This window comes from Ranitomeya variabilis, chromosome 3 (assembly GCF_051348905.1).
Source record: "Ranitomeya variabilis isolate aRanVar5 chromosome 3, aRanVar5.hap1, whole genome shotgun sequence".
In the NCBI taxonomy this organism is placed as follows: Eukaryota; Metazoa; Chordata; class Amphibia; order Anura; family Dendrobatidae; genus Ranitomeya; species Ranitomeya variabilis.
This window is the reverse complement of record NC_135234.1, coordinates 523,182,545-523,254,633: the sequence shown is the minus strand read 5'-3', so window position 1 is coordinate 523,254,633 and position 72,089 is coordinate 523,182,545. Positions and strand designations below refer to the sequence as shown.

The 72,089-nt window shown below is 44.6% G+C and overlaps 1 protein-coding gene and 1 long non-coding RNA gene across 2 annotated transcripts; both read left to right on the top strand.

Annotated features, from left to right (window-relative positions):
* The first annotated feature begins 41,487 nt into the window (after window positions 1-41,487).
* LOC143818361 (uncharacterized) lies at window positions 41,488-43,129 on the top strand. The gene is made up of 3 exons (XR_013224486.1): window positions 41,488-41,592; window positions 42,735-42,801; window positions 43,035-43,129. It is a non-coding gene; the product is annotated as an uncharacterized LOC143818361 (long non-coding RNA).
* A 1,719-nt stretch (window positions 43,130-44,848) lies between these two features.
* LOC143818360 (speedy protein 1-A-like) lies at window positions 44,849-47,716 on the top strand. Its single transcript, XM_077299701.1, has 4 exons — window positions 44,849-44,901; window positions 45,074-45,156; window positions 45,334-45,502; window positions 47,364-47,716. The coding sequence occupies exons 2-4, from the start codon at window positions 45,086-45,088 to the stop codon at window positions 47,514-47,516; spliced, it is 393 nt and encodes a 130-aa protein (XP_077155816.1). The 5' UTR covers window positions 44,849-44,901; window positions 45,074-45,085; the 3' UTR covers window positions 47,517-47,716.
* Window positions 47,717-72,089: the final 24,373 nt, after the last annotated feature.

Here is a 72,089-nt window from a genome sequence, read left to right as displayed (position 1 = left end):
ACTTGTAGGAATGGAGAAACCCACCATCACATTCTTAATGGCTTCAGAAAGGCCATTTCTGAAATTTGCGGCCAGAGCACACTCATTCCACTGAGTAAGCACGGACCATTTCCGAAATTTTTGGCAATACACTTCAGCTTCATCCTGGCCCTGAGAAATAGCCAGCAAGGCTTTTTCTGCCTGAATTTCAAGATTGGGTTCCTCGTAAAGCAATCCGAGCGCCAGAAAAAACGCATCAATATTTGCCAATGCCGGATCTCCTGGCGCCAGCGAGAAGGCCCAATCCTGAGGGTCGCCCCGCAAAAAAGAGATAACAATTTTAACTTGCTGAGCTGAGTCTCCAGATGAACGGGGTCTCAGAGATAGAAACAATTTACAATTATTCCTGAAATTCCTAAACTTAAATCGGTCTCCAGAGAACAGTTCAGGAATAGGTATTTTAGGTTCAGACATTGGACTACTGGTAACAAAATCTTGTATGCTCTGCACACGAGCAGCAAGCCGATCCACACTTGTAATCAAGGTCTGGACATTCATGTCTGCAGCAAGCACCAGCCACTCAGAGGTAAAGGGGAGGAAGAAAGAGAGAAAAAAAAAAAAAAAAAAACAACTCAGAATTTCCTTTCTTATTATCCCACTTCTGCAATGCATTAAACATTCAACTTTGGCCTGGCATACTGTTATGACCCCAATGGCAGAGGGTCTCAGAAGTAATTACCAAGTCTGCAAACACAAAAAAACAGCTCATAGGACAGTGGTAACTGGGCTGACCGTATATCTAATCCTAGCACCACAAATAGCAGCAGTCGGGGAACGTGCCTACGTTGGTTCTAGACGTCTCGCGCCAGCCGGAGAACTAACTAACCCTAGAAGGGAAAAGATAGACCTTTCTTGCCTCCAGAGAAAAGACCCCAAAAGTTGGATACAAGCCCCCAACAAATAATAACGGTGAGGTCAGAAGAAAAGACAAACGTAAGAATGAACTAGATATTTAGCAAAGAGAGGCCCACTGACTAATAGCAGAATATAGTAAGATGACTTATACGGTCAGCAAAAACCCTATCAAAATTTCCACGCTGGATATTCAAGAACCCCCGAACCGTCTAACGGCCCGGGGGGAGAATACCAGCCCCCTAGAGCTTCCAGCAAAATCAGGAATCACATTTAGTACAAGCTGGACAAAAAATAAAAGCAATGCAAATAACCAAAAAACAAGGAAGCAGGACTTAGCTTAATTTTGCAAGAACCAGGACCAGCAGACAGGAGCAAACAGAAAGGAACTGATTACAACGATGCCAGGCACCAGACTGAGAATTCAGGAAGTTTATATAGCAACACCCCTGGACTAACGACCCAGGTGGGTGCCAAACTAGGGAAAGACAATCCCAGAGTCATATCACTAGTGACCACAAGAGGGAGCCAAAAAAGTCTAATTCACAACAGTTTGCATCCCGGCCCGGATGATCCACCAGAGGCATTACAATTGTGGAAGGAGAGGGGCAGACTGTTTACTCACGATGGTAAGCTGTGTCAGAGGAGCATTGACCCACGCACTCATGAATTGGCATGGCAGATCGTGGTCCCAAGACAAGATGTGCCAATGGTCCTGGGAGCGTACCACGATGGGGCGGGATACTTCGGGTGGAGGAAGCTGGAGAGGCTGCTCCGAGGGAGGTTCTACTGGATTAGTATGAAGAAAGCCATCGAGAAGTGGTGCCGAAAGTGTGGCCCATGTAGCCTACGCTGGAAGGATCGTGACAGCCAGCGGGCTCCCTTGCAGCCCATTATCACCAAACGGCCGCTCGAACTGGTCGTGCTGGATCACGTGAAGCTAACACCCAGCCGGTCAGGCTATATCTACGCTCTCACCATCGTGGACCACTACTCCAGATTCCTGGTAGTCGTTCCGGTCAAAGACCTAACGGCTTGAACGGCCACCAAAACCTTCCAGCAGTACTTCTATCGGCCCCATGGGTATCCGGAGAAGGTACTGACTGATCAGGGGCCAGCATTTGAAGCGGAAGTGTTTCAGGAGTTCTGCAATCTGTATGGATGTAAGAAGATCAGAACCACGCCATACCATCCACAAACCAACGGGATGTGCGAGAAGATGAAGCAGGTGGTGATCGACTTGCTGAAGACCTTACCTGTGGAGGAACGGAACTTGTGGCCCACAAAGTTACCGGACTTGGTGGATATGTATAACCACATCCCGGTGAACTCCACCAACTGCACTCCAGCGTACCTGATGCGAGGAAAGTCTAGCAAGTTACCTGTGGATCTGGACATGGGGGTCCTGACCCCCGAAGATATCTCGCCAGATGCGGACTGGGATACAGAGAGGCAGCAAAGGTACCGCAAGGTACAAGAGTGTGTGGAAAGAAGTCTCGCCCAAGCTCGACGAAAACAAGAAAGGGATTACAACCAGCTTGCTCCTGCGACTCCCTTGTCACCCGGGGAGCAGGAACTCAAACGGAAGCGGAGACTACACAAGCTCGATGATCAATGGGAAGCGGAACCATATACCATCCTGCCATCTGATTTTGACAATACAAAGGTCTGTCTCATCAGCAAAGATGGAGGGGAAACCATATCCAGAGACCACCTTAAGATATGCCCTGATAAGCTAAGAGATGGGGAAACCGACCCCGGGACGTCTCCGCCCATGGAAGAGGAGAAGATGATACACAATGTTCTTGGTGATTTTCCCCAGTCTTGGACTCAAATAAACCAGGCCATTGTGGTACCTGTCCTAACGTTTTGTCAACTGACACCGCCAGAACTAAATGTGGAGCCAGGTAACCCGGACCCGCAACCACAGCGAACCTCACCGGAGGATGCCATGCCAACCGTTGAACCGGCAAATCCTCCCTCTGCTATCGGTGAATCTGCCATGCCCACCGGTGGTGAAAGCAGCCTTGAGAGCTCCAGCCTGCCAGTGCTACCCAGACTCACTAGAAGTGTAGCTAGAAGACAGTACACTACACCAGCGGTAGCAAGTATAGCGGGCCCTGTTAGGTCAATAGCAACCCCTGTGCTGCAGAGGTCTACATGCAGCACCAGGAATCAAACTCCACTTCGCTACAAAACGTGGAGATACTAATGATAGCTGTTATTTGGTTGAAAGTGTTTGTGTAAATATCTTTGTTACAAGTTTAAAACAATGGACAATGGAGTAATGGACGGTGAATTGCTCCAAAACTTTCAAAAGGGATCCCTTTGTTTACCCGGGATCCCTGCTGTTTTAAGTTGCACCCACTGAACTGGGAGTCATGAACTGTGCATGACCGAAACTTTCACAACGTTCAAGTGTTCTCACCTCCCATAAAGGGAAGCACTGTTATATTTACTTGTTCATAGTGTTTAGTTGTTTATGGTATTTCAAAATGTCATGTGTTTTCTGCTAACCTGTATTGTCGTTCTTATTTTCCCAGTCCGGGACTACTGGATTTAACCGGGGGGGGAGTGCAGCACCCCATAGTCCTGGTCGTTGCAGTAATGTCACTCTGCCACCACGGGGAGTGATGTTATGTCTGATTGCACTAAAGGGGTTCACCTGACCAGGTATCACGCACACACTACACTTCACACTCCGGCCACCAGGGGGAGTGGTTCTATCTAGTAGGCCACTCCTCACACTCTGGTAAAACTGGGGGTTGGACAGGAAGTTAGGGAGAAAGCAGCCCGAGAGAGTTCGGGAGAGGACCTGTCAGGGGTGGGATCCTGACAGCGGTCTAGCGAAAAGGACAGATCGTTACGAAGCCGTGCTTGAGTGATATAGCAGCAGGCTTCTTAGAAAGGACACAAAGGGAGGTTTATTGTGGAGAAGTGAGAAGCGAGATCACAGTACAAAGGAGAATAAAACCAGTAGGAGTCGTGCCTTAAGATCGTGGCAACATCCTACTGAGGCACATAGCCGGTGGCCGGGGCACCGAGGAAGTAACAGACTCTACGCATTACTTCAAACTACGGCAGGACGATTAACTTCAGGTTGGTTGTCTCACCCTTTTACACCTAACGAAGACACGGAGGCAACTGTGGGAGAGCGGCATCTCTAGGGTCCCAGAATAACTCCAGGCCTACCCCGTCATACGGGTGCGTCCTAGCCATATCATCTGGGGGACGGAGAAAGAACATCAGAAACAAACACAACAGTTGTGAGGACTATCCCGTGGTGCTCATCAGGGAGGTACTACAACACACAGGCGCTAGAAGGTAGGCACTGATTTCCACCTGCAAAGGGAACTCTGGATGTGCCTTCGGACCGGCCGGTCTCAGCCAGCCCTGTTAGCAGTGCTCTGGATTGCGGACCCTGAAGCCTTCAGTAAAGAGGTAAAGAGACTGCAACCCAGATACTGGATCTAAATGTGCAGCTGGCAACACTGAGATCCATAGACAATATGGAGAGGAGTCTTCTGCTCACAGAGCAGACGCTCAATGGGATAGATGAGGAGGGGGATGGTAGGATGGAGCTGCAGGACAGTGTGGCAGTTAGCTGGGTGACAGATAGAAGGCGGGGTAGAGGGAAGAGTGCCAGGGAGGCTAGTCCTGATCTGGCACACCCCAATAAGTTTGCTAAGTTGGCAGATGAGGGGGGTGCCAGTACAGGGGTAGCACTGCTGCAGCCAGGCATGTCCTCTGAAAGCCGGAGGAGTGACTGCTCCAGTAAGGAGGGAAAAAGGAGAGCAGGGCAGGCCAGACAGGTGCTGGTAGTGGGGGACTCAATTATTAGGGGAACAGATAGGGCAATCTGTCACAAAGACAGGGATCGTCGGACGGTGTGCTGCCTACCTGGCGCTCGAGTCCGACACATCGCTGATCGGGTGGACAGATTACTGGGAGGGGCTGGTGAGGACCCAGCGGTCATGGTGCACATTGGCACAAATGACAAAGTTAGAGGTAGGTGGAAGGTCCTTAAAGATGATTTCAGGGAATTAGGCTGCAAGCTGAAAGCAAGGACCTCCAACGTGGTATTTTCCGAAATACTGCCTGTACCACATGCCACGCCAGAGAGGCAACGGGAGATTAAGGAGGTTAATAAGTGGCTCAAGAATTGGTGTAGGAAGGAGAGGTTTGGGTTCCTGCAGAACTGGGCCGACTTCTCAGTTGGCTACAGGCTCTACGCTAGGGACGGGCTGCACCTCAATGGGGAAGGTGCAGCTGTGCTGGGGGAGAAAATGGTTAGAAGGTTGGAGGAGTGTTTAAACTAGGGATTGGGGGGGAGGGTATTCATTATAGGAGGGGAAGATAGTGCAGATAGAGACCTGGGCACAAATAAGGAAGTTGGGGGTGGCGGTGGCATGGGGGGTGGGGTTAGAACAGTTAGTAATTTAAGAAAGAATAGAGGTACAGAGAGTAACATCAAATGCATGTATACTAATGCCAGAAGCCTCGCCAACAAAATGGATGAATTAGAACTAATGTTGTTGGAGCATAATTATGACATGGTGGGGATATCTGAGACGTGGCTGGATGAGAGCCATGACTGGGCTGTTAACTTGCAGGGCTATAGCCTTTTCAGAAATGACCGTACAGATAAGCGAGGGGGTGGGGTGTGTCTGTATGTAAAATCGACCTTAAAACCCATCCTGCGTGATAATATAGGTGAATCTAATGAAAATGTAGAGTCTCTGTGGGTGGAGATAAGGGGAGGGGGAAAAAATAATAAATTACTGATAGGGGTTTGTTATAAATCTCCAAAACTAATGGAAGCAATGGAGAATATCCTCGTAAAGCAAATAGATGAAGCTGCGACTCAAGGAGAAGTCATTATTATGGGGGACTTCAACTACCCTGAAATAGATTGGGGAACAGAAACCTGCAGTTCCAGCAAAGGTAATCGGTTTTTGACAACTATGAGAGACAATTACCTTTCACAACTGGTTCAGGACCCAACAAGGAGGGGGGCACTGCTAGACCTAATATTAACCAACAGGCCAGACCGCATATCAAATATAAGGGTTGGGGGTCACTTGGGGAATAGTGATCACAAAATAATAAGTTTTCATGTAACCTTTAATAAGATGGGTAGTAGGGGGGTAACAAGGACACTAAACGTCAGGAGGGCAAATTTCCAACGGATGAGAGAGGATCTTGGTGCAATTAACTGGGACGATATCCTGAGACACAAAAATACACAAAGAAAATGGGAGACATTTATTAGCATCCTGGATAGGACCTGTGCACAGTATATACCGTATGGGAATAAACATACTAGAAATAGGAGGAAACCAATATGGCTAAATAGAGCTGTAAGGGGCGCAATAAGGGACAAAAAGAAAGCATTTAGAGAATTAAAGGAAGTAGGTAGTGAGGAGGCATTAAATAAATACAGAAAATTAAATACATTCTGTAAAAAGCAAATCAAGGCAGCAAAGATTGAGACAGAGAGACTCATTGCCAGAGAGAGTAAAAATAATCCCAAAATATTCTTTAACTATATAAATAGTAAGAAACTAAAAAATGACAGTGTTGGCCCCCTTAAAAATAGTCTGGGTGAAATGGTGGATGAGGATGAGGAAAAAGCCAATATGCTAAATGACTTTTTTTCATCAGTATTTACAAAAGAAAATCCCATGGCAGCCAATATGACTAGTGATAAAAATTCCCCATTAAATGTCACCTGCTTAACCCAGCAGGAAGTACAGCGGCGTCTAAAAATAACTAAAATTTACAAATCTCCGGGCCCGGATGGGATACACCCCCGAGTACTGCAGGAACTAAGTACAGTCATTGATAGACCATTATTTTTAATCTTTAAAGACTCCATAATAACAGGGTCTGTACCACAGGACTGGCGTATAGCAAATGTGGTGCCAATATTCAAAAAAGGGGCAAAAACTGAACTCGGTAATTATAGGCCAGTAAGTTTAACCTCTACTGTGGGTAAAATCCTGGAGGGCATTCTAAGGGATGCTATACTGGAGTATCTGAAGAGGAATAACCTCATGACCCAGTATCAGCACGGGTTTACTAGGGACCGTTCATGTCAGACTAATTTGATCAGCTTCTATGAAGAGGTAAGTGCCGGACTGGACCAAGGGAGCCCAGTGGATGTAGTGTATATGGACTTTTCAAAAGCTTTTGATACGGTGCCACACAAAAGGTTGTTACATAAAATGAGAGTAATGGGGATAGGGGAAAATATGTGTAAGTGGGTTGAGAGCTGGCTCAGGGATAGGAAACAAAGGGTGGTTATTAATGGAGCACACTCGGACTGGGTCACGGTTAGCAGTGGGGTACCACAGGGGTCAGTATTGGGCCCTCTTCTTTTTAACATATTTATTAATGACCTTGTAGGGGGCATTCAGAGTAGAATTTCAATATTTGCAGATGACACTAAACTCTGCAGGGTAATCAATACGGGTTAGGACAATTTTATATTACAGGATGATTTATGTAAACTAGAAGCTTGGGCTGATAAATGGCAAATGAGCTTTAATGGGGATAAATGTAAGGTCATGCACTTGGGTAGAAGTAATAAGATGTATAACTATGTGCTTAATTCTAAAACTCTGGGCAAAACCGTCAATGAAAAAGACCTGGGTGTATGGGTGGATGACAAACTCATATTCAGTGGCCAGTGTCAGGCAGCTGCTACAAAGGCAAATAAAATAATGGGATGTATTAAAAGAGGCATAGATGCTCATGAGGAGAACATAATTTTACCTCTATACAAGTCACTAGTTCGACCACACTTAGAATACTGTGCACAGTTCTGGTCTCCGGTGTATAAGAAAGACATAGCTGAACTGGAGCGGGTGCAGAGAAGAGCGACCAAGTTTATTAGAGGACTGAGGGGTCTGCAATACCAAGATAGGTTATTACACTTGGGGCTATTTAGTTTGGAAAAACGAAGACTAAGGGGTGATCTTGTGTTAATGTATAAATATATGAGGGGACAGTACAAAGACCTTTCTGATGATCTTTTTAATCATAGACCTGAGACAGGGACAAGGGGGCATCCTCTACGTCTGGAGGAAAGCAGGTTTAAGCATAATAACAGACGCGGATTCTTTACTGTAAGAGCAGTGAGACTATGGAACTCTCTGCCGTATGATGTTGTAATGAGTGATTCATTAATTAAATTTAAGAGGGGACTGGATACCTTTCTGGAACAGTATAATGTTACAGGGTATATACACTAGATTCCTTGATAAGGCGTTGATCCAGGGAACTAGTCTGATTGCCGTATGTGGAGTCGGGAAGGAATTTTTTTCCCCATGGTGGAGTTACTCTTTGCCACATGGGGTTTTTTTGCCTTCCCCTGGATCAACATGTTAGGGCATGTTAGGTTAGGCTATGGGTTGAACTAGATGGACTTACAGTCTTCCTTCAACCTTAATAACTATGTAACTATGTAACTATGTAACCCTGTGTCCTCGTTATTTATCGCAACTTGCACCACGCACCACCATCACACTTTTTATTGGACGCCCCTTAGCAGGGTCACGGACCGGGTCTAGCCACCGTGACAACCCCAGGACCGAGACAGAGAGGCCCGGTATCGAGTACCCCGCGACCCTGCGTCTGGGGGCGCTCCACAGACTCCAACAGCTATTCTTCAAGAATGGTCCTGTATTTGGCTCCATCCATCTTCCCATCAATTTTAATCATCTTCCCTGTCCCTGCTGAAGAAAAGCAGGCCCAAACATGATGCTGCCACCACCATGCTTGACAGTGGGGATGGTGTGTTCAGGGTGATGAGCTGTGTTGCCTTTACGCCAAACATATCGTTTGGTATTGTTTCCAAAAAGTTAAATTTTGGTTTCATCTGACCACTGCACCTTCTTCCACATGTTTGGTGTGTCTCCCAGGTGGCTTGTTGCAAACTTTAAACAACACTTTTTTTTGGATATCTTTGAGAAATGGCTTTCTTCTTGCCAGTCTTCCATAAAGGCCAGATTTGTGCAGTGTACGACTGATTGTTGTCCTACGGACAGACTGTCCCACCTCAGCTGTAGATCTCTGCAGTTCATCCAGAGTGATCATGGGCCTCTTGGCTGCATCTCTGATCAGTCTTCTCCTTATTTGAGATGAAAGTTTAGAGGGACGGCGGGTCTTGGTAGATTTGCAGTGGTATGACGCTCCTTCCATTTCAATATGTTCGCTTGCACAGTGCTCCTTGGGATGTTTAACCCCTTACTGACATCGGACGGTATAGTACGTCCGATGTCAGCTCCCCTGCTTTGATGCAGGGCTCCGCGGTGAGCCCGCATCAAAGCCGGGACATGTCAGCTGTTTTGAACAGCTGACATGTGCCTGCAATAGCGGCGGGTGAAATCGCGATTCACCCGCCGCTATTAACTAGTTAAATGCCGCTGTCAAACGCAGACAGCGGCATTTAACTACCGCATCCGGCCGGGCGGCCGGAAATGACGGCATCGCCGACCCCCGTCACATGATCGGAGGTCGGCGATGCTTCAGTATTGTAACCATAGAGGTCCTTGAGACCTCTATGGTTACTGATCGCCGGTAGCTGTGAGCGCCACCCTGTGGTCGGTGCTCACAGCACACCTGCAATTCTGCTACATAGCAGCGAACAGCAGATCGCTGCTATGTAGCAGAGGCAATCGTGCTGTGCCAGCTTCTAGCCTCCCATGGAGGCTATTGAAGCATGGCAAAAGTAAAAAAAAAAAGTTTAAAAAAATGTGGAAAAAAAAAAATATATAAAAGTTTAAATCACCCCCCTTTCGCCCCAATCAAAATAAATCAATAAAAAAAAAAATCAAATCTACACATATTTGGTATTGCCACGTTCAGAATCTATCAATAAAAAAAAGCATTAACCTGATCGCTAAATGGCGTAACGAGAAAAAAATCGAAACGCCAGAATTACGTTTTTTTGGTTGCTGCGACATTGCATTAAAATGCAATAACGGGCGATCAAAAGAACATATCTGCACTGAATTGGAATCATTAAAAATGCCAGCTCGGCATGCAAAAAATAAGCTCTCAACCGACCCCAGATCATGAAAAATGGAGACGCTACGAGTATCGGAAAATGGCGCAATTTTATTTATTTTTTTAGCAAAGTTTGGAATTTTTTTTCACCACTTAGGTAAAAAATAACCTAGTCATGTTAGGTGTCTATGAATTCGTAATGACCTGGAGAATCATAATTGCAGGTCAGTTTTAGCATTTAGTGAACCTAGCAAAAAAGCCAAGCAAAAAACAAGTGTGGGATTGCACTTTTTTTGCAATTTCACCGCACTTGGAATTTTTTCCCGTTTTCTAGTACACAACATGCTAAAACCAATGATGTTTTTCAAAAGTACAACTTGTCCCGCAAAAAATAAGCCCTCACATGGCCAAATTGACGGAAAAATAAAAAAGTTATGGCTCTGGGAAGGAGGGGAGTGAAAAACGAACACGGAAAAACGAAAAATCCCACGGTCATGAAGGGGTTAAAGTTTTGGAAATCATTTTGTATCCAAATCCGGCTTAATCTTCACCACAACAGTATCACGGACCTGCCTATTGTGTTCCTTGGTCTTCATGATGCGCTCTGTGCTTCAAAAGAACCCTGAGACTATCACAGAGAAGGTGCATTTATACGGAGACTTGATTACACACAGGTGGATAATATTTATCATCATTAGGCATTTAGGACAATATTGGATCATTCAGAGATCCACAATGAACTTCTGGACTGAGTTTGCTGCACTGAAAATAAAGGGGCCGAATAATATTGCACGCCCTACTTTTCAGTTTTTGAATTTCCACAAAAATTTAAAATAACCAATAAATTTCGTTCAACTTCACAATTGTGTTCCACTTGTTGTTGATTCTTCACCAAAAAATTACATTTGGTATCTTTATGTTTGAAGATAATATGTGGGAAAAGGTTGAAAAGTTCCAGGGAGCCGAATACTTTTGCAAGGCACTGTATCTCAGATCATGCTCTGGAGAAGATAACTTAAACTGATGTTTTTCCAAAAGAATCAGATATTATTTGGAAATTCCCAAGTTTTCTGACCCAAGATGAAAACATTCAAAAACTACTGAAGGAATGGTGGTTGGAATATAATATGAATAACTGGGGTCATAGAGATGATTCTCATCTCTTATGGGATATAGCAAAGGCAGTGATTAGAGGACATATCATTGGATACATACAATTTCTCAAATCTAAGACTAAGGGTACCGTCTCACAGTGGCACTTTGATCGCTACGACGGTACGATCCGTGACGTTCCAGCGATATCCATACGATATCGCTGTGTCTGACACGCAGCAGCGATCAGGGACCCCGCTGAGAATCGTACATCGTAGCAGATCGTTTGGAACTTTCTTTCGTCGCTGGATCTCCCGCTGTCATCGCTGCATCGGTGTGTGTAACACCGATCCAACAATGCGTTCGCTTGTAACCAGGGTAAACATCGGGTTACTAAGCGCAGGGCCGCGCTTAGTAACCCGATGTTTACCCTGGTTACCATCGTAAATGTAAAATAGAAAAAACAGTACATACTCACATTCCGGTGTCCGTCAGGTCCCTTGCCGTCTGCTTCCCGCACTCACTGACTGCCGGCCGTAAAGTGAAAGCAGAGCACAGCGGTGACGTTACCGCTGTGCTCTGCTTTCACTTTAAGGCCGCCAGTCAGTCAGTGCGGGAAGCAGACGGCAAGGGACCTGACGGACACCGGAATGTGAGTGTGTACGTTTTTTTTTTTTTTTACATTTACGATGGTAACCAGGGTAAACATCGGGTTACTAAGCGCGGCCCTGCGCTTAGTAACCCGATGTTTACCCTGGTTACCCGGGGACCTCGGCATCGTTGGTCGCTGGAGAGCTGTCTGTGTGACAGCTCCCCAGCGACCACACAAAGACTTACCAACGATCACGGCCAGGTCGTATCGCTGGTCGTGATCGTTGGTAAATCGTTTTGTGTAACGGTACCCTAACACTAGCATATAATGAGGCTAATAAAATTCTAAGAGTTATAAGAGTCTATAAACAAAATACTTGAAGGACTCAAACCCGATTAACCGGGAAAAATAAATTAAAGCTAAAGGAAAATTTGACTTATCGTTAGAAAGATTAGAAAGATTGAAAGGAAATCAAAAGACATTTGAATTTTTTTAAATATGGCAATAAGGCCGGATCATTGCTAGCACGACTGGAAAAAGGTCAGACACCTACAACATTTATCGGCAGCTTACAAAGAGATCCAAAAATGATAAACAATATTCTACTCCAATACCACAATGCATTGTATAGACAAGAACCTATGGCAGAGGAGAAAGCCTGGATACATTATCCCTTCCATCAATTTCAGATAGTGAAAAAGTTTGTATGCCATAATAAGGAATGAAGAAAAAAAAAAAAAAAAAAAAAATAATAATAATAATAATAATAATAATAATTAGGGTTGAGCGAAACGGATCGGTCATTTTCAGAAATCGGCGACTTTTAGGCAAAGTCGGGTTTCATGAAACCCGAACCGATCCTAGTGTGGGATCGGCCATGCGGTACACGATCAGAGCGCCAAAGTCGCGTTTCATATGACGCTGTTACCGCCATTTTTCAGCCAATGAATGAGGACGCAGAGTGTGGGCAGCGTGATGACATAGGTCTCGGTCCCCACCATCTTAGAGAAGGGCATGGCAGTGATTGGCTTGCTGTCTGCAGCGTCACAGGGGCTATAAAGGGGCGTGCACGCCGACCGCCATCTTACTTCTGCCGATCTGAGCATAGGGAGAGTTTGCTGCAGTTAGTCAGAAGCAGGGACAGAGTTAGGGAGGAAATGAAAAACCCCAAACCGCTTGTGCTGGAGCGATTTTCACTGTCCCACACCACCTTTTTGTGCAGGGACAGTGGAGGTCGTATTTTAGTGCAGCAGCTGCATAGCTGTGTGCACGGTGCTGTGCAAACCAACTGCTTTTTTCAAAGCAAAAATCCTGTTGCTCCTTTCTGCACAGTTACCTGTCTTGTTTATTTGTCTACCAATTTTTTTGTTCAGCTGTCCTTTTTATTGCTGCCGTACTTGCCCTGAGATCATTGTAGGAAGCTTGTTATTGCAGTATTTTTTTTTTTTTTTTTTAATAATAATTACAGCCACTTTCTGCCACGTTCATAGTGTTGTGTTATACCACTGGGCCAGAGTTGTGGTTCAGTGTCTCCCCCCAAAAGTGAGATAGTAATTCTCACACAGTTTATATTCTGCTGTACTGCTAGTGTGTCGTATATCAGGCAGCCACTTTCTGCCACGTTCATAGTGTTGTGTTATACCACAGGGCCAGAGTTGTGGTTCAGTGTCTCCCCCCAAAAGTGAGATAGTAATTCTCACACAGTTTATATTCTGCTGTACTGCTAGTGTGTCATATATCAGGCAGCCACTTTCTGCCACGTTCATAGTGTTGTGTTATCCCACAGGGCCAGAGTTAGGGTTCAGTGTCTCCCCCCCAAAAATGGAGATTCAAATTCTCACACAGTTTATATTCAGCTGTACTGCTAGTGCGTCGTATTTCAGGCAGACATTTTCTTCCACGTTCATATTGTTGTGTTATACCACAGGGCCAGAGTTGGGGTTCTGTGTCTCCCCCCAAAAGCAAGTCATCTTTCAGGCAAGCTACATGTCAGCAGGGGAAGGTGGGGCAAAAGAATGTGAAATCCATGATTGGTTAATTTAAATGAAGGTTAGCTAATCAACATTTTGGGTAGCCAGACGTGTCCTTTTTTCGGTCAGTATTGAACCAGCAGCACTGAACACTCTTTCTGAAAGCACACTGACAGCAGGGCAATCGAGGTTCTGTAATCCATATTCTGGCAATTCAGGAAAGGTGTCTAGTTTAGATGCCCAGTAATCAAAGGGGAATGACCTGAGAGGAACAACATCGATAAGGGCGGAAAAGTAGTTTGTAACCATACTGGACAAATGCTGTCTCCTGTCACTTTGAATCGATGCAGCTGTCCCTGTCGTGTCAGCGGTCATTGCGAAATCATTCCACAACCTTGTCGTAAAACCCCTCTGTCCAACGCCACTTCGGATTTCTGCACCTCTAGCACCTCTACCATGTTGCCCCCTGCAGCTCGTGTGAGAACCATCACCGGCGCTGTGTGCTGGGAATGCCTGAACCAAACGGTCTACAAGAGTTGCTTGTTTGGTAGACAATATTTGACCTAGGTTCTCATGTGGCATGATATTTTGCAGTTTTCCTTTATATCATGTATCCAGGAGGCATGCCAACCGGTTGTCTTCATCGGTCATCATTTAAAAAATGCGGGGGTCCCTTTTTAGGATACGCAAGGCATAATCAGCCATGTGGGCCAATGTTCCAGGTGTGAATTAACTGTTTCTGATGGGTTGAGGCCCACTTTCTTGCAAATCAACATCACAAGAGTCCCGCAATAAACCTGTACCAGACCTTGCAATGCCACCAGTTTCTGTTGCCACCTGAGAATCATCCTCCTCCCATACATATTTATCCCCATCATCATCCTCTTCGTCCGCCAATTCGTCCTGGACAGTTCCCTGAGCAGACAATGGCTGACTGTCATCAAGGCTTCCCTCCTCCTCGGCTGCAGACGCCTGCTCCTTAATGTGCGTCAAACTTTGCATCAGCAGATGCATAAGTGGGATGTTAATGCTTATGATGGCGTAGACCACTGCACACCAGACAACTCCATGTCTGCCATCCAAGTGCCTTCCCGTGTATCCTCCCACAAATTTATAACAGCACGCCTCTGTTCGCACAGCCTCTGAATCATGTGCAGTGTGGAGTTCCACCTTGTTGCAACGTCGATTATTAGGCGGTGCTGGGGAAGATTCGCTGATGGTTCAGCATACGGCTGGAGTGTATGAGCATCCGGCGGATGTGCGAGCAAAGTCTTCGCACCTTCAGGAGCAGGGCTGGTAACTTTGGATAATTTTTGAGGAAGCCCTGCACCACCAGGTTAAAGGTGTGAGCCAGGCAAGGTATGTGTTTCAGTTCTGAAAGGGCTATGGCAGCCATAAAATTCCTTCCGTTATCACTGAATACCTTGCCTGCCTCAAGATGTGCACTGCCCAGCCATGACTGAGTTTGTTGCTGCAAGTTCTCCACCAGTACTTCCGCGGTGTGTCTGTTGTCGCCCAAACATTTCATTTGAAACACAGCCTGCTGACGCTTGCCACTAGCTGTTCGATAATGGGACACCATGTGTGCAACACTGGCAGCTGTGTTATGATCCTTAGTGGTTGAGGATCACAAATTACTCCAGCTAAGTAACAAACATAGGACAAGCTCTTGGGAGGTGGCAAACTGGACTAACCGCAAATCTGAACCTATCCAAACACACTAGAAGTAGCCGGTGAACGTGCATAAAAAATCCTAGATGTCTCGAGCCAGCCTGAGGAACTAACTACCCCTAGAGAGAAAGAAAGACCTCTCTTGCCTCCAGAGAAATAATCCCCAAAGATATAGAAGCCCCCAACAAATAATAACGGTGAGGTAAGAGGAAGGCACATACACAGGGGTGAAAACAGATTCAGCAAATGAGGCCCACTAATACTAGATAGCAGAAAATAGTAAGGGGTCTGTGTGGTCAGTAAAAAACCCTAACAAAATATCCACACTGAGATTTCAAGAACCCCCGCATCAACTAACGGTGTGGGGGGAGAAACTCAGTCCCCTAGAGCAACCAGCAAGCAAGGAGATCACATCTTAGCAAGCTGGACAAGAAACATGATGAATGCTGATAATCAAAAAATGAACGGACTAAAACTTAGCTTGTCTTGGAGAGGCTGGGAGCAAGGTAATCACAAGGAATCTGAAGAGCACTGAATACATTGATAGCAGGCAAGGAACTGAGTATCCAGGTGAGTTAAATAGGAAACAAACCAAGGATAACGAACCAGCTGATGCAGCCAACCTGCAGAAGACAACACTACACAGTACCGCTTGTGACCACTAGAGGGAGCCTAAAAATAGAGTTCACAACACAGCTGCGGATGGAGTGGTAGGGCGACTTCGCTCTGTGCACGAGCTTTTGCTTCTGGAGGAGGAGGAGTGGCGAACGCCATATGCCAACTTTTTCCTGAGACTGTGGGATAGGCTGAACTGTCGCACTATGGCTGCCCCCTGTGGACCCTGCATCCTACACATTAACCCAGTGCGCCGTGATGGACACGTAACGTCCCCGGCCATGCCTACTGGTCCATGCATCTGTTGTGAAGTGCACCTTTCCACTGACTGATTGCCTCAAGGCATGGACAATGCGGTCTTTGACATGCTGGTGGAGGGCTGGGATGGCTTTTCTCACAAAGAAGTGTCGACTGGGTAGGTCATAGCGTGGTACTGTGTGGGCCATCAGGTCTTTGTAAGCTTCGCTTTCAACTAAACGGTAGCGCAACATCTGTAATGAGATTAGTATAGCAATGTGGGCATTCAAATCCTGTGTTCGCGGATGAGAGGATGAGTACTTTCTTTTCCTAATGAGAGTCTCTTGTAGGGTGAGCTGGACTGGAGAGCTGCATATGGTGGAACTAGCGGTGGTGGTGGTGGTGGACATGGCGGATTGAGAGAGAGTTTGTTATGGTATTCTTGTTGTTGGCCTACATACAGTCTTTCCTACCAATAACCTTGTGATTCCCTGACTGCTTTGGCCTTACGACGATACCTCCACATTTGCTGCTGGTGGTGTCCTAACCGGTGGGCTTACAGTGAGGGAAGCAATGTAGCATTGCTGATTACCTTCACTCCGAGCAGGTGCACCAACGGTACGGGACGTTTCGTAGTTAGTCCAGGCTTGCAAGTGCATGGTGGTTAAATGTCTAAGCATGCACGTTGTATTTAAATTTTGAAGATTCTTCTCTCTGCTAAAGGTCTTGGAGCATTTCTTACTGATAACTTTTGACTGATCATTCTGATCTTGGTTAAAAAATTGCTACACTACACTCTTCCTACTATCGAAAACCTTTTCAGGCATTGTGCGCTGTGCTACTTTCACCGAATGGCCACGCTCTCCTAAAACTGTTTTTGTTTTTCGCAAACATTTTTGGCCTGATACGGGCCTGCCAGATGACAGCTGTTGCAATGTAGATGGCTGATGCGGATCATCCTCCTCCGCTTCTGAGCTAGTGGCAGCGGCACCCTCTTCCCCCAATGGCTGCCAATCTGGGTCAACAACTGGGACATCTATCACCTCCTCCTCAATGTCATGTGCACCTTCCTCAGTGTCACCGTGTAAGGTGCTATAGCGTTCGGGACAGGGCACCATAGTCTCATCAGGGTCACATTCTGGCTCAGTAAACTGCGAGGGCAATGTAGTGATCAGAGTCAATGGAACAGCATCACAATCTAGCTGTGGCTGTGCATCAGTGCACTCCATGTTCTATTCTTCTTGTAATTGGCAGTGTACAATTTCCCTTTCGAACCCAGGCATGGTATGTGTAAAGAGCTCCATGGAGTAACCTGTAGTGTCGCCTGCTGCATCCTTCACTTTTGGTTTGGGAGAAGGACACAAGGAAACGTCTTTTTCCTGACCGGGAGCATCCACTGACGACTGGCTGCTCTTACATTTAGAACTTTGGGAAGAGGAGGCGAAAGAGCTAGAGGGTGAGTCAGCAAGGAAAGACAACACTTTTTCCTGCTTCTCCGGCTTTAAAAGCTGTTTTCCTACTCCCTGGTAAGGGAGCCTTTGAGGCCTTGTGTAGCCAGATGATGACGCAGGCTGAACACCTCCAGCCTTAGGTGCTACTGTGCTTTTGCCACTACCACGAGATGCAGCACCATCAGTACCAGCTGGCAACCCCCGCCCACGGCCTCTTCCACCAGACTTCCTCATTTTTTTGGGGGAGACACTGAACCACAACTCATATTACACCGTCGTAATATGAGGGGCCCTGTGCCAGTACCGCCGTCCACGAGAGAGTGCTCCCCCCCCAGATTGAACTGTGCTCTACCACTTGCAATACTACCTCTCCCAACTCCACCACTGTGTAGTCTGTGCAGGTAAAACCTGAAATGGCACTGCCAATACGAATTATTTGAAATGATAGATGATAGTTAAAATATACAGGGGCCCTGGACTCCATTTAATACTTTGCGCCTACTACCACTGTCTTTATTATTTGGGCGTAATAACGGTGTCTGCCGCTGCATCTTTTTTTTCCTTCACTGAACAAAGCTGAACTTCAACTGTTGTCCCGTTTCAAATATTAAACTGCATTTGGCCTACTTGTTGGGTTGGGGCCTACTAACGGTGTCTGCCGCTCCTTGGTGTTCTCCTGGTTTATTTTTCTTGCGCTTCAATCTTCAGGCTTTCGTTTAAATATTTTTTATATTAAACTGCATTTGGCCTACTTGTTGGGTTGGGCCTAGTAACATTGTCTGCTGCCGCCTCTTGTTTTCCTCTACTAAACAAAGCTGAGCTTGAAGCTTCAGGCTTTCGGCCTGTAACAACAATATGAAACTACATTTGGCCTAGTTCTTGGTTTGGGCCTAGTAATGTTGTCTGCTGCCTCTTGTTTTCCTCTACTACACAAAGCTGAGCTTCAATCTTCAGGCTTTCGGCCTATATTTAGAATATGAAACTGCATTTGGCCTACTTGTTTGGTTGGGCCTACTAACGGTGTCTGCCGCTGATTGTTGTTCTTCTCCACTGAACAAACCAATGCGGCCTGTTTACTCCTGTTACCAATTTTTAACAGCTTTTAGCCTACTTTTTTATTTTGGGCCTATATCTGTGTTTCCTCCTCATTCCTGCCCATTGCCCAGCCACTGCTAGATGAGTCTGCTGGTACATTGACACAGACCACTACATTCCCCTTGCACTCTACACAGCCTGAATCTGACCCTGCTGAAACTCAGGTTCCCCTTCCCGCATACTATACCACCTTACATGGGGACAAAGAGGAAGGTGCAGATGAAAGTGCAGGTTCCTTCAACAGGTGGGGGGGCATACTCATTGGCGACGTCACTGGCACAGGGCCCCTCATAGTACGCAAAAGTGTCTCTGCCGGTGGGAGGCGCCCCAGCCGTCAATCACAACGCCGTACTTTGAGGGGCCCTGTGCCAGTGGCAATGCGAATGAGTGTGCCCCCCCTGCTTGCTCAGGATCACAGCACTTGCAAAGTTGAAATACTTACCTCTCCCTGCTCCACAGCCGTGACGTATTCCACCTTTCCTGGGCCCAAGAAAAAATTGAGCCAGCCCTCCCCCCCCCCCACAACTTTAACCAAATGACCCCCAATTTTCAATACCTATCATTATAAGGTTAATTAAGATTGACAAGCTTAAGTAACAATAATTGATGTTTTTGACATTAAAATGGGCTCTGTAGGTGTTTTCCTGTCCTCCACTCACTGCCGACTTTTATTCCCCATTGACTTGCATTGGGTTTTGTGTTTCAGTCGGCCCCCGACTTTTCGCAATGATCGGCCGATTTCACCCGACCCGACTTTTGACAAAGTCGGGTTTCGCGAAACCCGACTCGATCCTGAAAAAGTAAAAGTCGCTCAACCCTAATAATAAGTAATGAAATCCTTGAAAATCAGCATGGCCCTGGGCCCAGACGGGCTGCCGGGAGAGTTCTTCAAAATTTTGGTTGGGTAAATGACAACCCCATTAAGAGAAGTTTTTAATCGTATATTAAGAGAGAAGGTATATTAGCAGTCGGGTAACACAGCATACATTAATGTTCTGTATAAACAAGTTAGGGACCCAACTAATCCTGGATGATATATATTTTTAATTAACCAAGATGTTAAAATTAATGTCTAAGATTATAGATGACCACTTATCATTCCTTTTACCTAATTTAGTAGGACCTCACCAGGTGGATTTGGAAAATAGTGCTGAACGTCCATACAATACAGTTCTGGCAGTACAAGATGGAGTAAAACTAGTAGAAAAAACTCAGGGAACCTGGCCTTACTTGCTTTTGATGCTGAAAAGGCTTTTTATAATGTTACCGTATATACTCGAGTATAAGCTGAGATTTTCAGCCCATTTTTTTTTTGGCTGAAAGTGCCCCTCTCGGCTTATACTCAAGTCATTGTCCCAGGGGGGTCGTCGGGGGAGGGGGAGCGGCGGCTGTGACATAGTCACCTGCTCCTAGCGAGGTCCCTGCATCTCCGGTCTCCGGGCGCTGACAGCTACTTCCAGCGTTGAGCAGTCACATGGTACCTCTCATTACAGTCATGAATATTGACCCAACTCCACTCCCATAGGGGTGGAGCCGCATATTCATTACTCAACGCTGGAAAAAGCTGTCAGCGCCCGGAGACCGGAGATACAGGGACCGTGCCAGGAGCAGGTGAGTATAATGGGGAGGGGGAGCACTGCGCGATATTCACCTTTCCTCGTTCCAGGCGCCGCTCCTTCTTCCGCGTCCTCTGCAGTGATGCTCAGGTCAGAGGGCGCGATGACATGGTTAATCCGCGCCCTCTGCCTGAACGTTAGTGCAGAGGATGCGGAAGACGCAGCAACAGCATATGGGGCAAATATCTCTATGGAGCATCTTATGGGGCCATAATCAATGTTTGTGCAGCACTATATGGGGCAAATATCTTTATGGAGCATCTTATGGGGCCATATTCAACATTTCTGCAGCACTATATGGGGCAAATATCTCTATGGAGCATCTTATCGGGCCATATTCAACGTTTTTGCAGCACTATATTGTGCAAATATCTTTATGGAGCATCTTATGGGGCCGTATTCAATGTTTCTGCAGCACTATATGGGGCAAATATCTCTATTAAGCATCTTATGGTGCCATAATCAACGTTTGTGCAGCATTATATGGGGCAAATATCTTTATGGAGCATCTTATGGTGCCATAATCAACGTTTGTGCAGCACTATGTGGGGCAAATATCTCTATGGAGCATCTTTTTGGGGCCATAATCAACATTTGTGCAGCATTATATGGAGCAAATCTCTCTGGAGCATCCTATGGGGCCATAATCAACATTTATGCAGCATTATATGGGGCAAATGTCTCTATGGAGCATCTTATGGGGCCCTTATTAACATTTAAGCAGTACTGTATGGGGCAAATGTATCTATGGAGAATCTTATGGGGCCATTGTTAACCTTTGTGCAGCATTATATGGGGCATACTTTAATATGGAGCATCTTATGGGGCCCATCATGAACTGTATGGAGCATTATATGGGGCTCCTGATTCAATATGGATATTCAAAAACACTTAACCTACTGATATCTCAAATAATTTTACTTTTATTGGTATCTATTTTTTTTTCTGAAATTTACCGGTAGCTGCTGCATTTTCCACCCTAGGCTTATACTCGAGTCATTAAGTTTTCCCAGTTTTTGGGGGCAAAATTAGGGGGGTCGGCTTATACTCGGGTTGGCTTATACTCGAGTATGTACCGTAATTGGAAATGGATGGATGTGGTTCTGGACAAATTTGGTATCACAGGTATATTTAGGAACAATCTAATAGCTCTATATAAAAATCCTCAAGCCAGAATGTATACTCCAGGATTTATACCTCAACCATTCTCTTTAGAGAAGGGTACCAGACAAGGTTGCCCCCTCTCACCCTTGTTTTTGACCCACCGGTAGAACCTTTGTCTCAACATCTTATTGCCTCTAACGTGTTCAAAGATATCAAAATTGGAGATGAAGAGGTTAAGTTAACATCCTTTGCGGATAACATGCTGCTCTTTCTTTCTGAATCAGAAAAGCAACTAGATACTGCAATACTTTAAATATAGACAAATGTCAGCTATTTTTCTTGAGGCAGTCGGCTGTTAACCCCTTCACCCCCAGAGCTTTTTCCGTTTTTTTGTTTTCATTTTTCGCTCCCCTCTTTCCCAGAGCCATAACTTTTTTATTTTTCCATCTATATGGCCATGTGAGGGCTTTTTTTTTGCGGGACGTGATGTACTTTTGAACGATACCATTGGTTCTACCATGCCGTGTAACAGAAAACGGGAAAAAAATTCCAAGTGTGATGAAATTGCAAAAAAAAGTGCAATCTGACACTTGTTTTTTGTTTAGCTTTTTTGCTAGGTTCACCAAATGCTAAAAATAACCTGCCATTATGATTCTCCAGGTCATTACGAGTTCATAGACACCTAACATGTCTAGGTTATTTTTTATCTAAGTGGTGGAAAAAAATTCCAAAGTTTGCAAAAAAAAAAATTGTGCGATTTCCCGATACCCATAACGTCTCCATTTTTCGTGATCTGGGGTCACGTGAGGGCTTATTTTTTGCGTGCTGAGCTGGCGTTTTTAATGATACCATTTTGGTGTAGATACATTCTTTTGATCGCCCGTTATTGCATTTTAATGCAATGTCGCGGCGATCAAAAAAACGTAATTTTGGCGTTTTGATTTTTTTTCTCGCTACGCCATTTAGCGGTCAGGTTAATCCTTTGTTTTTATTGATAGATCGGGCAATTCTGAACGAGGCGATACCAAATATGTGTAGGTTTGATTTTTTTTTAATTGTTTTATTTTGATTGGGGCGAAAGGGGGGTGATTTCAACTTTTATATATATATTTTTTTATATATTTTTAAACACTTTTTTAAAAAAAATTTTGGCATGCTTCAATAGCCTCCATAGGAGGCTAGAAGCATGCACTACACGATCGCCTCTGCTACATAGAGGTGAAGCACAGATCACCTCTATGTAGTAGAAAGGCAGGTGTACTTTGAGCGCCGACCACAGGGTGGTGTTCAAAGCAATCGGCCATCAACAACCATAGAGGTCTCAAGGAGACCTCTGGTTGTTATGGAAATGCACCGCTGACCCCCGATCATGTGACGGGGTCAGCGGTGCGAGCACTTCCGGCCGCGCTAGTTAAATGCCACTGTCAGCGCTTGACGGCGACATTTAACTAGTTAATGGGCGCGGGCGGATCGCGATTCCGCTTGCGCTCATTCCGTGCACATGTCAGCTGTACAAAACAGCTGACATGTCGCGGCTTTGAGGTGGGTTCACCGCCGGAGCCCACCTCAAAGTGGGGGATCTGCCAGCTGACGTACTATTCCGTCAGCTGGCAGAAAGGGGTTAAAGTCAACTTGAGTATCAGAGTCAATGTGGCTGCCAAGATGGTGACCTATTTGGGTATCAAAAATGGCAAAGACCCAGAATCGCTATACAGGTTAAGCTACTTTCACACATCAGGTTTTTTCCTTCTGGCCCATTCCGGCTCTTTTTTGAAACACTGGAACCGGCGAAATAAAAAAACGGATCCGTTTTTTTCCCATTGACTTGTATTAGCGCCGGATTGCACCACATGGCCCACCATTCCTTTCGTTTTTTTCCGGATCCAGCTAAAATTTCCATTCCAGCGTCTGGAAAAAACGTCAACAGTAACGTTTTTTGTCTCAGGCGAAAAAGCCGGAAGTGCCGGATCCGACGCTTCCGGCTTTTTGCTGCAATGCAAGTCTATGGGCGGAAAAAGATGGATTCTGTTTCTTTAATCTGCGCATTCAGACCAATGTAATTTATTAACCCCTTCCCGACCTTTGACGCCACGTAGGCGTTATGAAAGTCGGTGCCAATCCGACCCATGACGCCTATGTGGCGTCATGGAATGATCGCGTCCCTGCAGATCGGGTGAAAGGGTTAACTCCTATTTCACCTGATCTGCAGGGACAGGGGGAGTTGTACTTCAGCCCAGGGGGGGGTGGCTTTGCCCCCACGTGGCTACGATCGCTCTGATTGGCTGTTGAAAGTGCAACAGCCAATCAGAGCAATTTGCAATATTTCACCTATGAAAATGGTGAAATATTGCAATCCAGCCATGGCCGATGCTGCAATAGCATCTGCCATGGCTGGAAATCATGTTCTGCCCCCCCCCCCCACCGCCCCCGATCTCCTCCCCAGTCCTCCGTTCTGTCCGGTACCCCCCTCCGTCCCCCTGTCCGCTCCCCCGTGCTCCTGTCCGCTCCCCCCGTCCTCCGATCCCCCCCCCCATGCTCCGATCCACCCCCCACCACCCCCTCATACTTACCGAGCCTCCCGAAGTCGGTCCGTCTTCTCCCTGGGCGCCGCCATCTTCCAAAATGGCGGGCGCATGCGCAGTGCGCCCCCCGAATCTGCCGGCCGGCAGATTCATTACAAAGTACATTTTGATCGCTGTGGTAGGTTCTATCACAGCGATCAAAATAAAAAAATAATAAATAAACCCCCCCCTTTATCACCCCCATAGGTAGGGACAATAATAAAATAAAGAAAATATATTTTTTTCTTTTTCCACTAGGGTTAGGGTTAGAACTAGGGTTAGAACTAGGGGTAGGGTTAGGGTTAGGGTTAGGGTTAGGGTTAGGGGTAGGGTTAGGGTTAGGGGTAGGGTTAGGGTTATGGCATGTGCACACAGTGCGGATTTGGCCACGGATCCGCAGCGGATTGGCCGCGGATCCGCAGCGGATTGGCCGCGGATCCGCAGCGGATTGGCCGCTGCGAATTTGTAGCAGTTTTCCATCAGGTTTACAGTACCATGTACACCTATGGAAAACCAAATCCGGTGTGCCCATGGTGCGGAAAATTCCGTGAAGAAACGCTGCGTTGTATTTTCCGCAGCATGTCAATTCTTTGTGAGGATTCCGCAGCATTTTACACCTGTTCCTCAATAGGAATCCGCAGGTGAAATCCGCACAAAAAAACACTGGAAATCTGCTGTAAATCCGCAGGTAAAACGCAGTGCCTTTTACCTGCAGATTTTTCAAAAATCGTGCGGAAAAATCTCACACGAATCCGCAACGTGGGCACATAGCCTTAGGGTTAGGGTTGGAATTAGAGTTAGGGTTGGAATTAGGGCTAGGGTTGGAAATAGGGTTAAGATTAGGCTTGTGATTAGGGTTACGGATAGGGTTAGGGGTGTGTTGGGGTTACAGTTGTGGTTAGGGTTGGGATTAGGGTTAGGGTTGGGATTAGGGTTAGGATTAGGGTTAGGGTTGGAATTAGGGTTACGGGTGTGTTGGGGTTAGGGTTGTGGTTAGAGGTGTGTTGGGGTTAGGGTTGTGATTAGGGTTATGGCTACAGTTGGGATTAGGATTAGGGGTGTGTTGGGGTTAGTGTTGAAGTTAGAATTGAGGGGTTTCCACTGTTTAGGCACATCAGGGGTCTCCAAACGCAACATGGCGCCACCATTGATTCCAGCCAATCTTGCGTTCAAAAAGTCAAATGGTGCTCCCTCCCTTCCAAGCCCCGACGTGCGCCCAAACAGTGGTGTACCCCCACATTTGGGGTACCAGCGTACTCAGGACAAACTGGGCAACAACTGTTGGGGTCCAATTTCTCCTGTTACCCTTGCAAAAATAAAAAATTACTTGCTAAAACATAATTTTTGAGGAAAGAACAATTATTTTTTATTTTCACGGCTCTGCGTTATTAACTTCTGTGAAGCACTTGGGGGTTGAAAGTGCTCACCACACATCTAGATAAGATCCTTCGGGGGTCTAGTTTCCAAAATGGGGTCACTTGTGGGGTGTTTCTACTATTTAGGCACATCAGGGGCTCTGCAAATGCAACGTGATGCCCGCAGACCATTCCATCAAAGTCTGCATTTCAAATGTCACTACTTCCCTTCCGAGCCCTGACGTGCGCCCAAACAGTGGTTTACCCCCACATATGGGGTACCAGCACACTCACAACAAACTGGGCAACAAATATTGGGAAGACAAAAGAAAAAATCCAGCTCACCATAGTTGTAGTCCCTGGAGGCTCGGAGCACGGAAACACTGTGTCAAGGCGTGAGGAATGCAGGAAATAGAAAAAAATCCAGCTCAACGAGGTGGTGAAAAAGCAAAGTCTTGGTACTTTATTCACTTCATATCAAAAAATAGAGGATAAAACAACAGCACAATATAATTAAAAACACTATCTACGCGTTTCTGGTGACATAGCACCCTTAGTCATGACTAAGGGTGCTATGTCACCAGAAACGCGTAGATAGTGTTTTTAATTATATTGTGCTGTTGTTTTATCCTCTATTTTTTGATATGAAGTGAATAAAGTACCAAGACTTTGCTTTTTCACCACCTCGTTGAGCTGGATTTTTTTCTATTTCCTGCAACAAATATTGGGGCCCAATTTCTCCTGTTACCCTTGTGAAAATAAAAAATTGCTTGCTAAAACATCTTTTTTGAGGAAAGAAAAATGATTTTTTATTTTCACGGCCCTGCGTTGTAAACTTCTGTGAAGCTCTTGGGGGTTGAATGTGCTCACCACACATCTAGATAAGTTCCTTGGGGTGTCTAGTTTCCAAAATGGGGTCACTTGTGGGGGGTTTCTACTGTTTAGGCATATCAGGGGCTCTGCAAACGTAACATGATGCCCGCAGACCATTCCATCAAAGTCTGCATTCCAAAACGTCACTACTTCCCTTCCGAGCCCCGGCATGTGCCCAAACAGTGTTTTACCCCCACATATGAGGTATCAGCGTACTCAGGAGAAACTGGACAACAACTTTTGGGGTCAAATTTCTCCTGTTACCCTTGGGAAAATAAAAAAATTGTGGGCTAAAAAATCATTTTTGAGAAAAGAAAAATTATTTTTTATTTTCATGGCTCTGCGTTATAAACTTCTGTGAAGCACTTGGGGGTTCAAAGTGCTCACTATGCTTCTAGATAAGTTCCTTGGGGGGTCTAGTTTCCAAAATGGGGTCACTTGTGCGGGAGCTCCAATGTTTAGGCACACAGGGGCTCTCCAAACGCGACATGGTATCCGCTAATGATTGGAGCTAATTTTCCATTCAAAAAGCCAAATGGCGTGCCTTCCCTTCCGAGCCCTGCGGTGCGCCCAAACAGTGGTTTACCCCCACATATGGGGTATCATCGTACTCAGGACAAACTGGACAACAACATTTGGGGTCCAATTTCTCCTATTACCCTTGGGAAAATAAAAAATTCTGGGCTAAAATTCATTTTTGAGGAAAGAAAAATTATTTTTTATTTTGAAGGCTCTGCGTTATAAACTTCTGTGAAGCACCTGGGGGTTATAAGTGCTCAATATGCATCTAGATAAGTTCCTTGGGGGGTCTAGTTTCCAAAATGGGGTCACTTGTAGGGGAGCTCCAATGTTTAGGCACACAGGGGCTCTCCAAACGCGACATGGTGTCCGCTAACGATTGGAGCTAATTTTCCATTCAAAAAGTCAAATGGCACGCCTCCCCTTCCGAGCCTTGCCGTGCACCCAAACAGTGGTTTACCCCCACACATGAGGTATCAGCTTACTCAGGAGAAATTGCCCAACAAATTTTAGGATCCATTTTATCCTGTTGCCCATGTGAAAATGAAAAAATTGAGGCTAAAAGAAATTTTGTGTGAAAAAAAAGTACTTTTTCATTTTTACGGATCAATTTGTGAAGCACCTGGGGGTTTAAAGTGATCACTATGCTTCTAGATAAGTTCCTTGGGGGGTATAGTTTCCAAAATGGGGTCACTTGTGGGGGAGCTCCAATGTTTAGGCACACAGGGGCTCTCCAAACGTGACATGGTGTCTGCTAGCGATGGAGATAATTTTTCATTCAAAAAGTCAAATGGCGCTCCTTCCCTTCCGAGCCTTACCATGTGCCCAAACAGTGGTTTACCCCCACATGTGAGGTATCGGTGTACTCAGGAGAAATTGTCCAACAAATTTTAGGATCCATTTTATCCTGTTGCCCATGTGAAAATGAAGAAACTGAGGCTAAAATAATTTTTTTGTGAAAAAAAAGTACTGTTTCATTTTTACGGATCAATTTGTGAAGCACCTGGGGGTTTAAAGTGCTCACTATGCTTCTAGATAAGTTCCTTGGGGGGTCTAGATTCCAAAATGGGGTCACTTGTGGGGGAGCTCCAATGTTTAGGCACACGGGGGCTCTCCAAACGCGACATGGTGTCCGCTAAAGATTGGAGCCAATTTTTCATTGAAAAATGGCGCTCCTTCCCTTCCGAGCCCTGCCGTGCCCACAAACAGTGGTTTACCCCCACATATGAGGTATCAGCGTACTCAGGACAAATTGGACAACAAAGTTTGTGGTCCAGTTTCTCCTTTTACCCTTGGGAAAATAAAAAAATGTTCGCTAAAAGATCATTTTTGTGACTAAAAAGTTAAATGTTCATTTTTTACTTCCATGTTGCTTCTGCTGCTGTGAAACACCTGAAGGGTTAATAAACTTCTTGAATGTGGTTTTGAGCACCTTGAGGGGTGCAGTTTTTAGAATGGTGTCACTTTTGGGTATTTTCAGCCATATAGAACCCTCAAACTGACTTCAAATGTGATGTGGTCCCTAAAAAAAATGGTTTTGTAAATTTTGTTGTAAAAATGAGAAATCACTGGTCAAATTTTAACCCTTATAACTTCCTAGCAAAAAAAAAATTTGTTTCCAAAATTGTGCTGATGTAAAGTAGACATGTGGGAAATGTTATTTATTAACTATTTTGTGTCACATAACTCTCTGGTTTAACAGAACAAAAATTCAAAACGTGAAAATTGCGAAATTTTCAAAATTTTTGCCAAATTTCCGTTTTTTTTTCACAAATAAACTCAGAAATTATCGACCTAAATTTACCACTAACATGAAGCCCAATATGTCACGAAAAAACAATCTCAGAATCGCTAGGATCCGTTGAAGCGTTCCTGAGTTATTACCTCATAAAGGGACACTGGTCAGAATTGCAAAAACGGCAAGGTCATTAAGGCCAAAATAGGCTGGGTCATGAAGGGGTTAAAGTGCAGCTGTGTTCTTGTAACATATTTAAATATTATTAAAAACAGACTCACCCTGATGGGATCACAAAAGACACATGGAGGACACTATATTCCTTAGTTCGGCGTACCTTAATCCCTACTGCGCATGCGTTAATGTTTCATTACATCTATGGACGTTTCTAACCAATGTGGTTAGATGTGTGTCAAAAAGCTTTTTGCGCATGCGGATTAAGTTCTCTCCGACGTTTAGGCGCAGTCTTAAGAGAGGAATGGTATGAAATCTTACTTTCGTTAATATTGTAATCCTTTTTTTAAGAAAAAAACTATTAGTAACCTTTCAATCATGCATTCCGATTTCCTGCTATATTAAACCAGCTATTTTTAAGAGTTAAAAGTGAGTTAGCTTACGGACTTTTCTGTATATACAGAACACCCTGGTATACCTGACGGCGCCCTCTTCAGGTCACCTCCTGCAGCCAATGGGGTACTTGGAAGATACTTGACCCGATCAAGGCCAAGATATCCCTACCAAGGTCCATAAAGGTGTATTTTTTAGATATACAGTGGGGCAAAAAAGTATTTAGTCATTCAGCAATAGTGCAAGTTCCACCACTTAAAAAGATGAGAGGCGTCTGTAATTTACATCATAGGTAGACCTCAACTATGGGAGACAAACTGAGAAAAAAAAATCCAGAAAATCACATTGTCTGTTTTTTTATCATTTTATTTGCATATTATGGTGGTAAATAAGTATTTGGTCAGAAACAAAATTTCATCTCAATACTTTGTAAAATATCCTTTGTTGGCAATGACAGAGGTCAAACGTTTTCTGTAAGTCTTCACAAGGTTGCCACACACTGTTGTTGGTATGTTGGCCCATTCCTCCATGCAGATCTCCTCTAGAGCAGTGATGTTTTTGGCTTTTCGCTTGGCAACACGGACTTTCAACTCCCTCCAAAGGTTTTCTATAGGGTTGAGATCTGGAGACTGGCTAGGCCACTCCAGGACCTTGAAATGCTTCTTACGAAGCCACTCCTTCGTTGCCCTGGCGGTGTGCTTTGGATCATTGTCATGTTGAAAGACCCAGCCACGTTTCATCTTCAATGCCCTTGCTGATGGAAGGAGGTTTGCACTCAAAATCTCATGATACATGGCCCCATTCATTCTTTCATGTACCCGGATCAGTCGTCCTGGCCCCTTTGCAGAGAAACAGCCCCAAAGCATGATGTTTCCACCACCATGCTTTACAGTAGGTATGGTGTTTGATGGATGCAACTCAGTATTCTTTTTCCTCCAAACACGACAAGTTGTGTTTCTACCAGACAGTTCCAGTTTGGTTTCATCAGACCATAGGACATTCTCCCAAAACTCCTCTGGATCATCCAAATGCTCTCTAGCAAACTTCAGATGGGCCCGGACATGTACTGGCTTAAGCAGTGGGACACGTCTGGCACTGCAAGATCTGAGTCCATGGTGGCGTAGTGTGTTACTTATGGTAGGCCTTGTTACATTGGTCCCAGCTCTCTGCAGTTCATTCACTAGGTCCCCCCGCGTGGTTCTGGGATTTTTGCTCACCGTTCTTGTGATCATTCTGACCCCACGGGGTGGGATTTTGCGTGGAGCCCCAGATCGAGGGACATTATCAGTGGTCTTGAATGTCTTCCATTTTCTAATTATTGCTCCCACTGTTGATTTCTTCACTCCAAGCTGGTTGGCTATTGCAGATTCAGTCTTCCCAGCCTGGTGCAGGGCTACAATTTTGTTTCTGGTGTCCTTTGACAGCTCTTTGGTCTTCACCATAGTGGAGTTTGGAGTCAGACTGTTTGAGGGTGTGCACAGGTGTCTTTTTATACTGATAACAAGTTTAAACAGGTGCCATTACTACAGGTAATGAGTGGAGGAAAGAGGAGACTCTTAAAGAAGAAGTTACAGGTCTGTGAGAGCCAGAAATCTTGATTGTTTGTTTCTGACCAAATACTTATTTTCCACCAGAATATGCAAATAAAATGATAAAAAAACAGACAATGTGATTTTCTGGACTTTTTTTTCTCAGTTTGTCTCCCATAGTTGAGGTCTACCTTTGATGTAAATTACAGACGCCTCTCATCTTTTTAAGTGGTGGAACTTGCACTATTGCTGAATGACTAAATACTTTTTTGCCCCACTGTATGTCCAGCTCATATTACTCTATTTCAAGAAATCTCCTTTGAAGGTATATATATATTTTATATTATATTGATCTATCTATCTATCTATCTATCTATCTATCTATCTATCTATCTATCCCATATCTATCTATCTATCTATCTATCTATCTATCTATCTATCTATCCCATATCTATCTATCTATATATCTATCTCATAACTAACTATCTAATATCTATCTATCTATGCCATATCTATCTATCTATCTATCTATCTATCTATCTATCTATCTATCCCATATCTATCTATCTATCTATCTATCTATCTATCTATCTATCTATCTATCCCATATCTATCTATCTAATATCTATCTATCTATCTATCTATCTATCTATCTATCTATCTATCTGATATCTATGCATTTCATATCTACCTATCTCATATCTATCTATCTATCTATCTATCGATCGATCGATCGATCGATCTATCTATCTATCTATCTATCTATCTATCTATCTATCTATCTATCTATCTATCGAAAAAAAACATCCAGCACTCCTAATGTGAACACGTGCATGCTGCAAAACTGCATTATATATAAAAAAAAGAACAAAGCAGCACATGTGCATGAATCAAGGCCATGTGAAAACACAGACAAACATTCAATATAGATTATACTTCTCAAAAATATTGTTGGGATGTTCAACTTTTTTCTTGACCAGTACGTAGCACGTTAAGGAAACGGACAGAAATAATTTGCTACTCTTTAGTAGCCAGCACCCAAAGAACATGATAAAATCAATTCCACGCAGTCAAATGATGAGAGTAAGAGGAATTGTGAAAGATAATGAAATAAAAATAAAAACCTTAAAGACATACCTACTAATTCAGGTGTGGGCCCTATGAAAAAAACAAGACAAACAGCATTGACGGGCAACGAAAGGAAGGGATGCTATCCCTGTTTGACATGCAGAAACTGTCCTTTAATGATTAAAGGTAGTTCCTTTGAACATCCCAACACAAATAAAAATACTCTATTGGACACTTTTTGTGATCTATTTTGTGATCTATTTATTACAATGTCCAAGTAAGTTATGGTACATCGGGGAAGTGACATGCGATTTTAAAACACGCATAAATCACCATCGGTATACAATTAGAAAGAAAAGGATGGGCCTCCCAGTTCCAAAATACTTTGTTGAACTTGGACATAAAATTACTTTATATTTTTCTCTTTCAGAAAAATAATTCACTCTGCACAGGAAGTCACCAATATAAACTAACCCAGGGGGACACACCAGCATGGGGAGGATAAGTTTTTTGGATTTATGCCTTTCATATAAACTGTTTTTTGTTTATTATTCTTTTTGCTTAGAGGTCAATTCCCATTATTACGAAAGGGGGATAAAAAAGGAATGAAATACATGAAAAATAAGGGTCAGTGGTAAACAGAGCTGGACATAACAATAACACCAATATGGACTTTGGTCGAGACACTTTGACCCTAACAGGTTAAATGTCTCCCGAGGATACCATTGGTTGCAGGAGGTGGCCTGTATAAGGCACCGTCAGGTATACCAGGGTGCTTTACATAGTCCGTATGCTCATATGTTTAAACCCTATACCCATATAATATTTCCACATTATAAGTGGCGCTAACATGCTTTAAGTGATAGAATATACAAGCGCTGTAAGATAATAGAGATTTATTGCGGAATAGTCATAAGAATGCATTCCTTCCCCATCTAAGGTGGAGCCTAGACGACTGGAATGACGCAGTGCACAAGCGCCAAATGGGAATTTGACACACATAGAATTACATTGGTTGAAAGCGTCTACTGACGTAATGAAACACAAACGCATGCGCAATAGAGATTTGAGCACGCCGATCTTAGGAAAGAGGAGTCCTCCATGTGTTTTGTTGTGGTCCCATCAGGGTGAGTTTCTTTTAAACATATCTAAGCACAGCTGCACTTTATTAATAACATTTATTGGATGATAGTTACATTTTATAATGTAATTTTGCACAAATGGCACTTTATGAAATCGTCACGTTTTAGGAACAGTCACACTATATTACACATCTATTCTATGAATATAATACGATATTGTATATTTGTTAAAAATCATTTTTTATGTACTTTTTGTAAAGATTATGAGCAATTACTGCATGTATTTAAACTCACTGCTACATATGATTCACTGCTTGAGAAAGGCTCGACAGGAGCCGAAACGTCGCCTGCCATGTGGGTCTGAATTAAACCACAAATATTCACTATAAGCAAGGAGTGCTGCCTTTTTTTCTGAATATTATCTATCTATCTATCTATCTATCTATCTATCTATCTATCTATCTATCTATCTATCTATCTATCTATCTATCTATCCAATATCTATCTATCCCATATCTATCTATCTATCTATCTATCTATCTATCTATCTATCTATCTATCTATCTATCTATCTATCTATCCATCTAGCCCATATCTATCTATCTATCTATCTATCTATCTATCTATCTATCTATCTATCTATCTATCTATCTATCTATCCCATATCTATCTATCTATATACAGTATATATATATATATTTTATGAATTTATGTATTTATCAATCTATCATTTTTGTATAAGGCTACTTTCACACTAGCGTCGTTTGGAATACATCGCAATGCGTCATTTGGAGAAAAAACGCATCCTGAAAAGTTGTCTGCGTTGAAAAACTGCATCCGCTGCCCCCGTTGTGCCACTTAACACACTGTCCGTCGGTACGTCGGGCCGACGGTTTGCGACGGCCCGTACCGACGGACTAGTGTGAAAGTAGCCTTACAGCAGAAGAGGTGCTTCCAGAAGAAGACCGAAGGGGTGGAGAGAGACCTGGAGTGGGCTTGCAATTCGTAGGTTTCTTGCATGCATCGCAGAACCACATCCTCACACTACACACAACACATAAAAAACAGATCATTACAGACATCACACTACACCCAACATATAAAAACTGATCATTACAGACATCACACTGCACACAACACATACAAACTGATCATTACAGACATCACACAACATACAATACATACAAACTGATCATTATAGACATCACACAACATACAACCCATACAAACTGATCATTATAGACATCACAGTGCACGCAACTCATAATCCAACATAAAAGCACATCATTTTTTTTTTCTCATAGTCTTCTGATTCTGGTGCTCGATCCAGAGGTCCTCAGAGCGGCTCCCAGGGTCGTTGGCGTGTGAGTCAGGGTGATGGTCATCGGGTAAGCATTTAAAAAAAAAAAAAAAAAACAACTATGTTGTTTTGAGTCTAATGTCTTTGTTTTTGTCTTTTTTTACAGGCTTCACAGCATGCTCCTGCCTCGGACGGTGAGGAGGCCAGGCTAAATATCGACCTCCTCATCGATCTGATCTGAGAGAGGGAGCCGCTGAGGAACATGGGTGACAGCCGCCACGCTGATGTGATTGTGACCCTGTCGGCTCTGGGAGCAAGTCTGCCAACAGCTTGTAGACAACTGGGAGGACCTCAATGTTCAGGCCCAGAATCAAACACGTAAGTATACACAGTTCAGTTATGTTGTTGGATGTAAAGTGTTGTATAGTGACCAATTTGTGCTTTCACTTTTCAGGCGAGAGAATTGTCAAGCGGTGGCGGTCAGTCAGGGATCGCTTCAAGAAGGAGTTCAACAAAGAGATGCGGATCTGGAGATGGATCTGGAGGATGCAGGAGCAAGTATAAATATGCAAGGGCCCTGTCGTTCCTCAGGTCAACGATGGTGAGCCGAAGGTAAATAGTACCCACCCCATTTAATAACAAATGTTTACATGTCTAACCCTTTTTTGTATGTTTCAGCCAGGGCCATGCAATATCAATATATTAATTATATATTTTTTTCTCCTTGTTCCACAGCACCTTCGGCAGCACTCGGCAGCCTGTAGAGTTGATCTCTTCTGGGGCGATCCCTCAGGAGTCCGTCACCGAGGGACACTTCGACAGTCCTCGCCCCAGAGGGGTCAGGTGCAGAGATATGCGCCCGAGTTCTTGCATCTGAATGCATCCTTCCAGAACTGTCTGAAACTTTTGTCGGAGCAAATGGCCCCAGGTTTTAGTTTGATAAACAAAAGTCTTCTTGAGTTGCAGTCACTTCTGGAAGGATGCATTCAGATGCAAGTCAATCACTGAACCACACATTTTTCCAGTCGGTACTCGAGCGCATGAATAAGCTATCTCCTGATCAGCAGATGCAAGTAATGCAATTGTGCCAGTCTGCTCTCGTGCTTGTTACCTCCCAAGCCACCACATCTGCCCCCTCCCGCACCTGCCCCGCCTCCAGCCACTGTCCCTCCCTTCAGCCAGTACTAGCATCCTGCCCCGTACCAACATCCCGCCCCATACCAGTTCCCACCAACATCATTCGCGCCTCCTCTCCCTGCCCACTACCACCAGTCTCCTTCACCCATCATGCCACTACAACCCTCTTCTCCATCCATCACCTCTTCTGCCTCCAAATCCACCCACTCTACCCCTCCATTCTTCCATATTCCCAATACTACTCCCGGCTTCATGTCCACCCGTTCTATTTCTTTCTCCACCCCCTAACCTGTTTACCTACTGATCCTTCACCACCACCATCACATTCCTCTCTCCACACTCTCACTGTCGAAGTGTCCCAATCTGACAGCCCCTCCAGCAATATCACAACCCCAACTGTTTAAACTTATAATTTTTTATTTTTTTAAAAAAATTGGTTAAAGAAACTGTTTATTGTTTAAAAATGTTGTCTTTTATTTATTTATAAGGTTTATAAGGTTAAATACGTTGGGTAAAATAAGGTTTAATAATGTGGTTAAAGGTTAAATACTTTGGGTACAACCCAAACAGGTACACAACTTGTGTAAAAGAAGGTGAAATACTTTGGTACCACCCAAACAGGTACACAACTTGGGTAAAAGAAGGTTAAATACTTTGGGTACAACCCAAACAGGTACACAACTTGGGTAAAAGAAGGTTAAATACTTTGGGTACAACCCAAACAGGTACACAACTTAGGGTAAAATAAGGTAAAATACTTTTGGTTACAAGGTGCAAGACAAATTGTTCAAACTCTCTCATCTTGCCAGTCTACTCTTCCTTCAGGTGAAATAAAGTATTCTGCAAATTTGTCCCTCATTTGGGAAACTGACACAGAACTTCGAAACGTAATGTTGTGAAAATCAGCCAAGGTGGTTTCTTCAGAGTGGTCTTCAATGGAAATATGTTCCTTGCATATCACAAAATTGTGCAGGACAACACACGCTTTCACCACCTCGTCAACAGTGTCAGTCTTCAAGTTTATAGCTGTCAATAGAACTCGCCATTTGGCGGTCAGAATCACAAAAGCACACTCCACCATTCTCAGTGCTCGTGTGAGGCGGTAATTAAAAATTATTTTAGTTTGCGTTAATCCACTACTGGAGTAGGGTTTCAGAGGTGTTCCTGCAGTTGGAAGGCTTCATCCCCAACACAAACAAATGGCATTGGTGGCCCAGAAGTTTGAGGCAGTGGTCTTGGGGGGGAATTGGAAGGTGTTTCCATAGAGATGATGGCCCATATCAGACAATTTGAAAACTTGGGAATCATTGGAGCCGCCATACGCCCCAATATCCACCACTATAAATTTGTATTCCACGTCTGCGATGGCCATCAGCACAATGGAGAAGTATTTTTTATAGTTAAAATATTCCGAGCCAGATCCAGCCGGTTTCACGATGCGGATATGTTTCCCGTCCACAGCACCCAGGCAATTGGGAAACTGACAAAGTTGCTGGAATTTATCAGCTATTTCCAACCAACTCTCCATTGTTGGATGTGGTATAAATTCGCCGTGCAAAGAGTCCCGATATGGTGGAAATTCCCATGCGAAATTGAAAATGTAATGACGAAAGGGATTTTCCAGTGGCAAGGAATCTGAATAAAAGCAAGGCAAAAATTATTACAAAATACCAGCAATAACGTTACGGTTATAAAGCAGCTTTAACTGTATGAAATACACTAAAAATTATTCTAAAAAAATACCAGCAACAACATTAAAGTTAAGTGTGCTTTACAGGAGGAGATACAATAAAAATGGCTTACCGAAGAGTGACCATCAGACGCTCCGCCGGTGAAATGGAGATTCGGCAATACGTGTCACTCCTTCGGATGAGATGCCCAATTCAGTCCACCAGTAGATCGAAGTTCTCCGCTTTCATCCACACATAGCTGAAAAACTTCTCTGGGTCTCCTCGTAGCTCCATGTATAAAGTAGAATAGACTCCCCGCGTCATTCTCTGTGCAGTGATGTGGTGGATCCACAAACGCCGTCGGCACAGACGCATAATGCGCTGTTTCTCTCGCTCCTTCTCCAGAACTATTGTTTTCAAGCAATTCGCCTCCACAGTAAAATCCACTTTGATCTTCAGAATATTCGCAATAACGACATCCATCTCCAAACACTTGCTCCTCTACAACCTGTCACAGATGGGCTGAAGGAACACTGTATATATAGGTTTTCAGTAGCCAATCACATTTGGGTGCCTCCCAGGGGCATTTTTAAAAACCAGATCTATCAAAAAACAGATAAAAAAACTGAAGAAACGGATGCAAAACTGATGAAATGGATCCATTTTTTCACCAGTTCCGCTAGTGGGATCCAGTGGAAAACCAGATCAGTTTCATTAGTTTTCCACATTTTACGCCGGATCCGGCGCTCCGGAACGACGTCGGAACCGACATGACGGCAAAAACCTGATGTGTGAAACTAGCCTTAAATTTCCCACATGTGATAAATAAAATAAGGAAAGAGCTTGAAAAATGGAAAAATCTCCATCTCTCTCTGGTTGGCAGAGCACAGTTGATAAAAATTAATAGCTTCTCTCGCATTCTATACCCTTTACAAACAATAACTTTGCTACTAAAGCGCTTAGAGGTACAAAAATTACAATCAGTGTTTATAAAATTTCTATAGCAGGGTAAAAGACCGAGAATTGTATATTGGAAGATGGCTTTGTTTAAATTGGAAGGAGGAATCCAACTGCCTCTTATACGAGATTATAACTTAGCGGCCTTAACAAGACATATCAGACACTGGGCTCATGGGTCAAGTAGCTTTTCCAATACTATTTAAGAGAGAGAACTTGCTGCACCTAATGATCTCCTACATCTAAAATTTGGTGAACTACCCCCTCATGTCAAACATAGCGTCCTTTGGAAAGTCACTATAGGCGCATGGATAGCTTTGAGAAAACTATATACATTACCATTTAGTTTATCTAAAATAGTGCCCTTATGGGAAAATCATAGATTTACTCAGGGTAAGCAAAATAAACTTTTTGAACAATGGGAACAGAAAGGGATTTTGTTGTGAGATTTAATAAGGGAAAATGAAGGCAGGTTACACACTTGGCAGGAATTATCAGAGATACATAAGCTAGGAAACCATCATTATTTACAATACCAGCAAGTGATCAGTCATTATCAATCTATGCTGGAAAAGGTCAGAAAAGCAGAAATAAACAGGGGGTTTTGACTAATTGATTGGACCTAGAACAGACACAGCTTCCCAGCCCACAATTTACCAAAAGATTTGAAAACAAACTATATGGGGTATCACATGGCATCTTCACTCATTGGAGTACAGAACTAAAAGATGACACTTCGGGAGAGAAGATTATATTGGGTTGGAGCAAGGTTAAAACAGCAATGATTAATGAGTAATGGAGAGAAATGCAATAGAAACTGGTACATAATGCAATTTATGCTTTCAATATTTCTTACAAGGATGCTCCATCTCATTATCTAAGAAAATGTCCAAATGCAATTTGTCCAGGACAAATCTGCTTCATGGCATCTGGGATTGCCCCTACATGCAGAGGGTTTGGGCTGAGGCTCTTGGACATATTGATAAAATTTGGAAAATCAAAGACCCAAATACTCCCCTAGCTTGTTTATTTCATAGAATTGTATCCACTCAAATAATACACTTAGCTCTTCTTGTAGTCAAAAAGCACATACTTCGATATTGGCTAAAGGAAGAAGCACCTCAAGTGCCTGAAATGATAAATACTCTAAAAACTCTAGTGGTATATGGCAAATGAGACTTAGAGAGACAAAACGAAAAGTCAACAATCAAGTTATTCCACAAATGGAGATCCTTTATGGACATAAATGTTTCTTAATTTGTTTTCAATTTGGTACTTAATGACCAAGCCACTTTTTACAATTCTGTCCACTGTCCTTTTATGAAGTTATAGCTCTGGAACACTTTCATGTATCCCACTGATTCTGAAATTGTTTTTTCATGACATATTGTACTTCATAAAAAATGTTGAAATTCACCGCACACTCATATGGATTTAGTTAATGTAAGAATTCTATAAGTTTATTGGGAGCGTAACAGAATATTACAGTATATGCGATAAACAACAACGTTTCGGCTCAACCAGAGCCTTTTTCACGTGTTCGCTTATACGATAATAGATTGGTGCATAAGCAGGAAATAGTCCCAGCGGTGCAATATAGGCGTTCTTGAATACTGTTTTAGGTATACATATACCAATAGAAGTTCCCTTCTAATAGTGTAGACCTGAGTAGTTCCTGTATGTGAGCGGCGCTCCCGCGCTGTGCTCAGTTGTAGCGTGTGCCTGGTCTCATTGCACCAGCACCTCACCTGTATTCAGGCTGAGTGCACACCAAATCAACCCTTCATATTGTACTTCATGTTAGTGGTAAAATCTCTTCGAATTAACTTGCTTTTATTTATGAAAAAAACGGAAATTTAGCAATTTTCAAACTTTTAATTTTTGTACACTTAAATCAGGGAGTTATGTCAAAATAGTTAATAAATAACATTTCCCACATGTCTACTTTACATCAGCACAATTTTGGAAACATATATTTTTTTTGTTAGGATGTTATAAGGGTTAAAATCCTGCTGATACCACAATTCTGAGCCACTGCTTCCGTATGTGTCCATATTTTTGTACATACTGTTTGGTACTGTGTGCCCTCTAATATTCCTCCTATCATTACATTCAAATTATGATATCAACAAAAGCCCCCACAGACCCTAAGATACCACCATAGTGAATTCCTCCACAGTACCCTCCACATGTACAGTATGATGACCCTACTGTACCCCACCCCACAACTCACCCAGAAAAGTATCATGACCCTTACATCATATGATCGCCCAACTGTGACCCTCACACAACCATACATACGGTATAATGCACTGCATGGTCCTCAACATAGTATAATGCACCACATGGTCCTTACAGTATAATACACCCCATAGTCCTCTGTATAGTATAATGCACCCCAAGCTCTATCTAGGATAATACATCCCATAGTCCTCTGTGTAGTATAATGCACCCTATACACTATACATTACAATGCACCCCATAGTCCTCTGTATAGTATAATGCACCCCAAGCTCTATATAGGATAATGCATCCCATAGTCCTCTGTGTAGTATAATGCACCCTATACTCTATACATTACAATGCACCCCATAGTCCTCTGTATAGTATAATGCATCCCATAGTCTATACAGCATAATGCACCCCATAGTCATCTATACAGTATAATACACCCCATAGTCCTCTGTATAGTATAGTGCACCCCAAGCTCTATATAGGATAATGCATCCCATAGTCCTCTGTGTAGCATAATGCACCCCATAGTCTATACAGCATAATGCACTCCATAGTCATCTATACAGTATAATGCACTCCATAGTCCATACAACATAATGTAATACATTGTCCATACAGCATAATGCACCCCATAGTTCTCTGTATAGTATAATGCACCCCATAGTCCATACAGTATAATGCGCCCCACAGTCTATACAGCATAATACACCCCATATGTTATACAGTATAATGCACCCCATAGTCATCCACACAGTATAATGCACCCCATAGTCCATACAGTATAATGCACCTTATAGTCCATGCAGCATAATGCACCCCATAGTCCATACAGTATAGTGCACCCCATGGTCCTACATTTGGAATCATGCACCCCATAGTCCATACAGAATAATGCAACCTATAGTCCTAAAAGCAATGTCAGAATTATTTTTTTATTTTTACAATTTCTCCTCGATTGGAATTGTTTTAAGTTTTCCTGTACACTATGCGGTGAAATGAATGGTGTCATTCGAAAGTGCAACTTGTCCTCCACAACACAAGCCCTCATATGGCTATGTGGACAGAAAAATAAAAAAGTTGTGAGTTTGGGAAAAATGGAGGAAGAGCAAAGGCGCAAAAATGAAAATTGACCTTGCCGCTAAGGGGGTTCAATAATGACTTTACAGGAAGCAAGAAAGCAGATGACAATTATTCTCTTGCTCCATACACAATGGACGATCTAGTGAACATGTTACACATCACACGTCTCTCATCACGACTTTAGTGTCATCATTATTACATGCGGCTTACACTGCTGCCATTTCCCAATCATCAGTTAATAAATGGAATAACATGATAACTTCCTCAAATAACACCAATTGGAATAAAGAGGAAAACTACAAATATAGATATAAAAGTAATACACTGTATCTCCTTATTCATTATTAGAATGCGCTTTCCCTTTAAATTTTGTGCCGCGTGCTTCAACCATCAACCAATAGCATCGCAGGATTTGAACTCAAAGAAAGAAAAAAACCGTCAGTTGGTGCCAGTCTGCGATAGCTCTATTAGAGAAAAGACCGGCTCCTTATTGATTCCCAGAAGCGACACTTTTTGGATTTGTACCCGGATCGTTACCTGCTGATCGGAAGACAACCGCCACTGGCCGCTCTACAGAGGTGAGAATCATTGTGTGATGAGCAAACTGCCGATTTATGTCATTCCAGATACTGACAGTTGGGATCTATACTGAAAGCAATCACATATAAAAAAGCAAATGACTTCACCATAAATCCCAAATCTAGATAACGCGGTGATTATGGATAAACGGGATAAAACTTGGTGACTTTGAATAAATGTTTAAAATGTGGATAATGATGTGTAAATATTAATCTGAAAAACACGGGGCCACATATTTCTCCTAGAAATTCCCAGATACAATATTTAGAAGTGCATGGCCATTATTAGCCTGTATATAATAGTTATATCACACATGTAGTGGAGATATGAAGACTATTGTACTGGATCATCAGTCACTATACAGGGAGGTAGCGGATATATGCAGAGGTTTATATGGCGGGTCACAGTGCAGTCAGTAGAATGTAGATATGTGTAGTCTTTTCTTATCATAGGACATGAAATCAATCTGGTAGGCATCAATGACCGATTATATATATATATTTTTGTTTTTTAAAGCACCACTGCAGCGGGTTTTTTACTGCACCGCGGGAGTGGTGCTTTTATGTAATTCTCCTGGCCCCTGTCTCATACTCACCTGTCGCCCCTTCATCCTTTTCCAGTGTTGGTCCTATCAGTCTCCGGTGAATTGTGACCGGCCATCAGCTCCAGTGATTCATGGAGCGGCGCAGACGTCACTTTTCAATACCTCTCTATGAGAGCCTCGTTCTGGCTCTCACAGACTTGTATTAAGCTCTTGTTACGTAACTTCTCACTTGCGGCCGGTCAGAAGCTACAGGCACAAGATGGCACCAAGTATAAGAACGTGGGCAGGGGGCTTACATTAAAAGTGCCACTCCAGCAGTACAAACAAAACAAAATGCTGGAGTGGTGCTTTAAGTAGAAAATAGGGTTTGTTTTGTTTATTAGCTACAGCGCCACTTCTGTCAATGCGTCATGTTGGGTATTACAACTCAGCACCAATCAAGTCACTAAAGCTGCAATACTACAACCCATGTAATGCAGGCTGTGGTAGTTTGGTTTTGGGTTACACATTAGGTTGGTAGTATTACCCCACTAGAGATCCTATAGACAGAGCCATTCTCTGCAAATTCAGGTTTTTCCTTTTTCTGTATGTTTCCAGGAAGAAGAGTAAAGATGGCCATGAGGAAGCGGAAGAGAGAACTGATCGCCCTGTATGAAGAGGAGTGGTAAGTAGATGAGGTTACATCACTGCAGTCATCACAATCCATACACTTATATCGGCAAATCATAGTGACCATTACACATCGTCACTACACATATTTATACCATTTACAGCACAAAACTAATGTCAGATCCCCATGAGGAGAACACCCATCAGGATGTAAGTGAATTATGTGTAGCCATAGTACGACCATGTGCATGAGGCCTAATACTATATTATCTACCTCGTCTACCACAGTTCACTGTCTGCCACCCAGGAAGTGGCCAAGAGGAGGAAGACAGAAGATGACATCCCCCAGCCAGAAGAGCGGGCAGCTTTCGCCGCACTCCTTGGTAAGACTCATTGCACCTTCCAAGGTTTCCAGATATAAAGTATTAGATTATATGACATGTATTTTTATATTAATCTATTTTATGTGTATAATGGTAGAGAAACATGTATGGAAGTGTTCTCCCTCAGCCTCCTATAATTATACCTAGTATGATACAGCAGACAGGAGCGGTCACTATGTGGTGAGCAGTGTCGTGGCTTTGGTTTCACCTCAATAGTGATGGCATATCTTTAGGACAATTCTTCAGTATCTAATCAGTGGGTGTCGGGGGCCAAATCTCCACCAATCTGATATTGATGAGCTATCCTGAGGATAATCCATCATTAACCCCTTCACCCCCGGAGCTTTTTCCGTTTTTCCATTTTCGTTTTTCGCTACCCTCCTTCCCAGAGCCATAACTTTTTTATTTTTCCGTCAATTTGGCCATGTGAGGGCTTATTTTTTGCGGGACGAGTTGTACTTTTGAACGACATCATTGGTTTTAGCATGTCGTGTACTAGAAAACAGGAACAAAAATTCCAAGTGCAGTGAAATTGCAAAAAAAGTGCAATCCCACACTTGTTTTTTGCTTGCCTATTTTGCTAGGTTCACTAAATGCTAAAACTGACCTGCCATTATGATTCTCCAGGTCACTACGAGTTTATAGACACCTAACATGACTAGGTTATTTTTCACCTAAGTGGTGAAAAAAAATTCCAAACTTTGCAAAAAACAAAACAAAACAAAATTGCGCCATTTTCCGATACTCGTAGCGTCTCCATTTTTCGTGATCTGGGGTCAGGTGAGGGCTTATTTTTTGCGTGCCGAGCTGGCGTTTTTAATGATAGCATTTTGGTGTAGATACGTTCTTTTGATCGCCCGTTATTGCATTTTAATGCAATGTCGTGGCGACCAAAAAAACGTAAATCTGGCGTTTCGAATTTTTTTCTCATTACGCCATTTAGCGATCAGGTTAATGCTTTTTTTTATTGATAGATCGGGCGATTCTGAACGCGGCGATACCAAATATGTGTAGGTTGGGGTTTTTTTTATTGATTTATTTTGATTGGGGCGAAAGGGGGGTGATTTAAACTTTTATATTTTTTTTATTTTTTTCACATTTTTAAAAACTTTTTTTTTTTACTTTTGCCATGCTTCTATAGCCTCCATGGGAGGCTAGAAGCAGGCACAGCCCGATCGGCTCTGCTATGCAGCAGTGATCATAAGATCGCTGCTACACAGCAGATTTGCAGGTGTGCTGTGAGCGCCGACCACAGGGTGGCGCTCACAGCCACCGGCAATCAGTAACCATAGAGGTCTCAAGGACCTCTATGGTTACAATGGAGGAGCATCGCAGACCCCCGATCATGTGACGGGGGTCGGCGATGCGCTCATATCCGGCCGCACGGCCGGATGCGGTAGTTAAATGCCGCTGTCTGCGCTTGACAGCGGCATTTAACTAGTTAATAGCGGCGGGTGATCGCGATTTCACCCGCCGCTATTGCGCGCACATGTCAGCTGTAAAAAACAGCTGACATGTCGCGACTTTGATGTGCGCTCACCGCCGGAGCGCACATCAAAGCGGGGGTCCCGACATGTGACGTACTATACCATCACATGTCGGGAAGGGGTTAATGAAGAACTCTACAACCCCAATAATTTAACATTAATAGCATTAAAAAGGTTTTCATTACAAAGTTCATAGTGAAATAATTCTATTTTCTCATTTTTGTAGAAGAAAAATACATCAGACGTTTTCTAGCCAGGGACAGCTGTCTTAAGATTTCGGACAAGGTATTATTGTAGTGAAGGATAAGAAATCATCCAGATTTGAGAAGATCCATCATAGGGAAATAAAGGGCTTATTCTTATGTAATAATGGCCAGATATTACCAAACATAGGAATATACAGCTATATATGTTCTGCATTATATATACCCTCTATCTCTGCTTCCCATCCCTCTAGTATCTCCTCGCCATGGTCGTCACTTACTTCAGGAGAGCAGGACTGCGATCTTCAGAATATGGAACCTTCTTCTTTCCAGCTCTGTGAGTCTCTTTTATTATTACACATTTATGTCTATAATTAACTTTATTTTATTGTAAAACCAAAATATCTTTTCTACCACTCATGTAAATACATGATAATTGTATTTGTTGTTATATTTCTGTATTTTCTTCTGAAGTGGATTCTAATTTATTTGGATTCATTTTTCTTCCATCCAGGTTTTTAGCCAACCAGTTTGAAGAAGACGTGCCATATCAACGGAAGATCTACCGCTGGGCCCTCAGATGGACGTGGAGCATGAAGAAGGACCGACTTCTACAATTCCGCAATGTTCTTTTCACCAGGATGGGATTTCGTGCTTGGGTGGATCAAGCCACCTGTGATCTGGTTAGCAATATAAACAATCTAATATATAATTGCCTAGAATACTACTTCCTGCAATTTGTGCCAACTTCCGTGGCTTTGTCCGGAGCTAATGTCCGGAGATAATGTTCGGAGCTAATGTCCGGAGCTAATGTCCGGAGCTAATGTCCGGAGATAAGTGACGTCACCAGTGTCCTACACCCAGGCAGAGCACAGGGGCCCCAGGCAGCATATGGGGCCCCAGGCAGAGCACAGTGGCCCCAGGCAGAGCACAGGGGCCCCAGGCAGCATATGGGGCCCCAGGCAGAGCACAGTGGTCCCAGGTAGAGCACAGGGGCCCCAGGCAGCCTATGGGGCCCGAGGCAGAGCACAGGGGCCCCAGGCAGCATATGGGGCCCCAGGCAGAGCACAGGGGCCCCAGGCAGCATATGGGGCCCCAGGCAGAGCACAGGGGCCCCAGGCAGCATATGGGGCCCCAGGCAGAGCACAGTGGTCCCAGGCAGAGCACAGGGGCCCCAGGCAGCCTATGGGGCCCCAGGCAGAGCACAGGGGCCCCAGGCAGAACATGGGGCCCCAGGCAGAGCACAGGGGCCCCAGGCAGAGCACAGGGGCCCCAGGCAGCATATGGGGCCCCAGGCAGAGCACAGGGGCCCCAGGCAGCATATGGGGCCCCAGGCAGAGCACAGTGGCCCCAGGCAGAGCACAGGGGCCCCAGGCAGCATATGGGGCCCCAGGCAGAGCACAGTGGTCCCAGGCAGAGCACAGGGGCCCCAGGCAGCTTATGGGGCCCCAGGCAGAGCACAGATGTAAAATTACTGTGAAAATACCTGATGGGCACACAAGTATGCGCCAGTATGGGTACTAAGAGCTTTTCCACATAATAATGAAATCTTTTAAAATGTCATAGAACATACCAATATACATAGTTATTGATACATATTATTTATTATTTACATTATTGTTCTTAAGCAAAGAACCGTTGTTGTGGCATTTGCCACAACACGCAAAGTTGTTGTCTGATGTCTTTCATCACTCCCCTCATAAGCATGTTCATGGATCCTGTGTAACTGTATCTTAAATAACAAGAATTGTCAAGAGCTGGTGAGTGCAGCCATTTTTTGTTCTTTCTTACTATTATTTATTAATTGTATTATTCTTACATTTGAATAAATAAAGTATATATGGATTCTAGACTCCCGATTCTTTAGAATCGGGCTGCCATCTAGTAATAACATAAAGCTGATCTGTAAATAGGTATCACAATATAAACAGAATGCATAAATAAATCCCTTAGACCTGATGGGGTGGTTGTACTTACTTTGAAAAGCCATGTAAAAATGGTCTTGTAATCCTTATGTTAGGTAGAGCATTTTATGAATGCAGCCATAGCTGGACTCATGAAATGCTTGTTTTAATGTCAAGGAAGAAAACTTTAATAAGTAATTAGGCTACGTTCACATTTGCGTTGTGCGCAGCAGCGTCGGCGCCGCAGCGCACAACGCAAACAAAAACGCGGCAAAACGCACGCTAAAACGCTGCGTTTTGCGCCGCATGCGTCCTTTTTGGCCGAAAGTTGGACGCAGCAAAAATGCAACTTGCTGCGTCCTCTGCGGCCAGACGCGGGCGCCGCAGCGATGCATGCGGCGCAAAACGCAAGTGCGACGCATGTCCATGCGCCCCCATGTTAAATATAGGGGCGCATGACGCATGCGGCGCCGCTGCGGCGCCCGCCGCTAATGTGAACGTAGCCTTATACAGTCATTCTGCCATGGTTTTTCAGTCATCACATCAATATCATCAGGTCTAAAATATATGCAAATTGAATTATGATTAATGGTGATATATTCCCTTTAAACTTTGATTATAATCACTTATTTCATTCTAGATCATGGCACAAGACCCTGACCACTGGGCATGGAAGAGAGACAGGAATATCCATCACAGCTGGGCAATTCGTTGGTTCAGGAGGAATAGTGCCCTACCCTGCTCTCTCTGTAACATCGTTCCATGCAAGAAGGAGGAAGATACGAATATCTAATGCCTGGAAGAGGAGCTGCTGGACCCACAAGGAGATGAACATGGCTGGAAGAGGAACATAGCTGCTGGACCTGGAAGGAGAGGAACATGGCTGGAAGAGAAACATAGCTGCTGGTCCTGCAAGAAGAACAGCTAGAAGACGTGACGGATGAAGAACTGGAGACAGGAGAGAAGTATTCTTAAAGGGAACTTGTCACCCCCCAAGGCATTTTTTAACTAAAAGAGCCACCTTGTGCAGCACTAATGCTGCATTCTGTCAAGATGGCTCTTTTAGTTGGGGTTCCTTTCAACGCTGCAATATCCATTTTTATAATTTGTCCCTCAAACCTGTCTTTTCCCCCCAGACACAAACGCCTCCCAGCCATCACTCAATACTCCGTGCGCCAGGGGCCGCCTCCACTTCCTTCATTAAAGTGCCTGGCGCCTGCGCTGTATGTTCCCATCATGTGATGGGAGTCGAAGGGCAGCGCAAAGTGCGCATGCCCGAAAAAAATCTTACAGCTCAGGCGCCGGGGACGTTAATGAGGGAACTATATGTATGAGGGACAAATTATAAAAACGGATATTGCAGCATTGAAAGGGACCCCAACTAAAAGAGCCACCTTGACAGAATGCAGCATTAGTGCTGCACAAGGTGGCTCTTTTAGTCAAAAACGCCTGGGGGGGGGTGACAGGTTCCCTTTAATAGTCACACACAGAACATGCACATCCCACTGTACACAGACAACATACATACATACACACACAGACACCCTTCTTGAAAAGTATAATGTTACAAGTTATATATATTAGATTCCTTGATAGGGCGTTGATCCAGGGAACTAGTCTGATTGCCGTATGTGGAGTCGGGAAGGAATTTTTTTCCCCAATGTGGAGCTTACTCTTTGCCACATGGGGTTTTTTTGCCTTCCCCTGGATCAACATGTTAGGGCATGTTAGGTTAGGCTATGGGTTGAACTAGATGGACCTATAGTCTTCCTTCAACCTTAATAATAACTATGTTACTATGTATTCTTAATAGTCACACACAGATCATGCACATCCCACTATACACAGACAACATACACACAGACACCCCATATGCTGTACACATAGACACACTGTATACTTTACATATCATTGTTATGTTTTCACAGTTGTTATATTTTATAGTGGTAACCTCCCTTAGTATGCCCGGAGGAAGGGCAGTACAGCAGCCATGGTTTCCCTACAGGTTTCCACCACTGGGGTTTCTTCCTGTCCTGAGTGTTGCTGAACGCTCTTTGTGAGTGATGGGAGGTAACCAGCACATATAAAGCATAATAATAAATTTCACACTATTTAAACCTTCAATGATGTGTCTGAGTCTTTATTTTATACTGTCATGTGTGGAAAGGACCACCATCAGATCATTACTGCCCCTACTGTTTTATGGGAGCTGGTGTTTTTCTGCTGTTTTCTTTGCGAAGATCTTCTATGTCTTTAAGAAAGTCTGATGCTTGTTCTGGTGCTGAAAATGTTTGTATTCTTCCTCCAGGTTTAAGATTCGCTGGGAATTGTAATGAGAAGCAGATTTTTTTCTTTACTAGATTAGTGCATATTCCACTAAAGGCGCGTCTTTTCTTTGTTACTTCCACCGAGAAGTCACTGAAAATTAACACTCTATGTCCATTTAGCACTGGGGTGGAGAGGATTTTCTGTACCTTTGTAAGATGTCCGCTTTGTCTGCATAGTTCAGATATTTCACAATACCAGGCCTGGGCTTATAAGCAGAAGAGGTGGTGGTGGTGAGCTACACTGTGAGCGTGTTTCACTTTCAATGGTGTATTAATGCCCAGAGCTTTTGGTAGGTCTAGTGTGCATATACTTGTAAGCTGGCTACGGGTAATAGATTCTGGTAAACCAATAATCCTAAGATTGATTCTCCGGAATCTATTCTCCAGATCATCAAATGCAGTAAGATCACATCTTTGATATGCATTTAATTACTTTATTTGCTGATATCAATTTATTCAGATAAAAATACAATTCTCTCTCAAAATTGCATCAGCCCGCCTGTGCAGTAGCATCTATCGAATCGCTGGTAGATTCTACTGCGCATCTTCATGGAGACATTTTTATTTTCTCTAGAAAACCGTCGGCGACTGCCTGCTGAATGTGAATTTTTTTTTTCAAAGCATATTATAGTCGTTGTGTAAAATAGGGGGTGACCTTACATACAGTTATATGAAAAAGTTTGGGCACCCCTATTAATCTTAAGCTTAATGTTTTATAAAAATTGGTTTTGTTGCAACAGCTATTTCAGTTTCATATATCTAATAACTGTTGGACACAGTAATGTTTCTGCCTTGAAATGCGTTTATTGTACTAAAAGAAAATGTGCAATCTGCATTCAAACAAAATTTGACAGGTGCATAAGTATGGGCACCCTTATCATTTTCTTGTTTTAAATACTCCTACCTACTTTTTACTGACTTACTAAAGCACTTTTTTTGGTTTTGTAACCTCATTGAGCTTTGAACTTCATAGCCAGGTGTATGCAATCATGAGAAAAGCTACTTAAAGTGGCCAGTTGCAAGTTGTTCTCCTGTTTGAATCTCCTCTGAAGAGTGGCATCATGGGCTCCTCAAAACAAATGTCAAATGATCTGAAAACAAAGATTACTCAACATAGTTGTTCAGGGGAAGGATACAAAAAGCTGTCTAAGAGATTTAACCTGTCAATTTCCACTGTGAGGAACATAGTAAAGAAATGGAAGAACACAGGTACAGTTCTTGTTAAGGCCAGAAGTGGCAGGCCAAGAAAAACATCAGAAAGGCAGAGAAGAAGAATGGTGAGATTAGTCAAGGACAATCCTCAGACCACCTCCAGAGAGCTGCAGCATCAACTAGATGCAGATGGTGTCACTGTGCATCGGTCAACTATACAACGCACTTTGCACAAGGAGAAGCTGTATGGGAGAGTGATGCGAAAGAAGCAGTTTCTGCAAGCACGCCACAAACAGAGTCGGCTGAGGTATGCAAAAGCACAATTGGAGAAGCCAATTTCTTTTTGGAAGAAGGTCCTGTGGACTGATGAAACCAAGATTGAGTTGTTTGGTCATACAAAAAGGCGTTATGCATGGCGGCAAAAAAACACAGCATTCCAAGAAAAACACTTGCTACCCACAGTGAAATTTGGTGGAGGTTCCATCATGCTTTGGGGCTGTGTGGCCAATGCCGGCACCAGGAATCTTGTTAAAGTTGAGGGATGCATGGATTCCTCTCAGTATCAGCAGATTCTTGACAATAATGTTCATGAATCAGTGACAAAGTTGAAGTTGCGCAGGGGATGGATCTTTCAACAAGACAATGATCCAAAATACCGCTCCAAATCTACTCAGGCATTCATGCAGAGAACAATTACACTGTTCTGGAATGGCCATCCCAGTCCCCAGACATGAATATCATTGAACATCTGTCGGATCATTTGAAGAGGGCTGTCCATGCTCGGCGTCCATCAAACTTAACTGAACTGGAATTGTTTTGTAAAGAGGAATGGTCAAAAATACCTTCATCCAGGATCCAGGAATTCATTAAAAGCTACAGGAAGCGACTAGAGGCTGTTATTTTTGCAAAAGGAGGATCTACTAAATATTAATGTCAATTTTCTGGTGAGGTGCCCATACTTATGCACCTGTCAAATTTCTTTGAATGCAGATTGCACATTTTCTGTTAGTACAATAAACCTCATTTCAAGGCAGAAACATTACTGTGTCCAACAGTTATTAGATATATGAAACTGAAATAGCTGTTGCAACAAAACCAATTTTTATAAAACATTAAGCTTAAGATTAATAGGGGTGCCCAAACTTTTTCATATAACTGTAAGCCATCAGTATGAATAGCTAAGAAGAGCACCACATAAAGACCTCCACCACAGACCGCCCTGGAGCATGAGAATCTCATTAACTGAAAACTGAAAATAAAGATTAAACAACAACCACAAGACGGATTTCATCATCCTAGTTATCATTTGGATCAATAGTATGACGCCAATCTGACACTGTCTGTAGGCTCCTCAGCACAATCCTGCTGACAGGTTCCCTTTAAACATTTCTTGAAATATCCAAGACTATTTCTAAATATATTTTTATTTATTTTTCTTTAAGGGAATGTGTGATTATTTTAAATGACCAATAATACCACATAGAAGGGAGAAATACCATCACACCAGGCAGGACCACATATTACCACCGCATAGTGACCAAATAATTCCACATACAGGGACAAATACCATCACATCATGACCATACCAAATATTACCACCAAATAATAACCGAATACTACAATACTGATCATTAATAAAAAAAATTACTGATATTACTGTAAGTGCCATTATACACAGGAGATCTGTATATAGTGTCAGTGTACAGATAATACAGTGATCACTAGTGACATTATGCACAGTAGCTCTGTATATAGTGTCAGTGTACAGGTTATACGATGATCACCGATGACATTATATACAGGTGCTCTGTACATAGTATACAGTGTATAGTGTAAGTGTACAGGTAGTACACTGACTCAACGGTGATGTCTCTAGTTGAAGTCCTTCATCTTCGCTTTTCTACTTCATTCTGCATAGACCATCATCACTTCTTCCAGCCAGGACTTATCTTTGCAGAAAGTAACAGACAGTTATCTAGAGCACCGCTTCCAGAGCACACTCCCCATCTTCAACACCTCACAGTTGAATACGGAAGTGCACCCACCATTAATATAATATTAGTTATTATGCAACCCACCATTCCAAATATAAATTGTAATCCACCAATGTACCTCCACTAAATATAAATAGCCACTTTCCCCATCCAATAAATATAGAAATTAATTAGCAACTGATCTCTTTCCCCAATTCAATGCCAGTCACACGCCTGCATCCTCAATTCATCATTATTTGCATTTCCGCATCTAAATATATCATGATTCATGGTCCCCCCTTTCCACACCCTCAATTCATCATCATTTGCACCCCTTCAAGCCCATTAACTTAATTTTATTTTAAAAATAAAGTTTTTCATGCTTACCTCACATACGATTCCCTGTAGGCGCAGCTTCAATTTTGGTGTCATGGAGAGTGGCGTGTACATGCCGGCACTTATGTGAAGACATCATCAGCACGTAACAGAAGAGGCGGAGTGATTCCTTTGGAGCTACATTACTGTTCCGCGCAGCCCAGGGAGCTTACCCGTGCTGAGGTGTGTGGAGCACGCGCACACATTACTTTATTATACCCAGGGACATAGGGAGCAAAAGCACCGGGTCTGCCCCCTTCCTCTTTATATATATATATATATAGTACAGACCAAAAGTTTGGACACACCTTCTCATTTAAAGATTTTTCTGTATTTTCATGACTATGAAAATTGTACATTCACACTGAAGGCAACAAAACTATGAAATAACACATGTGGAATTATATTCTTAACAAAAAAGTGTGAAACAACTGAAATTATGTCTTATATTCTAGGTTCTTCAAAGTAGCCACCTTTTGCTTTGATGACTGCTTTGCACACTCTTGGCATTCTCTTGATGAGCTTCAAGAGGTAGTGACCGGGAATGGTTTTCAATTCACAGGTGTGCCCTGTCAGGTTTAATATGTGGGATTTCTTGCCTTATAAATGGGGTTGGGACTATCAGCTGTGTTGTGCAGAAGTCTGGTGGATACACAGCTGATAGTCCTTCTGAATGGACTGTTAGAATTTGTATTATGGCAAGAAAAAAGCAGCTAAGTAAAGAAAAACAAGTGGCCATCATTACTTTAAGAAATGAAGGTCAGTCAGTCCGAAAAATTGGGCAAACTGAAGGTGTCCTCAAGTGCAGTGGCAAAAACCATCAAGCACTACAAAGAAACTGGCTCACATGAGGAGCGCCCCAGGAAAGGAAGACCAAGAGTCACCTCTGCTTCTGAGGAAAAGCTTATCCGAGTCACCAGCCTCAGATATCGCAGGGTAACAGCAGCTCTGATTAGAGACCAGGTCAGTGCCACACAGAGTTCTAGCATCAGACACATCTCTACAACAACTGTTAAGAGACTTTGTGCAGCAGGCCTTCATGGTAAAATAGCTGCTAGGAAACCACTGCTAATGACAGGCAACAAGCAGAAAAGATTTGTTTGGGCTGAAGAACACAAGGAATGGACATTAGACCAGTGGAAATCTGTGCTTTGGTCTGATGAATCCAAATTTGAGATCTTTGTTTCCAACCACCGTGTCTTTGTGCGACGCAGAAAAAGTGAACGGATGGACTCTACATGCCTGGTTCCCACCATGAAGCATGGAGGAAGAGGTGTGATGGTGTGGGGGTGTTTGCTGGTGACACTGTTGGGGATTTATTCAAAATTGAAGGCATACTGAACCAGCATGGCTACCACAGCATCTTGCAGAGGCATGTTATTCCATCCGGTTTGCGTTTAGTTGGACCATCATTTATTTTTCAACAGGACAATGACCCCAAACACACCTCCAGGCTGTGTAAGGGCTATTTGACCAAGAAAGAGAGTGATGGGGTGCTATGCCAGATGACCTGGCCTCCACAGTCACCAGACCTGAACCCAATCGAGATGGTTTGGGGTTTGCTGGACCACAGAGTGAAGGCAAAAGGGCCAACAAGTGCTAAGCATCTCTGGGAACTCCTTCAAGATTGTTGGTAGACCATTCCCAGTGACTACCTCTTGAAGCTCATCAAGAGAATGCCAAGAGTGTGCAAAGCAGTCGTCAAAGCAAAAGGTGGCTACTTTGAAGAACCTAGAATATAAGACATAATTTCAGTTGTTTCAGACTGTTTTGTTAAGTATATAATTCCACATGTGTTAATTCATAGTTTTGATGCCTTCAGTGTGAATGTACAATTTTCATAGTCATGAAAATACAGAAAAATCTTTAAATGAGAAAGTGTGTCCAAACTTTTGGTCTGTACTGTATATATTTATCAAAAAGTAGGGAAGTAGACAGACTTCCCATAGGTGTGTGAAAAAAAGTAAAGTCAACACTACAAATTTTGACTCTGTCTATAGTGAAATTCTCTAATTTGGAGAAAGTTGTCTGTTTTTTCTTTGTTTGGTTGTGATGTTTGTAATTTTCACACCCTATGATTGTTATATTAACTTGACTACGGTATTGTAAAGCTAATTACTTGGAATGTCAAAGGCTACAGTCACCCTATAAGAGAATGATGGTGGGAAGACATTTGAAAACACTCAAAGTAGATATAGCATTACTGCAGTATAAGTATTGGCACCCATGCTAGAAAACACAAATCTTAAAGACGCCTGGGGCATCATATACCACCTGGGCAGGGAATATACACATTTTTCCCCTGTCCATAATAATTGGTCTAGTATTGATTATTTTTTGAAAACACAAAAATGCACAGTAAAACCAAAAACACTCTGTTGCCAAAAAATCACAGTGAACAGCAAGTGCTAGTAAAAAGATGGAAAAAACAGGGTATTTGGTTGATACGTTTTTTTGCAAAAAAAATGTATACTAAGCCGCTCTACCAAACGTCAAGGTATACCCGTATCGGAGCAGTCCTAACTGATGTATGCAATACCTATCTGATGTATTTAAAAACCTGGTCATCTGTACAATACCTGTATGAGCAGGGTTCAGAGAGGAAATGTCCAACGTGGACACGCTGGATAGAACAGCTCTTGTGCGCACGGCTCAAAAAAGAGGGGTGGAGGCCTCCCCAGTCTTGTGGACACAAGAAATCAATTATGTAAAACATGAACACATGAGCCGTACGCAGAGTGTAGCATGTAGAAACATGTTCCCACCACCAAGAAACTTGAAAACACAAAAAAGCACAGTAAAACCAAAAACACTGTTGATTATTTTTTGGCTGCAGAAGATATTTTAAACAAAATCAGCCATGTCACTATTAAAGATCTAGTTATAGTGCTTTGCAAAAGTATTCTACTCCCTGGAACTTTTCAACCTTTTCCCACATATCATGCTTCAAACATAAAGATACTAAATGTAATTTTTGGTGAAGAATCAACAACAAGTGGAACACAATTGTGAAGTTGAACGAAATTTATTGGTTATTTTAAATTTTTGTGGAAATTCAAAAACTGAAAAGTGGGGCGTGCAATATTATTCGGCCCCTTTAACTTAATACTTTGTTGCGCCACCTTTTGCTACGATTACAGCTGCAAGTCGCTTGTGGTATGTCTCTATCAGTTTTGCTCATCGAGAGACTGAAATTCTTGCCCATTCTTCCTTGGCAAACAGCTCGAGCTCAGTGAGGTTTGATGGAGATCGTTTGTGAACAGCAGATTTCTGCTCTTTCCACAGATTCTCAATTGGATTGAGGTCTGGACTTTGACTTGGCCATTCTAACATCTGGATACGTTTATTTGTGAATCATTCCACTGTAGATTTTGCTTTATGTTTGGGATCATTGTCTTGTTGGAAGACAAATCTCCGTCCCAGTCTCAGGTCTTTTGCAGATGCAGCGCCCCAGAGTCCTGGTCGTTGCAGTAATGTCGCTCTGCCACCAAGGGGAGTGATGTTACGTCTGATTGCACTAAAGGAGTTCACCTGACCAGGTATCATGCACACACTACACTTCACACTCCGGCCACCAGGGGGAGTGGTTCTATCTAGTAGGCCACTCCTCACGCTCTGGTAAAACTGGGGGTTGGACAGGAAGTTAGGGAGAAAGCAGCCCGAGAGAGTTCGGGAGAGGACCTGTCAGGGGTGGGATCCTGACAGCGGTCTAGCGAAAAGGACAGATTGTTACGGAGCCGTGCTTGAGTGATATAGCGGCAGGCTTCTTAGAAAGGACACGAAGCGAGGTTTATTGTGGAGAAGTGAGAAGCGAGATCACAGTACAAAGGAGAATAGAACCAGTAGGAGTCGTGCCTTAAGATCGTGGCAACATCCTACTGAGGCGCATAGCCAGTGGCCGGGGCATCGAGGAAGTAACTCTACGCATTACTTCAAACTACGGCAGGACGATTAACTTCAGGTTGGTTGTCTCACCCTTTTACACCTAACGAAGATACGGAGGCAACTGTGGGAGAGGGGCATCTCTAGGGTCCCAGAATAACTCCAGGCCTACCCCGTCATACGGGTGCGTCCTAGCCATATCATCTGGGGGACGGAGAAAGAACATCAGAAACAGACACAACAGTTGTGAGGACTATCCCGTGGTGCTCATCAGGGAGGTACTACAACACACAGGCGCTAGAAGGTAGGCACTGATTTCCACCTGCACCACCATCACACCTTTTATTGGACTCCCCTTAGCAGGGTCACGGACTGGGTCTAGCCACCGTAACAACCCCAGGACCGAGACAGAGAGGACCGGTATTGGGTACCCCGCGGCCCTGCCTCTGGGGGCGCTCCAACTTGGCATCACAAAACTACACAAGAAAAAGAGACAGCATCATAGAAATGGGATCACCACATATACAATTCAAAAAGTAACAACAAATTTTATTTAGACCACACCACACAAACAACTGTTATAAAAACAATTAAAAACTCCCACAAACAATGGGAGATGAGGGTCCAGATAATACAAAGTGCAATACTAAGAAAGTATTAGAGAGTCTTGTAGCAACTAATAATGCCGGCAATGGTATGTAAACATACAGTGGGAGAAATAATGAAAAATAATGAGAAACCCTATGTGCATGCTGTGCCACCTATCAGTAGCAAATTGGCCTCATAATCAGTTAGTCAGGTATACCAGACTATCAAACCTAGGAGGCAAAATCTCCATGCAAACTTAAAGGGAAATTCAAAGTATCCAAAGGGATCTGGCTAGCAGCGGCTATAAAGTAGAGAAAAAAAGCCGCCCAAAATCTACTCCCAAACCACCTGCCCACAGAAAAAGCAGATAACCGGCTGGATAAATGCCAGGACTCTACCAATGCATGACCCACGCGTATCGACGCTAGAGGCGTCTTCCTCAAGGTCCATAGTTAACTGGTGGCATGGGCCTACTTTAAATAGTACTCAGAGTAATCAATAATACTAACCAGGTGAACAGCATAATGGCGGCAGAGGCTAAAAGAAGGTCCATGATGGCGTGTATACAAGCCCAGTGCGCAGATGCCAAAAATCCCCAATGTAATGGACTGCACTAGCGTCAGTCTATGGCTGCAGTTGCCAAGGCGACCCACAAAACAGGAAGAGCCCCAAGCCGATGTGTAACAGCGGCGTGGTTATGGATCACACACGCAGGCGCCAAAATAACCAGGTACTAACCTGCGCAAGCGCAAGCCTGCCATGATGGTTACCAAGGCAACCCGCATGTGGAAAGCGTGCGTTGTAACCAAACTGTGCGGGTGCCCTGATCCAATGGAAAAAGGCAATGAGTCCTGCGCACCTGTTAAACACAGTAATACCTGTGTATGTTAAAAAAGACCCATAGGAACGGTCTGCACAGTGTGCAGGCACCAAGCTCCCAACAAACCAGTCTGCACAAGCGTCAGCCTGCGAATTCGGTTGCTGTGACAACCGGTATAAATGAAAAAACTCGAGTGCACCCCCTCCATGCCAGGTTACAACCGTAACCAGACTCAGGAGGGGGGCACCCAAGGATTGCAGACCAAAGTAATTGCTAGTCTACTAGTACAGCTAGCATCAGTATCCTTGGAACCCCTGGTGGCCACATATATGGTAAGCAAAAACATTATAAGGTGTAAATAATGATGACCACCCCCATACCTTATGCGCATGCGCAGTATGAAAAAAATAGCGAAAGACAGTGCTCATGAGGGGCAAGCATGCAAAAATATAAAGCCAATAAAATAAAGGTGAGTATAATGCGGCAAAGTATCATATGGGACAAGGGGATAGTAAGACATTCCCCAAGGATTATATGGGTAGAAAGTGGTTTAATTTGATTGTAACAATCTAAAGATGGAAACACACTCATATCGTTTAAAGTGTGACAAGTAATAACCATAAACGATCATAGCTTGGCCTAAGTATCTTGGCCTCCCACAATATGGCCTCACTTAGGTAATTTAAACGCAAAGACTCCCATATTTTCTATGTCATCCATGAGCCTAACAAGAAATGTATCAAAGATACAATAGGGCAAGTAATAGGAGGCACAGCCTAAAATTTGTTGTTACTTTTGAATTGTATATGTGGTGATCTCATTTCTATGATGCTGTCTCTTTTTCTTGTGTAGTTTTGGGTTACATTTACATGCATCAGGTGATCCCCTATGAGCAATAGTATAGGATGGTGCCCGCTCAATCTATGTTGTTCCAACTTGGCATCACGAACAGGATCTACTTAAGCCTGAAGAATCAGGTCATGTGTGCCTTGGAGCTGTGTCTGAATTGTGCTTGAACCGTGATTTATTGCAAAGAATGTGTATAGTCGCTTGCCGCCAAAAGTGCCCGCCAAAATCCGCCATAGCTTCGTGGGCGGAGTCGACCGAAAAGAGCGCGGAGCGAGGAGACGCGGTGAAGTGCCGACTCTGGAAGAGGAAACCCGACTTCCACCAAGTTAGCAGAGGGGAGGAGCGGCCATGTCTGATTCGGGAGAGGCGGAGGTGGCGGCCGCAGCCACAGGATCACCTCCAGGCCCCGCAGTAGATGCAGCTGTGGGCCTTGTATCACCGCCGGATGCCGCAGAGCTTGCCGCCCCCATCAGTCCGCCGGATGCCGCCGCGGCTATGGCAGCCATCATGTCCTTCTCCATGCCGTACCTACCTGGAGCAGCCTGGCTCCCGCGATACTCTGGAGAATCCCATACATTAACTGACTTTAAAGGAGGGATTTGTAGCCTGCTCGAGTTTTATCCCTTGACGGAGCCTCAGAAAGTCCATATGATAACCGGCCAACTCTTTGGAGCGGCTCTGAGAGAAGTGAAGTCCTGGCCCGCCGCGGATAAGAGAACTGCACAGCAGGTCTTTGCAAAGCTCAAAGCCATCTTTGACACCTGCACCGCTATGGAAATTAAATTGACGCTCTATGGGTGCAAGCAGAGGCCGCAGGATAGCTTATGGGACTATGCCCTTAATCTCCAGGAGGCACTGCGGGCCATCAGGCAGAGTGACCCAAACAGCATTCAAGATGAAGATAAACTCCTGAAAGAGCGGTTCATCGAGTGGCTCCTGTGCGGTCACCAAAGGGCCCAGCTACACTTCCTGGCCATGCAGAATCCAGACCTGACTTTTGCGCAATTCAAAGATAAAGCCATCCAGGCGCTGCCGGAGCAACAGCCCAGCCGTGCCGTACTTCCCAGGCATCAAGCCCTCACGTACCACCAGGAGGTGGCGCCAGAAGCAACCGTCTCCGCTGAGGCCGATGCCCAGACCCTGGAAGATGTTTCCCCTGCAGGACTGCGCCTCCAGATGCAGGAGCTGACCAGGAGCGTTGCTGCCCTAGCCCGGACCGTCCAATCCCTGCAGGAGGCCCCCAAGGAGAAGATCCAGCTGGCTTCCGGACCGGAGGATGTCCCCTGGCAGCGACAGAGGAGGGTTCCGTCGACCAGAGGTAGAGACGACGATCGTTTTCATCGGGACAGAAGACCAATCTGCCGCCGCTGCCAGGTGGGCCATCTTGCAAGGTATTGTCATTTAAACGAGCAACCCCTGGGGCAGAGGGCCAACCCCCAGGAGTAGGACGGTCAGGCCCGCAAAATTGGAGGGCCAAATACATTGGAGGGCCAAATACATCGGAGGGCGGCCAGTTCTCCCCATTGTGATCGACGGTATCCCCATGAACGCTTTGCTGGATACCGGTTCCCAGGTGACGACTATGCCTTACATCCTTTATAGACGTTATTGGGAAGACACCGACATTACTCGTGGCCCCGATGATGATTTCACCATCATAGCCAGTAATGGTCAGCCATTGCCACAAGTAGGGTATAAAGAGGTCACCATAAAAGTGGGGCGGGTAGAATTGGAGGCCCAAGGGATTGTAATTGTTGATATTGACCGCCGTGAATGTAATCCCATGATGACCAATTGGTACTAATGTCATAGAAAATTGTCTTGCAGAAGTTATGGTCTTGTTACAGCAGGTAGCAGAAACAGCTGGCTACAGTGAACAACGCGCCCTGCAAAAAGAAATCATGGCTCTGATGCAGAGACAGCAGGTGGAGCTGACTGGTGGTGAAATTGGTCGTGTCACAGGGAGTGATTCAAACCCCATTGCGATACCCCCCAGGAGTGAAATGTTAATATGGTGTCGGGCAGCCATAGGCCTCAGGGGTAAAGACTATCAGGCCCTGGTAGAACCCGTATATTCAGATAATAGGCCTACCCTCCTGACAGCCAGAGGGGTGGTTGACGTCCGCAAGGGGAGGGTGCCAGTACGTGTCCTTAACTGTGGGGAGGAGGAAGTCCATCTAACCAAATATGCCACACTTGCCAAACTGTTTACTGTTAATAATAGTGTGATACAGGCACCCGGACCCTTGGTCCCATCCAATCCGGCGGAGAACAACGGTTCTGCAGGGCAACTGAAAGATTGGAGTTGGGAACTGCACGTGGGCACTGACTCTACCCCACCTCACCAGAAACAGGGGGCCTACAGGGTGGTTCATGAGTATGAGTGGGTATTTAGCAAAGACCCCCTAGATTTTGGGCAGGTAAAAGGGATTCAACATCATATCCCCACAGGAGAGCATCGACCCATAAAAGAGAGATACCGTCCTGTACCCCCAGCTCATTATCAGTGTGCCAAAGACATGTTGCGAGAGATGAAGGAGGCTGGGGTAGTGAGAGATAGTTGTAGCCCCTGGGCAGCTCCATTAGTCCTCGTTAGGAAGAAAGATGGCACAATGAGGATGTGTGTTGATTATAGGCAGCTAAATCGCATTACACATAAGGACGCATACCCACTGCCCAGGATAGAGGAGTCCCTGGCTGCTTTAAAATCTGCTAACTACTTCTCTACCCTGGATCTCACCAGTGGGTACTGGCAGGTTCCCGTGGCAGAGGCGGACAAGGAGAAGACGGCCTTCACGACGCCGATGGGTCTCTGCGAATTCAACTACATGCCCTTCGGATTGTGCAATGCCCCGGGAAAGTTCCAGAGGATGATGGAGTGCTGTCTGGGACACAAGAACTTTGAAACCGTGCTGCTATACCTGGACGATGTCATTGTTTTCTCCAAGACCTATGAAGACCATCTGAAGCACCTGGCCGAGGTGTTTGAAGCCCTGTCCAACTTTGGCTTAAAGGTGAAACCGTCCAAATGCCATCTGCTAAAACCCAAAGTGCAATACCTGGGCCATGTGGTGAGTGCTGAAGGAGTGGCCCCAGACCCCGACAAGGTTACGGTGATCAAAGACTGGCCGAAGCCCAACAACCTCCATGAAGTCTGGCAGTTCCTCGAGTTGGTAGGCTACTACAGGAGATTTATCAAGGATTTCACCAAGAAAGCCGCGCCCTTACAAGACCTGTTGGTGGGCCAGTCCAAGAAGACCAAGTGTAAGAATACTCCATTTGACTGGAACGATGGACTGGAGGGATCCTTCTCTTGTTTAAAGTCAGCACTGACGGGAGAAGAGGTACTGGCCTACCCCGAATATGACCAACCATTTGTATTGTATACGGACGCCAGCAACGTGGGGTTGGGAGCCGTGCTGTCCCAGGTCCAGAAAGGCAAGGAAAGAGTAATCGCTTATGCCAGTAGGAAGCTTCGCCCCAGTGAAAGGAACCCTGACAATTACAGTTCCTTTAAGCTGGAGTTCCTTGCCGTTGTCTGGGCCGTGACAGAGAGGTTCAAACACTACTTGGCCTCAGCAAAATTCACCGTCTTCACGGATAATAATCCGCTAACGCATTTGGACACAGAAAAACTCGGTGCCTTCGAGCAGCGATGGATGGCACAGTTGTCCAATTACGACTTCATCATCAAGTACCGGGCAGGGCACAAGAATGCGAATGCCAATGCATTGTCCCGAATGCCCCACTTGCCCGAAACGGAGGAAGATCCAGAAGCATTTGAAGAGGTAGAGCTGCCCGCTTTCCACCGCCCCAAGGCCACCCAGTGCTCCCATCAGGTGAAGAACAGGCGCCAGAATAAGTGGGGCGCCCTGTTGAATCCCCTGCCCCATCATGGGTGGGCAGAGAACCAGGATGGTGACCCTGCGGTCCGTCGGGTGAAAGAGCTCCTGACACAGGCAGGTTTGCTGTTATGACCCCAATGGCAGAGGGTCTCAGAAGTAATTACCAAGTCTGCAAACACAAAAAACCAGCTCATAGGACAGTGGTAACTGGGCTGACCGTATATCTAATCCTAGCACCACAAATAGCAGCAGCCGGGGAACGTGCCTACGTTGGTTCTAGACGTCTCGCGCCAGCCGGAGAACTAACTAACCCTAGAAGGGAAAAGATAGACCTTTCTTGCCTCCAGAGAAAAGACCCCAAAAGTTGGATACAAGCCCCCAACAAATAATAACGGTGAGGTCAGAAGAAAAGACAAACGTAAGAATGAACTAGATATTTAGCAAAGAGAGGCCCACTGACTAATAGCAGAATATAGTAAGATGACTTATACGGTCAGCAAAAACCCTATCAAAATTTCCACGCTGGATATTCAAGAACCCCCGAACCGTCTAACGGCCCGGGGGGAGAATACCAGCCCCCTAGAGCTTCCAGCAAAATCAGGAATCACATTTAGTACAAGCTGGACAAAAAATAAAAGCAATGCAAATAACCAAAAAACAAGGAAGCAGGACTTAGCTTAATTTTGCAAGAACCAGGACCAGCAGACAGGAGCAAACAGAAAGGAACTGATTACAATGATGCCAGGCACCAGACTGAGAATTCAGGAAGTTTATATAGCAACACCCCTGGACTAACGACCCAGGTGGGTGCCAAACTAGGGAAAGACAATCCCAGAGTCATATCACTAGTGACCACAAGAGGGAGCCAAAAAAGTCTAATTCACAACAGTTTGCATCCCGGCCCGGATGATCCACCAGAGGCATTACAATTGCGGAAGGAGAGGGGCAGACTGTTTACTCACGATGGTAAGCTGTGTCAGAGGAGCATTGACCCACGCACTCATGAATTGGCATGGCAGATCGTGGTCCCAAGACAAGATGTGCCAATGGTCCTGGGAGCGTACCACGATGGGGCGGGATACTTCGGGTGGAGGAAGCTGGAGAGGCTGCTCCGAGGGAGGTTCTACTGGATTAGTATGAAGAAAGCCATCGAGAAGTGGTGCCGAAAGTGTGGCCCATGTAGCCTACGCTGGAAGGATCGTGACAGCCAGCGGGCTCCCTTGCAGCCCATTATCACCAAACGGCCGCTCGAACTGGTCGTGCTGGATCACGTGAAGCTAACACCCAGCCGGTCAGGCTATATCTACGCTCTCACCATCGTGGACCACTACTCCAGATTCCTGGTAGTCGTTCCGGTCAAAGACCTAACGGCTTGAACGGCCACCAAAACCTTCCAGCAGTACTTCTATCGGCCCCATGGGTATCCGGAGAAGGTACTGACTGATCAGGGGCCAGCATTTGAAGCGGAAGTGTTTCAGGAGTTCTGCAATCTGTATGGATGTAAGAAGATCAGAACCACGCCATACCATCCACAAACCAACGGGATGTGCGAGAAGATGAACCAGGTGGTGATCGACTTGCTGAAGACCTTACCTGTGGAGGAACGGAACTTGTGGCCCACAAAGTTACCGGACTTGGTGGATATGTATAACCACATCCCGGTGAACTCCACCAACTGCACTCCAGCGTACCTGATGTGAGGAAGGTCTAGCAAGTTACCTGTGGATCTGGACATGGGGGTCCTGACCCCCGAAGATATCTCGCCAGATGCGGACTGGGATACAGAGAGGCAGCAAAGGTACCGCAAGGTACAAGAGTGTGTGGAAAGAAGTCTCGCCCAAGCTCGACGAAAACAAGAAAGGGATTACAACCAGCTTGCTCCTGCGACTCCCTTGTCACCCGGGGAGCAGGAACTCAAACGGAAGCGGAGACTACACAAGCTCGATGATCAATGGGAAGCGGAACCATATACCATCCTGCCATCTGATTTTGACAATACAAAGGTCTGTCTCATCAGCAAAGATGGAGGGGAAACCATATCCAGAGACCACCTTAAGATATGCCCTGATAAGCTAAGAGATGGGGAAACCGACCCCGGGACGTCTCCGCCCATGGAAGAGGAGAAGATGATACACAATGTTCTTGGTGATTTTCCCCAGTCTTGGACTCAAATAAACCAGGCCATTGTGGTACCTGTCCTAACGTTTCGTCAACTGACACCGCCAGAACTAAATGTGGAGCCAGGTCACCCGGACCCGCAACCACAGCGAACCTCACCGGAGGATGCCATGCCAACCGTTGAACCGGCAAATTCTCCCTCTGCTATCGGTGAATCTGCCATGCCCACCGGTGGTGAAAGCAGCCTTGAGAGCTCCAGCCTGCCAGTGCTACCCAGACTCACTAGAAGTGTAGCTAGAAGACAGTACACTACACCAGCGGTAGCAAGTATAGCGGGCCCTGTTAGGTCAATAGCAACCCCTGTGCTGCAGAGGTCTACATGCAGCACCAGGAATCAAACTCCACTTCGCTACAAAACGTGGAGATACTAATGATAGCTGTTATTTGGTTGAAAGTGTTTGTGTAAATATCTTTGTTACAAGTTTAAAACAATGGACAATGGAGTAATGGACGGTGAATTGCTCCAAAACTTTCAAAAGGGATCCCTTTGTTTACCCGGGATCCCTGCTGTTTTAAGTTGCACCCACTGAACTGGGAGTCATGAACTGTGCATGACCGAAACTTTCACAACGTTCAAGTGTTCTCACCTCCCATAAAGGGAAGCACTGTTATATTTACTTGTTCATAGTGTTTAGTTGTTTATGGTATTTCAAAATGTCATGTGTTTTCTGCTAACCTGTATTGTCGTTCTTATTTTCCCAGTCCGGGACTACTGGATTTAACCGGGGGGGGGAGTGCAGCACCCCATAGTCCTGGTCGTTGCAGTAATGTCACTCTGCCACCACGGGGAGTGATGTTATGTCTGATTGCACTAAAGGGGTTCACCTGACCAGGTATCATGCACACACTACACTTCACACTCCGGCCACCAGGGGGAGTGGTTCTATCTAGTAGGCCACTCCTCACGCTCTGGTAAAACTGGGGGTTGGACAGGAAGTTAGGGAGAAAGCAGCCCGAGAGAGTTCGGGAGAGGACCTGTCAGGGGTGGGATCCTGACAGCGGTCTAGCGAAAAGGACAGATCGTTACGAAGCCGTGCTTGAGTGATATAGCGGCAGGCTTCTTAGAAAGGACACAAAGGGAGGTTTATTGTGGAGAAGTGAGAAGCGAGATCACAGTACAAAGGAGAATAAAACCAGTAGGAGTCGTGCCTTAAGATCGTGGCAACATCCTACTGAGGCACATAGCCGGTGGCGGGGCACCGAGGAAGTAACAGACTCTATGCATTACTTCAAACTACGGCAGGACGATTAACTTCAGGTTGGTTGTCTCACCCTTTTACACCTAACGAAGACACGGAGGCAACTGTGGGAGAGGGGCATCTCTAGGGTCCCAGAATAACTCCAGGCCTACCCCGTCATACGGGTGCGTCCTAGCCATATCATCTGGGGGACGGAGAAAGAACATCAGAAACAAACACAACAGTTGTGAGGACTATCCCGTGGTGCTCATCAGGGAGGTACTACAACACACAGGCGCTAGAAGGTAGGCACTGATTTCCACCTGCAAAGGGAACTCTGGATGTGCCTTCGGACCGGCCGGTCTCAGCCAGCCCTGTTAGCAGTGCTCTGGATTGCGGACCCTGAAGCCTTCAGTAAAGAGGTAAAGAAACTGCAACCCTGTGTCCTCGTTATTTATCGCAACTTGCACCATGCACCACTTTTTATTGGACGCCCCTTAGCAGGGTCACGGACCGGGTCTAGCCACCGTGACAACCCCAGGACCGAGACAGAGAGGCCCGGTATCGAGTACCCCGCGACCCTGCGTCTGGGGGCGCTCCACAGACTCCAACAGCTATTCTTCAAGAATGGTCCTGTATTTGGCTCCATCCATCTTCCCATCAATTTTAATCATCTTCCCTGTCCCTGCTGAAGAAAAGCAGGCCCAAACATGATGCTGCCACCACCATGCTTGACAGTGGGGATGGTGTGTTCAGGGTGATGAGCTGTGTTGCTGCAGCGCCCCAGAGTCCTGGTCGTTGCAGTACTGTGGCTCCGCCACTAAGGGGAGCCATGGTGCGTTCGATGGCACTGAAGGAGTTCCTCCAATCAGGTATCACAGACACCAATATGTTTCACAGCTGGGCCTCCGGGGGGAGCTAAGGGTGCTATTCATTAGGCCACTCCCCACCATAGTGGGTAAACTGGGGGTCAGGCAGGAAGTTAGTGGAGAAAGCTGACTGGATCGAACGAAGCAACACCTAGTGAGAGAGGGTGTTGTGGAGGAAGAGACAGTAGGGTCTCTGCCAGGGGTGGGATCCTGGCAGAGGCTTGGCATTGAAAGAACGTAACGGGACCGTGCCTGCTCAGAATAGCGGCGGTGCCCTAAGAAAGGATTAGAAGCGAGATAGATTGTGCTGAGTGAGAAACGAAATCAAGCAGAAGGAGAATACCAGCAGGGGTTTTGTTGAAAGAGGCAGCACCTTGCTGAGGCGCATTACCGGTGGCCGGAACGCCGAGGGAGTGGAATAATATACAGCTTTAAGCCATACTCCAAACAGCGGCAGGACAGTCAGTCTCAGGCGGGCTGTCTACCACATATCACCTATGAAGTCTTGGGGGGCAATTGCGGGAGAGGGGCGTCTCTAGGGTCCCGGAAGAACTCCAGGCCTACCTGACAAACGGGTGCCGTTCTTACTGTAACATCAGGAAGGGACGGAAGATTAGCAGAAGATCAGTTAATCGAGTTGTGAGGGAACTTAAGAAACAGACACAACAGTTGTGGGGTACTTTCCGTAAGCACAGCAGGGAAGGACTACAACACAAAGCGCTAAGAAGGAAGGCACTGATTTCCACCTGTGAGGAGAACTCTGGAAGTGCCATTGGACCGGCCGGACTTGCGCAGCCTGGTGGACCGGATTCTGGACTGAGGACCGAGAGATCTCCAGTAAAGAGGTAAAGAGACTGCAACCTGGTGTCCTCGTTATTTACCGCGACCTGCACCCCACAACTGCACCGCTATACCACCGTTAACAGCACCTATTTGCAACGGACGTCCCCCACTGACAGACAGGGCCACGGACCGGGTCTAGCCACCGTGACAACCCCAGGACTGAGATCCCAGAGGCCCGGCTCCGGGTACCCCTCGGCCCTGCGGCGGTGTGGGGGCGCTCCATTGCCTTTACGCCAAACATATCGTTTGGTATTGTTTCCAAAAAGTTAAATTTTGGTTTCATCTGACCACTGCACCTTCTTCCACATGTTTGGTGTGTCTCCCAGGTGGCTTGTTGCAAACTTTAAACAACACTTTTTTTTGGATATCTTTGAGAAATGGCTTTCTTCTTGCCAGTCTTCCATAAAGGCCAGATTTGTGCAGTGTACGACTGATTGTTGTCCTACGGACAGACTGTCCCACCTCAGCTGTAGATCTCTGCAGTTCATCCAGAGTGATCATGGGCCTCTTGGCTGCATCTCTGATCAGTCTTCTCCTTATTTGAGATGAAAGTTTAGAGGGACGGCGGGTCTTGGTAGATTTGCAGTGGTATGACGCTCCTTCCATTTCAATATGTTCGCTTGCACAGTGCTCCTTGGGATGTTTAACCCCTTACTGACATCGGACGGTATAGTACGTCCGATGTCAGCTCCCCTGCTTTGATGCAGGGCTCCGCGGTGAGCCCGCATCAAAGCCGGGACATGTCCGCTGTTTTGAACAGCTGACATGTGCCTGCAATAGCGGCGGGTGAAATCGCGATTCACCCGCCGCTATTAACTAGTTAAATGCCGCTGTCAAACGCAGACAGCGGCATTTAACTACCGCATCCGGCCGGGCGGCCGGAAATGACGGCATCGCCGACCCCCGTCACATGATCGGAGGTCGGCGATGCTTCAGTATTGTAACCATAGAGGTCCTTGAGACCTCTATGGTTACTGATCGCCGGTAGCTGTGAGCGCCACCCTGTGGTCGGTGCTCACAGCACACCTGCAATTCTGCTACATAGCAGCGAACAGCAGATCGCTGCTATGTAGCAGAGGCAATCGTGCTGTGCCAGCTTCTAGCCTCCCATGGAGGCTATTGAAGCATGGCAAAAGTAAAAAAAAAAAGTTTAAAAAAATGTGGAAAAAAAAAATATATAAAAGTTTAAATCACCCCCCTTTCGCCCCAATCAAAATAAATCAATAAAAAAAAAATCAAATCTACACATATTTGGTATTGCCACGTTCAGAATCTATCAATAAAAAAAAGCATTAACCTGATCGCTAAATGGCGTAACGAGAAAAAAATCGAAACACCAGAATTACGTTTTTTTGGTTGCTGCGACATTGCATTAAAATGCAATAACGGGCGATCAAAAGAACGTATCTGCACTGAATTGGAATCATTAAAAATGCCAGCTCGGCACGCAAAAAATAAGCTGTCAACCGACCCCAGATCATGAAAAATGGAGACGCTACGAGTATCGGAAAATGGCGCAATTTTATTTTTTTTTTAGCAAAGTTTGGAATTTTTTTTCACCACTTAGGTAAAAAATAACCTAGTCATGTTAGGTGTCTATAAACTCGTAATGACCTGGAGAATCATAATTGCAGGTCAGTTTTAGCATTTAGTGAACCTAGCAAAAAAGCCAAGCAAAAAACAAGTGTGGGATTGCACTTTTTTTGCAATTTCACCGCACTTGGAATTTTTTCCCGTTTTCTAGTACACAACATGCTAAAACCAATGATGTTTTTCAAAAGTACAACTCGTCCCGCAAAAAATAAGCCCTCACATGGCCAAATTGACGGAAAAATAAAAAAGTTATGGCTCTGGGAAGGAGGGGAGTGAAAAACGAACACGGAAAAACGAAAAATCCCACGGTCATGAAGGGGTTAAAGTTTTGGAAATCATTTTGTATCCAAATCCGGCTTAATCTTCACCACAACAGTATCACGGACCTGCCTATTGTGTTCCTTGGTCTTCATGATGCGCTCTGTGCTTCAAAAGAACCCTGAGACTATCACAGAGCAGGTGCATTTATACGGAGACTTGATTACACACAGGTGGATAATATTTATCATCATTAGGCATTTAGGACAATATTGGATCATTCAGAGATCCACAATGAACTTCTGGACTGAGTTTGCTGCACTGAAAATAAAGGGGCCGAATAATATTGCACGCCCTACTTTTCAGTTTTTGAATTTCCACAAAAATTTTAAATAACCAATAAATTTCGTTCAACTTCACAATTGTGTTCCACTTGTTGTTGATTCTTCACCAAAAAATTACATTTGGTATCTTTATGTTTGAAGCATGATATGTGGGAAAAGGTTGAAAAGTTCCAGGAAGCCGAATACTTTCGCAAGGCACTGTATCTCACATCATGCTCTGGAGAAGATAACTTAAACTGATGTTTTTCCAAAAGAATCAGATATTATTTGGAAATTCCCAAGTTTTCTGACCCAAGATGAAAACATTCAAAAACTACTGAAGGAATGGTGGTTGGAATATAATATGGATAACTGGGGTCATAGAGATGATTCTCATCTCTTTTGGGATATAGCAAAGGCAGTGATTAGAGGACATATCATTGGATACATACAATTTCTCAAATCTAAGACTAAGGGTACCGTCTCACAGTGGCACTTTGATCGCTACGACGGTACGATCCGTGACGTTCCAGCGATATCCATACGATATCGCTGTGTCTGACACGCAGCAGCGATCAGGGACCCCGCTGAGAATCGTACATCGTAGCAGATCGTTTGGAACTTTCTTTCGTCGCTGGATCTCCCGCTGTCATCGCTGCATCGGTGTGTGTAACACCGATCCAACAATGCGTTCGCTTGTAACCAGGGTAAACATCGGGTTACTAAGCGCAGGGCCGCGCTTAGTAACCCGATGTTTACCCTGGTTACCATCGTAAATGTAAAAGAGAAAAAACAGTACATACTCACATTCCGGTGTCCGTCAGGTCCCTTGCCGTCTGCTTCCCGCACTCACTGACTGCCGGCCGTAAAGTGAAAGCAGAGCACAGCGGTGACGTTACCGCTGTGCTCTGCTTTCACTTTAAGGCCGCCAGTCAGTCAGTGCGGGAAGCAGACGGCAAGGGATGTTTACCCTGGTTACCCGGGGACCTCGGCATCGTTGGTCGCTGGAGAGCTGTCTGTGTGACAGCTCCCCAGCGACCACACAACGACTTACCAACGATCACGGCCAGGTCGTATCGCTGGTCGTGATCGTTGGTAAATCGTTTTGTGTAACGGTACCCTAACACTAGCATATAATGAGGCTAATAAAATTCTAAGAGTTATAAGAGTCTATAAACAAAATACTTGAAGGACTCAAACCCGATTAACCGGGAAAAATAAATTAAAGCTAAAGGAAAATTTGACTTATCGTTAGAAAGATTAGAAAGATTGAAAGGAAATCAAAAGACATTTGAATTTTTTTAAATATGGCAATAAGGCCGGATCATTGCTAGCACGACTGGAAAAAGGTCAGACACCTACAACATTTATCGGCAGCTTACAAAGAGATCCAAAAATGATAAACAATATTCTACTCCAATACCACAATGCATTGTATAGACAAGAACCTATGGCAGAGGAGAAAGCCTGGATACATTATCCCTTCCATCAATTTCAGATAGTGAAAAAGTTTGTATGCCATAATAAGGAATGAAGAAAAAAAAAAAATAATAATAATAATAATAATAATAATAATAATAATAATAATAATTAGGGTTGAGCGAAACGGATCGGTCATTTTCAGAAATCGGCGACTTTTAGGCAAAGTCGGGTTTCATGAAACCCGAACCGATCCTAGTGTGGGATCGGCCATGCGGTACACGATCAGAGCGCCAAAGTCGCGTTTCATATGACGCTGTTACCGCCATTTTTCAGCCAATGAATGAGGACGCAGAGTGTGGGCAGCGTGATGACATAGGTCTCGGTCCCCACCATCTTAGAGAAGGGCATGGCAGTGATTGGCTTGCTGTCTGCAGCGTCACAGGGGCTATAAAGGGGCGTGCACGCCGACCGCCATCTTACTTCTGCCGATCTGAGCATATGGAGAGTTTGCTGCAGTTAGTCAGAAGCAGGGACAGAGTTAGGGAGGAAATGAAAAACCCCAAACCGCTTGTGCTGGAGCGATTTTCACTGTCCCACACCACCTTTTTGTGCAGGGACAGTGGAGGTCGTATTTTAGTGCAGCAGCTGCATAGCTGTGTGCCCGGTGCTGTGCAAACCAACTGCTTTTTTCAAAGCAAAAATCCTGTTGCTCCTTTCTGCACAGTTACCTGTCTTGTTTATTTGTCTACCAATTTTTTTGTTCAGCTGTCCTTTTTATTGCTGCCGTACTTGCCCTGAGATCATTGTAGGAAGCTTGTTATTGCAGTATTTTTATTTTTTTTTTATAATAATTACAGCCACTTTCTGCCACGTTCATAGTGTTGTGTTATA

Coding starts and splice junctions, on each gene's coding strand:
- LOC143818360 (XM_077299701.1), top strand. CDS start 45,086: ATGGTCGTCACTTACTTCAGGAGAGCAGGACTGCGATCTTCAGAATAT. Junction 45,157..45,333: donor ACCTTCTTCTTTCCAGCTCT/GTGAGTCTCTTT, acceptor TCTTCCATCCAG/GTTTTTAGCCAACCAGTTTG. Junction 45,503..47,363: donor ATCAAGCCACCTGTGATCTG/GTTAGCAATATA, acceptor ATTTCATTCTAG/ATCATGGCACAAGACCCTGA.